Genomic DNA, 65,570 nt, shown 5'->3' with positions numbered 1-65,570 from the left:
ATATTTGCCTTGCGGGTATCAATAGGTCACGACCTTTGTAAGCATGATAATCATCTGAGAAATTTACTGTTTCGAACAGACTGTGTCATCTTGTAACTCTGACAATTGTGCAGGGTTTTGTTTTGTTTTTCCTTTAAGTACTTGTATTTGGCAAACCAGTTCTTCAGTCTGACTCTTTTCACCTTTGCAAGCAAACTCTCCTTTTCTAAGTGTATCTACATCTGAGTCTTTCTTGGACGTGTGTCAGTGTTAAAGTCTGTCTTTAGATGTGCCCTGGCTTACAAAGAAGAAAGAATGTGAAGCTTTTAATACTTCTTGCTTCTGCTTACCATATGAGTAAGCTGTCTTTCATTTTCATGACAACTCTAAAATTGTAAAACAAAAATAATGTCAACAGTCCACAAAAACAAACAAAAGCAAACAAAACTGTCAGTTTGAAACAACTCAATGATCTCAAACATTAGCCCCCAAATCCAGTTCAGTGACTCTCAGTCTTGGCTGAACTTTGGAATCATCCATGTAGCACTGAAAAATCAAGGGGGGAGGGCGCCTGGGTGGCTCAGTCAGTTATGCCTCCTGCTCTTGTTTTTGGCTTAGGTCATGATCTTGGGGTCCTGGGATGGAGCCCTAGTTAGGCTCCATGCTCAGCAGGGAGTCTACTTAGGATTTCTCTCTCCCTCTGCCCCTCCCTCTTGCATGCTTTCTCTCTCCAAAATAAATAAATCTTTAAAAAAATACTGATGTCTAGGTTTTGTCCCTAGAGATTCTGATTTAATTAGTGCAGCCTAGACATCATGATTTTTATTTTTTTTATTTTTATTTTTTTTTAAAGATTTTATTTATTTATTTGAGAGAGAGAGAATGAGAGACAGAGAGCATGAGAGGGAGGAGGGTCAGAGGGAGAAGCAGACTCCCCGCCGAGCAGGGAGCCCAATGCGGGACTCGATCCCGGGACTCCAGGATCCTGACCTGAGCCAAAGGCAGTCGCTCAACCAACTGAGCCACTCAGGCACCCCTAGACATCATGATTTTTAAAGCACAAGGATACAGCTGTGTCTTTGAGGTTGGGAATCACTAATCCAGGTAATGGTCAATGAAAAAAAACACCCTGGGGTCCTCTCTTACAAGGGAATATTATTAGCTCATCTTTCCAACTGTAAAATTATAGGGTATCTTTGTATTTTAACATCATAGTAGTCAAATCATTAAGTATATCATCAAAATATTTACTAATGGAATGACTTTTTGGGTTTTGTGTTAGATAACTGAATTTTCAGAGTGATTTTGTGTTTTAAAATTAATCTAATAATAAATAATTTTAAAACAGATGTTGATTTATGGATGTTCTTAACAAAAGCAACTGTATTTTTTTTTTTTTTAAGTGAATTCTACCAGAGTCGATTGAGATGAGAGAGAAGGGGACAGCTGGCTGCTCTAGTAAAACCTCATAGACCCTTGGGTGAATCCTCCCTTCTCTATCTCCCTCTTAAGTCATATAATAGTTTCTTAGTGAGTTCAGAAGCAAAGTGGAAAGAGTTATTCGAATGGTCTTGATGGCCATTGTTACCTAATTCTGAGGCTTGCATTGTTCTACCAAAAAAAAAAAAAAAAAAACCCCAAAAAAACTATACTTCAGTGACAGCCTTCTCTCTTGTGAGCTCAGACATGGGCCATCTTAAGTTCTTTTCTAGATTACAGACCTCCCCACTTCTGTTGACATGTCTTCACATAGTTTTCACCAAGATTGATAAATTATGCCTTTCTTTTATGTCTCTTTTATTAATTTATTCTTAGTGTGAATAAACTCCAGTCATCTCAGTTGCATTTATTGTTTATATCTCAATAGTCCTTGTTGAAAAGATATCTCTTTTCATAGTGGAAATATAGATGAATGTTTTATCACAAGAGTAAAATGCTGCAATTAATGATTATGGTGTTAATTTTGTGTTAATGTCCAAGACAATTATTGAGATCTTTCAAATAGCTAAATAAGGAAACATTCTGACAGTTAATATCAATCTTAAGAAAGGGAGTATGAGGGTGCCTGGGTGGCTCAGTCGGTTGAGCGACTGCTTTCGGCTCAGGTCATGATCCCAGGGTCCTGGGATCGAGTCCCACATCGGGCTCCCTGCTCTGCGGGGAGCCTGCTTCTCCCTCTCCCACTCCCCCTGCTTGTGTTCCCTCTCTCGCTGTGTCTCTCTCTGTCAAATAAATAAATAAAATCTTTAAAAAAAAAAAAAAGAAAGAAAGAAAGGGAGTATGAGCTAAGTAGCTTTATTTAGCAAGAACATTTATGAACCTTGGGGCTTCGTGTTACAAACTATATGAGGTTTGATTGCATGTAAGATAAAGCCCAGTATAAGAGTGGCTTAAACTTGAGAGAATAGTATTGCTCTCTCAAATAAAAGAAGACTGAATATGAGCAATCCAGGGTTGGTATGATCATTCCAAGGTCAGACCCAGGCACCTTCTGCCTTGCTGCTCCATCTTCTTCAGCACATGGCTTCCCTGGTGGCTCTAGCCACCACTCAAGCTCCCGCTATCTTATCTTCAATCCAGACAGCAGAAAGGGACAGAGTAGGATGAAAGATGGATGTAATGTACCCCCTGGCCTTTAAGAACTCCCTTTTGGGGCGCCTGGGTGGCTCAGTCGTTGGGTGTCTGCCTTCGGCTCAGGTCATGATCCCGGGGTCCTGGGATCGAGTCCCGCATCGGGCTCCCTGCTCAGCGGGAAGCCTGGTTCTCCCTCTCCCACTCCCCCTGCTTGTGTTCCTGCTCTTGCTATCTCTCTCTCTGTCAAATAATAGGTAAAATCTTTAAAAAAAAAAAAAGAACTCCCTTTTGCATGCCACTGGCCAGGACTTAGATACATGGCCACTGCTGGCTGCAAGAGAGGTTTTTACTCTTGGAAGTCATGTTGCTCATCTGAACCCTAAGAATTCAATGATTAAGGAAAAACAAGAGGAGAGCAGATATTAAGGGGAACCCAGTCACTTCTACCACAGGCCTTGATAAGTGTTTTTTGAAAGAATAACAAATGAATCAATGAGACAATACTGCTGGGAATCCAGGCTCACCATAGCGTGAGGAAAAGGATTAAATTTTGTAACACTGTTCTGCTACTTACTGTGAATGTGACTTAGTCACAGTAAAATTAAAGTGGTAAAGGTAAAAAATAACTAATAGACTGAGAAAATGTTTGTAAAAACCCTACCTAGCACAGCTTGGGACAGCTTGAGATCTTAAATATTAATTCCTGCCCCTCTCTCCTTGGCAAAGCTAATGTCCAAGCCCTGGGATATGGTCACTCTTTAGGTTTCCAATTAATTGAGATGAAGTTACCAAGATTTCCCATATACCACCTGCCCCCACACATACATAGCCTCCCTCATTATCAACATCAGTCACCAGAATAGTACAATTTTTTACCAAAGTTGAACTTACATTGACACATCACAGTCACTCAGAGTCCATAGTTTAACTAAGGGTTCACTCTTGGTGTTGTACAGTGAGTTTGGACAAATTTATAACAACTATATATCCATCATTGTACTATCATAGAGAATATTTTTACTGCCCTAAAATTCCTCCGTGCTCTGCCTATTCATCCCTCCCCACTATTTGCATTTCAGGCAGCCACTGATCTTTTTTATTATTTCCATAGTTTACCTTTTCCAGAACATCATATACTTGGAATCATACGGTATGTAGCCTTCTCAGATTGACTTTTTTTCACTTAGTAATATGAATTTAAGGTTCCTCCATGTTTTTTCATGGCTTGATAACTCGTTCTTTTTGGTCTGAATAATATTCTGTTGTCTGGATGTACCACCGATTATCCATTCACCTATTGAAGAGCATCTTGTTTGCTTCCAAATTTTGACAATTATGAATGCAGCTGCTATAAATATTCACATGGGTGTTATTGTGTAGACAGAAGTTTTCAAACCCTTTGGGTAGATATCAGAAGAGTAATTGCTGGGTCATATGGTAAGAGTACATTTTTGTTTTGTTTTGTTTGTTTTGTTTTGTTTTAGAGAGAGAGAGAGCGCACGTGCAAATGCATGCGAGCAGGAGGGGGAGGAGGGAAGAGAGAGAAACTTAAGCATGCCCAGCACAGAGCCCGACACAGGGCTTGATCTCACCACCCTGAGATCATGACCAGAGCCAGAATCAAGAGTCAGACGCTTAACTGAATGAGCCACCCAGGCGCCCCAAGAATGTTTTGTTTTGTGAGAAAATGCCAAACTGTCTTCCAATGTAACTCCATTTTGCATTCCCACCAGCAATAAGTGAGAATTCTTGTCGCTCCACATCTCCACCAGCATTTGGTGTTGTCAATGTTCCAGATTTTGGCCATCTAATAGGTATATAGTAGTATCTCGTTGTTTTAATTTGCATTTCCCTGATAAAATATGATGTGGAGCATCTTTTCATATTCCTTTTTGCTATCTGTATATCTTCTCTGGTGAGGTGTTTGTTATGGTCCCATTTTTTAAATTGAGCTGTTTTCTCATTGTTGAGTTTTAAGAGTTCTTTGTATATTTTATTTTATTTTTTTTAAAAGATTTTATTTATTTTTATTTGAGAGAGAGAGAATGAGAGAGAGAGAGAGCATGAGAGGGGGGAGGGTCAGAGGGAGAAGCAGGCTCCTCGCCGAGCAGGGAGCCCGATGCGGGACTCGATCCCGGGACTCCAGGACCATGACCTGAGCCGAAGGCAGTTGCTTAACCGACTGAGCCACCCAGGCGCCCAAGAGTTCTTTGTATATTTTAGGTAACAGTCCTTTATCAGGTGTGTATTTTGCAAATATTTTCTCCTAGTCTGTGACTTATCCACTAATTCTCTTGATGTTGTTTTTCACAAGGCAAACGTTTTTAATTTTAATGAAGTATAACTTATCAACTTTTCTTTCATGGATCATGTCTTTGGTGTTGTATCTAAAAAGGCATCACCATACCCAAAGTCATCTAGGTTTTCTCCTATGTTATCTCCTAGGAGTTTTATGCTTTTGTGTTTTACATTTAGGTCTATGATCCATTTTGAATTAATTTTTGTGAAGGGTGTAAGGCCTAGACAGATTTTTTTACATGTAAATGTCTGGTTATTCCAGAATCTTGTTAAAAATAATATCTTAGCTCCATTGTATTACCTTGGCTCCTTTGTGAAAATCATTGACTATATTTATGTGAATCTATTTCTGGGCTCTCTATTCTGTTCCATTGAACTATTTTTCTTTCACCAACACCACACTGTCTTTTTTTTTTTAAGATTTTATTTATTTATTTATCAGAGAGAGAGAGAGCCTGCCCAAGCATGGGGAGACCAGGCAGAGGGAGAAGCAGGCTCCCCACTGAGCAGGGGGCCTGACGCGGGACTTGATCCCAGGAGGATCATGACCTGAGCTGGAGGCAGATGCTTAACCAACTGAGCCACCCAGCATCCCAACACCACACTGTCTTGATTACTGTAACTGTATAGTAAGTCTTGAAGTCAGGTACCATAGTCCTTCAACTTTGTTCTTCTCCAATATTGTATTGGCTCTTCTGGGTCTTTTACCTCTCTGTATAAAATTTAGAAATGGTTTGTTGACATCTATAAAATAACCTTCTGGAGTTTTGATTGGGATTGAGTTGGGAAGAATTGACATCTTGACAATATTGGGTCTTCCTATCTGTGAACATGGAATATCTCTCCATTTACTTATTTTTACATCTTATTCATGAGAATTTTTTTTAGTTTTCTTCATAAAGATCTTGTGTATATTTTGTTAGGTTTATACTTAAGTATTTCGTTTTGGGGGGTGCTAATATGAATGGTATTATGTTTTTTCATTTCAAATTCCACTTATTCATTGCTGGTATATAGGAAAGAAACTAACTTTTTATATATTAACCTTGTATCCTTTCTATAATTGCTTGTCACTTCCAAGAGATTTTTTTTGTTGATTCTTACAGATTTTCTACATAGATGATCATGTCATCTGTGAATAAAGATGTATTTCCCAATATGCGTAACTTTTATTTCCTTTTCTTGCCATATTGCATTAGCAAGGACTTCCAGTTCGATGTTGAAAAAGAGTAGTGAGAGGGGACATTTTTGCCTGGTACCTGATTTTAGTGGGAAACCTTCAAGTTTCTCAGTATTAAGTATGATGTTAGCTGTAAATTTTTTGCAGATTTTATCAAGTTGAGAAAGTTTCCTTCTATTCCTACTTTACTGAGAATTTTTATTATGAATGGGTGTTGGATTTTGTCAAATGCTTTTTCTGCATCTATTGATATGATCATGCAATTTTTCATTTTTAGTCTGTTGATGTGCTAGATTACATTAATTGATTTTGAATGTTAAACCAGCTTTCCATACCTGGAATAAATCCCACTTGGCTGTGGTATACAATTCTTTTTATACTTTTTTGGGTTCTATTTACTAATGTTTTGAGGATTTTTACGTCTATGTTCATGAGATATATTGGCCTGTAGTTTTCCTTTCTTATAATGCCTTTGTCTGGTTTTGGTATTAGCGTAATGCTGACCTCATAGAATGAGTGAGGAAGCATTCCCTCTTTTTATATCCTCTGCAAGAGATGGTAGAAAATTGGCTAAATTTCTTCCTAACTATTTGATAGAATTTACCAGGGAACCCATCTGGGCCTGATGCTTTCTCTTTTAGAAGGTTATTAATATTATTTATTTATTTAATGGATATAGATAGGCCTATTCAGACCATCTACTTCCTCTTGCATCTTTCAAGGAATTCATTCATTTCATCTAGGTTATTAAATTTATGAGCATAGAGTTGTTCATAATATTCCTTTATTATCCTTTTAATTTCCATAGAGTCTGCAGTGTTGTTCTTCTCTCATTTTGATGTTAGTAATTTGTGTCCTCTCCTTTTTTCTTAGTTAGCCTGGCTAGAGGCTTATCAACTTTATTGATCTTTTCAAAGAACTAGCTTTTAGTTTCATTGATTTTCTCTATTGATTTTGTTTTCAATCTCTTTGATTTCTGCTCTAATTCTTATTATTTCTTTTCTTCTACTTTTTATTTTTCTCTGCTTTTTCTAGCTTCCTAAGGTAGAAACTTAGGTGATTGATTTTAGATCTCTCTCCTTTTCTAATATATGTATTCAATGCTATAAATTTTCCTCTAAGCATTATATCTCACAAATTTTGATAAGTTGTATTTTCATTTTCATTAGTTCAAAATATATTAAAATTTGTCTTGAGATTTTTTTTTCCTTTGCTCATGTTATTTAGAAATGTGTTGTTTAATGTCCATGTATTTTATGGTTTTCCAGTTATCTTTTGTTATCAATGTCTAGTTTAATTCCCGAAATTGTGAGCTGAGAGCAGACATTGTAGAATTCTATTCTTTTGAATTTATTAAGTGGTATTTTGTGGCCTGAAATGTGGTCTACCTTGGCGAATGATCCATATGACTTTGAGAAAAATGTACATCCATTCTATGGATGAAATAGTCTATAGATGGCGATTATATTCAGCTGATTGATGGTGTGACTGAGTTTAGCTGTATTCTTCCTGATTTCCTGCCTACCAGATCTGCCTGTTTCTGAGAAAAGGATATTGGCATCTCCAACTATGATAGTGGATTCATCTATGTCTTCTTTCTGTTTTATCAGTTTTTGCCTCATGCAGTTTCATGCTGTGCTGTTAGATGCATACACCTTAAGAATTGTTACATCTTCTTGGAGAGTTGACCCATTTAACATTATGTAATGCCCTTCTTTTTCCCTGATAACTTTCCTTACTTTGAAGTCTGGTCTGTATGAAATTAACATAGCTGTGCCTGCTTTCTTTTGATTGGTGTTAGCATGGTGTATTTTTCTCTATCCATTTACTTTTCATCTATGTGTGTCTTCATATTTAAAGTGGGTTTCTCGTAGACAATATATAATTGGTTCTTGGTTTCGATCCACTATAACAGTCTCTTTTTTATTTGTTGCATTTAGACCAGTGACATTCAAAGTAACTACGGATATAGTTGAATTAATATCTGCCATAAGCATTACTGTTTTCTACTTGTTGTCCTAAGTCTTTGTTCCTATTTTTGTCTTCCATTCCTTTTCTGGCTTTTATGCTTTTAATTGAGGATTTCATATAATTTCATTTTTTCTCCTTTCCTAGCAAATCCATTTTACTTTTTACTTTTTTTAATCATTGTCCTAGAGTTTGCAATATACATTTACAACATCAATCCATGTCCACTTTCAAATAACACTATACCACATCATGGGTAATGTGAGTACCTTATAATAACAAAATAATCCTAATTCCTTCCTCTCATCCCTTGTACCTGCTATTCATTTCACTCATATATGAGGATAAATATATATATATGTCGTTAATACATATATGTATACAAGTATACATAAATATATGTGTATATGTATGCGTAATACATATAATTGAACACATTATTGCTGTTGTTATTTTAAACAAACTGTTGTCTCTTAGATCAATTAGGAATAAGAAAATAAAAGTTTTTATTTTACCTTTACTTTTTACTTCTTTGATACTCTCTTTTTTTCTTTATGTATATCTGAGATTCTGATCTATGTTATTTTCCTTCTCTCCAAAAACTTCTTTGAAAATTTCTTGCATGGCAGGTCTACTGGCAACAAATTCTCTGGATTTTTGTTTATTTGAGAAAGTCTTTATTTCTCCTTAGCCTTTTGAAGGATAATTTTGCAGGGTACAGAATTCTAGGTTGGTGGTTTTTTGGTCTCAACTTTTTTTTAAAAGATTTTATTTATTTATTTAAAGGGAGGGAGAGTGTACATGAGCAGGGGGAGGGGCAGAGGGAGAGGAGAATCTCAAGCAGACAATGTGCTGAGTGCAAAGGGTGATGCAGGGCTCAATCTCATGACCCCAAGATCATGACCTGAGCTGAAATCAAGAGTTGGAAACTCAACTGACTGAGCCACCCAGGTGCCCTCTCTCAACATTTTAAATATTTCATGCCATTCTCTTCTTGCTTGCATGGTTTCTTAGGAGAAGTCAGATGTATTTCTTATCTTAGCTCCTCTGTAGGTAAGATTTTTTTTCCTCTGGCTTCTTTCACAATTATTCTTTATCTTTGATTTTCTGTAATTTGAAAATGATGTGTCAAAATATAGTGGTTTTTTGATATTCATTCTGCTTGGTGTTTTCTGAACTTCCTGGATCTCTGGTTTGATATCTGACATTTAATTTGGGGAAATTCTCAGTCATTATTGTTTAAAGTATTTCTTCTGTTCCTTTCTCCCTTTTTTCTCCTTCTGGCATTCTCATTATGTGTATATTACACCTTTTGTAGTTGTCCCATAGTCCTTGGCTATTCTGTTTTTGTTGTTTGTTGGTCTTTATTCTCTTTGCTTTTTGGTTTTTGAGGATTCTATTGAGATATCCTCAAACTCAGAGATTCTCTCCTCAAATGTGTCCAGTCTGCTAATAAGCCCATCAAAGGTATTCTTCATTTCTGTTACAGTGTTTTCATCTCTAGCATTTCTTTTTGGTTCTTTCTTAGGATTTCCATCCCTCTGTTTACATTGCCCCTCAGTTCTTGCATGCTATCTACTTTATTCATTATAGCCCTTAGCATATTAATCATAGTTACTTTAAATTCCCTATCTGAAAATTACAACATCCCTGCCATGTCTGTTTCTGATGTTTGCTCTAGCTCTTCAAATTATGTTATTTTACCTTTTGATATGCTTTGTAATTTTTTCTTGATTGCCAGGCATGGTAAATCAGCCTTTGGTAATGTGGGGGGTGGGGGAGGGAAGCATTCTACGGTCTTATGATTGTGTCTCAGTCTTTTAGTGAGCCTATGCCTCTGGATTGTGAACTTCACAAGTGTTTCTCAGGTTTTTGCTCCCTTTGTGTGAAAGAGGATGGCTAACGGGTGGAGTTGGGTATTTCCCTTCCCCAGGTCAGTTAGGCTCTGATAATAGTCTAGCAGGTTAGCCAACAGCTAACAGGTTTCCCCCAAGGGCAGGCTTTGTTAGCAAGGACAGAGTTCTTTGGCTATTTCAAAATGGTTCCACTTCTCCTCCCTGTGCCAGTAACCCAGCAGGGTTTCTCTCTGGTACGCACTATGGGAACCTGGTGGAGCTCCTGGAGATAAATCTCACAATCCTGTGGCATCCCCCTATGCCTGGCTCCCCTGGAGTTTTGAACTCAGAATAGTCTGCACCACCTCTCCTTCAGGCAATTCACCTACTGCAGTTCAGATTTTCCTATCCTGGCAATGGTTTCTGCAATGGTTTGCTGCATGAGAGTCTCTGCTCCAGTATGCTTGTCTTTCCAAGCTTATTCCAATTTGTATTTGCCTGACTTTCCAATCTTGAGGGCACTGGTTTGCCTGTGTCCTCTCCTCTCTTGCAGATCCAAGAAGACTTGTTGATTTTTCAGTCTGTTCGTTTTTTTCACTTGTTGTTAGGATGGAATAGTGACGTCTAAGCTCCTTATATGTGGAACCAGAAGTCATAAGTACCCTCCTTCTACACTTCACATTACAAATCAACCAGGAATAATTCTCTTCCCCTCTTGGCTAGAGAGACTTGATGAGTCCTCAGGGACTTCGAGTTACCACATTCTCCCCACCATCCTGAAGAGACACTGAAGCCAGCAACATCACTCTCAGCTCCAGGGAAAAGGCAGGGAGGGAGACAGACAGTTGAGGGGGGTCATATACAAAAAGAAGATAGATTTCAAGTTTTCTTAATGACTTTAATTGGAGACTCGAACCCTGTAAACCATAGTTCAAGCCTAGTTCTGTGGGACAGTGTCTGGTTCTCCCTGAGGTCATGGGAGGAGAAATGCATAATTGAGGTTGGAACAGGGAGCCCCTGTCTTTAATTCCAGAGTAATTCCAGCAAACTATGGCTGCTGGATAAGCCTTAAAATAATTGTTAATGTCACCAAGCTATAAGTTCCTTTCTTCAGATGCAAAATCTTCCTCCTATTTGGGGAAGTCTTTCACAAACTATGTGGGATCAAAATACACCTCTGTACCTGCACTAAACATCTACAAGTAGAAAGCTTCTTAATGCAGTCACTGAACTGGCTGCAAAAACACTCAGGCCTAGAGAAGTTCACTCCCTCCCAAGCTCACTCACTGTGCTAACCCACTATCCCCTTCATCAAGCATCAGAAGTTCTCCCAGACCCTGTTCTGAGAGGATAGAACCCTAGAAAAGACCAAATACCCACTGCTTGATTTCCATGACCAGAGTCCTTTGAGGCCCCAACATAGGGCTGAACTACAGTTTGCAAAGCTGTGTATGATAACAGCTATTATAGTAACCTTGAATTTTTATCTGCTGTTCTTCTTAAGAACAATTGAAAACACCTTCACAGTAATGATATCATCAGGTTTGCCCTCTCACCGACTCCAAAAAGAAGAAAGGGGGCAAACCCCTTCCCTTTACATTAAAAGGAAACATGAGGCCTGGAGAGAGGTCAAGGACTTGTCTATGGTTTCACCTCCCATCAGGGCAAAGGGCTACAGAGGGCTCCCATCTTCTCTGTCTGGACTCTATTTGCAAAATGCTGGAGCACAAAGATTTGACTGTTTCTCTGCATTTTTCTTATTTGTGTCTTTTCTCTCTTAACAATAAGGGCATTTCTAGACTTGGTAACCCCTCCCAGTCTCCTCCAGCCCCCTGCAGCCCAGAGCAGATAGCCCCTGAGTCCTGCAGGAATTCTCACTGCCCTCATGCTCCTATCTGGCTCCAAGCTCTATTGGGTGGAAGACACCACGTATGCTGTGGCGATGTATTTCTTGCCATTTCCATAGGTGGACTTGTCCCAGGGATAGGTCTGGATGGCCAGGGGATATCCACCCAGGCTTAACTGGCACCTGTGGGGAAAGATGGCCAAGTCATAGGAGCCCACCACATCTCTCCATGCCCATCCCCTGACTGGGAAGATCAAGCCCAACCCATGCAGAAGGGCTCCGCCCTGACTTCAACAACCCCCAGGAGAACTGCCACAGCTTTCTTCAGACATTGCCTCCCACTCCCCATGCACAGGCAGCCCTTCAAAATTGTGCCTTAGTTTCTATCTTCTTAAAGAACCCTGCTCCTCACATTTCCCAGAACAGTATTCTAAAATCTCAGATTCTAGAGCTGAACCCCCCAGAAATTAAATGTCTGCTTAGGGTTTCAGAAGTAGTAGGACCCAAAGTCCTCAGATGTTAGAAGAGATGAAGCCCAGTGGTTTCAAGCTATACTCTCTGGGGCTTCAGGTTTCCCCCTAGCAGCCTTGGGGACCAGATAGAGAGGGTTGGAGCACCAGGGCAACTCCATTCCTAACTGTTTTACATATGAAGGTTCTGCGTAAGATTTCACATGGTGGTTCTGCTGCTAAGATAAAGTTTGGCAACCACCAGTCTTATCTAACAACCTCATTGCCCAGGTGAGAAAACTGAGGTGCAGAAGGGTGATTTGTCCAAGCCACTAAGTTGCAGAATCCAGCTCTCCTGATTGTCCTGGCTGAGGAGAGCCTGTGGCCCCAGCCTGCTCCCCAGGCCTGGCTGGCCCAGTACTTACACTTTGCCTGGCCTAGCAATGAAGCACAGGGAGTAGAGCGCAAACTCAAATTCAGGGCTGCTCCCAATGAAAGCTGAGCCCACTTCCTTATAGTAGCCGTCCCAGTTGAACTGCATGGCTAACACGTCGGGGTAAGAATCCCACTGTGGAGAGTAGCAAAGGGGGCCTGGTGAATACCATGAGCAGAGTCTGACAGAGAGGTGGCACATGGTTAGCAGTCAGCCAGGGTTTGCTGATGGCCCGTTAGGGGCCTGTGTGAGTTTTCTGGGGAGGCTGGATTCTTTACGTGGACCAAGGAAACAGTCTGCCCTGCTAAGGTGTCTGAGCCCTACTTGGACCCTCTGTCTGGAGCTGCCAGTGTGCGTCTCCCAGAGAGGCCAGAGCCCACATTCCTGTGACTGCCACCAGGGCCGCGGGGGCCATGACTGTTTCTTGTGGCCATCACACGTGGAGGAGGACAATTTATTGTCCCCAAATTATTTCCTGGCACAGGGCAGCAAAGGTTTCTTTTTTATAAAATGTAAGGAGTTGAACTCAGACTAGCCAGGCTGAAACTTCCAGCCAAAGCCACATTCTAAGGAAATTTGGGCAGGGGGTCATTACACACCTTTGAGACTTGTCTTCCCCTCTGAGGATCCTCGCCTGCCCCCAGCCTCCCATCCAGGGATAGTGCTGTCTGCCTCCTGCCCTCTGCAGCTCTGGAGCCTTCACTGTTTGGAAGGGAATCTCAGGGTCCTGGCTGCCTATCCAACAGATCGGGAAGTCATCTTCACCATCCCCACTGGGCGGCCAATGAGAGTCAGGGTGAGAGGCAAGTCTGGCTGCTGAGAGTGCAGAGTGAGGGCAGGAGGTCTGGGTACTAATAAGCTTCTCCAGCCCACGAGGTCAGCACTCAGTACTCACGGGGCCGTCATAGACGTGACTGTAATAGTCAACCAGGCCCTCCTTCTCTTGCATATAGAAGCGGATCCAGTTATGGAAGCCGGTGACCTTGCCTTTTTTTATTTCACCTATAATGAAGAGTTCAAGGTGGGTGATCTGGGCCTCCCCTCCAACCCCTTTTGCCCCTCCCATGCCAAGGCTGTCCCCCTTCTTGAGACTTTGGCTTGTAGAATGCACACCTGCTTATCCCCTTGCCCTGACTCCCCAGCATCCCACACATCCCTTAACTCTCACCCAGGAAAGCCCTCCCCACCCCCTTTCAGCTTAAGCCCTTGGGAGAATTCCTCCTCCTGGTTGGCCCCTGGTGACCCATCTGGGATATTCCTCTCAGCCATTTCTCCAGTAGCAAGCCAAATTTGGTAGGAGCTTTATGGGGTGGAACAGTGGGCAGAAAGACCTTGGCCCTCTTGGAAAGCAGAGAACCATTCAGAAATAGACAGCTCTGCCCCCAAACACACCTCCTTCCTATGTGTGCCCTTTGGGAGCCCCAGTATCTGGTCTCCTTTCCCCTTTAAATACTCCAGAAGAGACTGTTCCTCAAAAACAGCTCCTCGGACCCCTCCATCTTGGCTTGGGAGTGGACATTGTCCGTCCCTGAGAGCTGGCTCGGCTGCTGATTCATCAGTGCCTGATGCTGCCCTACTCCTGAGGGAAGCCGTCTCCCTTCATTCCTCCAACTCTTTCTTTCCAAGCAGAATGATCCCACCTGAGAAGATGTGTTCAAAGCCACTTGAGTCCTCCTCTTCATTGCCTCTTGAATAGAGCCCAAACCACATGTTCTTCAAGTCATTGACAAACTCTTGTTCCGAGCTGTAGCGGTCTGCGGGGAGGAACACAGAGCACCTAAGAGAGGGGAAGGCGGAACCAGGTCCTGGGAAGCAGGGAAGGGCCACCTGCTCCAGCACATCAAGAAACACAGTGGTTCAACCAACAAGCGTGTTCAGCTGTCCATTCAGGCTGCCAGGTCTACAGGCTGAGGATTCAGCAGGGAATAGCAAGGACAAGATCACTGCTTTCATAGTTTCCATTCCAGTGGAAAAGACAAATAATAAACAATATGATCAGAAAGACCTCTCTGAGGAGGTACCACTAATCAGAGACATGAAGGAAAGGAGTCAACCACACAAAATCTGGGGAAAGATTCTTCCATGTGGTGGGAACAGCAGGTGCAAGGCTCTAAGACGACCTGGGCTTCGTGTTTAAAGAGCTAAGGAAAAGTCAGTGTGGCTAGAGCATAGTGAGCGCACGGGGCAGTGGGCAGACAGGAGGTCCGAGAGGTAGGCAGCGGCCAGGCCTCACAAGCCATGGCAAGAAAGTTGGGGGTCAGTCAAAAAGTAAAAATACAAAAATATTTTAGATTTACTGTCTCTGTTCTATGTGCCCCAACTGTTCTAAGTGCTTTCAGTCCTCACATTGAATCTTCACATAAGGTCGATACTAATTATCCCCAATTTAGAAATGAGGAAATTGAGGCAGACCAAGGTTATGTAACTCACACAAGATCACACAGTTAATAAGAGGTAGAAACGGCACTCAAGCCCGCGCGATCATTACACATGTTAACTGGTCTCTTAACGACTTTATAGCTTCTTAGAGGTGAGAGAGCCACCGAAGGGTGTAAAGCAGGGGAATTATGTGAGAGCTTTGTTCTTAAAGGCTCACCCTGGCTGTGTATATAAAAAAGTCAGTGGGGTGTAGGAGCCGGAGAGAGACCAGTTTTGAGGCTAACACTCTGTCCAGGTCAGAAGCAGTGGTGGCAGCCATGGGAGGGGGGGTGAGAAGCGGTCAGATCAGGGATAGATTTTGAAGGAGGATGTGACAGACGTTACTGATCGAGGAGTGGAGGTGGGGAGCCATGAGGTAAAGAGAAGAATTGAATATAACTCCTGGGGTTTGGGCCTGAGTAATGGGGTGGACTATGGTGTCATCGATGGGATGGGGAAGACTGAGGAAGGAGGAAGGGGTGGGAATCATGAGTTCTCTTCACACTAAGTTCCGAGTAGATGCCATGAGAGAGCCACGTGAGATGTTAGGCAGCTGGGGCAGGTGCAGCGTCGGCCATGAGGGATGTGAGCTAGAACTTGAAGGACAGTCTGGATTTGGACAGGGAGAGAGGTGAGGACAGGAGAAGTAATGGAACAGCCCGGCCTCAGTGTCGGATCCCTGGGTCCCAGACCCGGCTCCGCTCTGGACTTCCCTGGTCTCAGACCAGTCAGCCAGCCTGGCGGGCTTCTGTCCGGAAAGCTGGAGGGCGGGCCGGACTCCCAAGACTCTCGCTTGTGTTTGCGGCAGAGGACCGCCAGGGGGCGGTGCGGGATCGCGCCCTCTTCACAGGGGCGGCCTGTCCCCCGCTTTACCCAAAAACCGCCGGTGACTCACTCGTAAGGGAAGGCAGGCAAACGGAAGGCAGCCGCTCTGGGCAGAGGGGAGACCTGGACAAGAGCTGCCCAGGGGGCCCAGCCCAGCGGCCTGGAGTTCCGTGGAGGAATCTGCGGGACACGAAAGAAACACAACCCCTTGCCAAGAACTCCTGCGGCTCAAACCTTTTTTGGTCTGATTCAGATGTATCCCTATCTGGAGCCATGCTAGCCAGAACCCCTCCCGGGAGAAGCTCTGGGTGCTTTTCTGTTGCTGTTTCCCCATCAAAAACGTGGAGTGAGCCACGCATCCTTCCTGGAGCTGGAGCAGGAGAGAGGAGAATCAGGGACCCTCGGCGCCTCCGCGATCCGCTGAAGTGGGGCGGCGCGGGGTGACTCCGCGTCTTGCAGGGAGCCTGAGACTGGAGCAGTGAGTGCGGGGATGCGCGGCGGCCCAGAGCAGATCCGAGGAGAGCTGACTTCCGAGCCACACCGCCTTAGGCCCGTGGTCTCTCCGGGGCTCCTCTGTGGCCCCCTCGGAAGTCCGCTGGCCACCGCACACACACCCCCGCCCCACTCGCTTCACCTCCCCACCCTGGAGCCCCAGGCCTGCCAGGCCCTCGTGTCCTCAGCCCTGCCCCGTGGGGCTTGGGGAGGCTCACTCACTCTGGTGACGGAGGAAGCCATAGAGCTCCTTCAGGACCGCGGTCTTCATGACCTCTCCGAGGAAGGCGTCCTGCTCGGCCAGCTGCTGTGCACTGAAGTGCTCCCCGCGGCCCGTGGCCCGCTGGTAGTTGTTGAGGAGGCTGATGAAGGCCGCGTAGGTCGGCTTGGAGAACAGCTTCTCGTTGACATACGTGAAGAGCCTGGGGGAGGCGGAGGGAGGCCCGAGAGAGGCCTGAACATGGAGCAGAACCCGCACCCCCACCCCCGCAGGGGCGGCCAGACCCGGCGGGGCAGGCCTGCGAAGGTGCGCGGCCGGAGCAGAGTGGGGCGGTCAGCCCCTCCAGAAGGGTGTGCCTGAGGCGGCTCTTTTCTCCCGCTGCAGCGCTTGGAAGGTCGGTTCTCTTCGCAGCCCGTCAACCACAGAAACCCTCCCAGCTGCACACCCACAGTCCCTCAAGCTGTCTTTCTTTGTCTCCGAGACCTACTTTCTTCTCTCCCTTCGATCCTGCCTGCCCTGAGGAGAAAAGGGCTGAGGCGTGGAAGGAAGCGAAGCCAGCCGGGGGTGGGAGCCGGTGCGGGGCACTGCGCAGGAAGAGTGAAGGGGACTCACGGCTCTGGGCAGCGGTCCACGTGGTCTCTGGCCTCCGAGGGCGAGATGCGGTTTTGGCTGTTGAGAATGATGTCTTCCTTCTGGGCTTTGTTGATGTCCGCCCTGTAGATCTTCTCAGAGATGCTCTGTAGCTCCTCCTTGGTTATGGCGTCCCTGCTGTAGGAGAAGCCCTCTGGGAGGGATGGGGAGGGGGCTCTCAGCCCAAGGAAGGCCCTGGGGGAAGGGAGCAGTCTGTGGGCCCCCTCCCCTGGGCACCTTCCAGAAGCCGGCAGCCAGGGAAAGAGGCGGCAGTCCATCACCCTAATGGTTGGACGGCAGGGCCCTCGGGGCCTCAAGGCTACTTAAAATCGGCAGGTGGCCTCCCTGCAGAATGTCCACACACTCCTCTGCAAAGGTTCTCAAACTTGGGTGCCCACCAGAATCACCTGGAGGGCTTGTGAAAACAGGTCTGGGGGCCCCGCCCCCTGAGTTCCTGATTCAGTGGGTCTGGGGGGAAGCCCTAGAGTCTCCCTTTCTAATACAGCCCCAGATGGTCCTGACGCTGCAGGTCCAGGGAGCGCACCCGCAGGACTATTGCTCTGGAGAGTTCCTCGGTCCCTGGGGCCGCGCCAAAGGGAGCAGGAGACTGACCGTGGCCACACAGGCTCTCGAAGTCCTTGCAGCAGTTCCCAAACTCTGGGCAGCGGGCATTGCAGTGACACGGCTGGTGCCTGTCGAAGGCCTCGTGGCAGCGGTCCCGGCAGGAGCTGGGTGCCGAGTACAGGTCTGAGAGGACAGGGAGGGGTGTGTGTGTCCTGGACAGACCCCTAGAGGTCGCTTCGGGCCGGCCGCCGGGTTCTCCCAACACCCCCACCCCCACCACCCCAGCCTCGCCCTCCGCACTCCTAGTGAAGATCTCCAGGGAAGGAAAACAAACAGGCTGAACTGGTACACACCCTCCACGGTCAGGAAGCCCTTTCTGAGAGGCCAAACTCTACTTTCTGGCCTGTTGTTTTTATAATCTTCCCACCCTAAAAATAAAATCTCTTCCACTTCCCTCCATAGGCCTCAGACTCCCTTTCCTGCCTACACGCCAGGCTGCCGAGGCCAGCCCCTCGTACCACCTCCGGGTGCTGGGTTTGGGGTCCGCCTGGCTCAGGCCTGTGCCTGCTGCCACTGGGATGGCTGCCTCCTCCTTGTCACCTCCCACGTCCCTCCTCCTTTAGCCTACAGGCCCCCCTTTAGAAAGGCAGACTTACTGCTCGCTGGGGCCTCCAACATCTCTTCCTCCAGCCCCAGGAATGGCTCTGGCTCTTCGGGGTCCTCTTGCACTGTAGGTCAGAGAAGTAGAGTCACCAGCCCCCCCCCCGAGGGCTCCCTTCCCCTTATGTCCGATTCTCAGTTCCCCCAGCCTCCGGGACAAGCAGTGCGGTGGAAGAAAATACAAAACAGGGGCTAAGGCACAATGAACAAGGAGATAAACTGAAAATGGAAGACAGAAGGGGACAGATGGCTGAAAACTGTTACAAAAAGTGCAAAGAATTTCCCCAGGTGACAACTCTCCCCGCCACTTGAGCATTCTGGTACTCAGTGTGCTCATCCTTACAAAGAGGAGGGGAGGCAGGAAGGGGTGCCTTCTGGATTGAAAACCCTGATTGGGGTATAACTTTTCTTTAACGCGCTTTGATAGATGGACAGGCTTGCCCTTCTCCAAATGACAAGGCCCTCACTTAGGAACATCCCTTACCTATAATAACTCCCAGTCACGGTCAAGGGTGAACTCCACCCAGGCCCTCTGGGACTAAGAACTGTTTCCTGAGATACCAACTTCCCTTCTTTCTTTACAACACTTGGCAATGGCCACAGAGATGAGGGGAGGGCGTGTTCAGAAAAGCACGTTCATATTGCTGCCCCGTTCCCTTGGCCTGCAGGCTGTGTGACTGGAGCCTGGGCTGGGGGCAGAGCAGTGTGGGCAGAGTGGGGGTGGGGAGGAAGAGGAAGGATGCTCCTGGGGACACTGAGCTCCTTTCTCACACGCAGTGGGGTAATTTCCCCCAAAGAAGCAAAACGATTACAAAGTGATTCAGAATCCGTTAGTGAGTTTGCTGGATAGTGTTGTCTTATTACCATCAGAACCACAGGGCAGGTGATTTCGTTCAGCAACACACATCTTCTGATCACTTACTTGGTACCAGGCTGTGCTCTAAGTGCTGACAATCCACAAGGTCCTTAACTCCTCGAATGTTTTGCTAAAGAGACTTTCAAGGGCTGATTTAGAGTCTCAAGCATCATCCATATTTTTTTCTGTGGGAAAAGGATTCTGAGGTGCAAATCAGAGACTTGGAGATGGACTGACTCCTAAGCTAAGTATTTTCTGTGCTGTGAATGCCAGCCCGATGGTCCAAGGTAAACAGGCTCTCCTGTGTCTGCTGAATAGGGCACAAGGCAAGAGAAAGGTGCAGACTCTGATTCTGGCACTGAGCTCTGGACCTGGGTCTCCCTCCCTGGGCTTGATCAGCAGAACTTCTGCTGGTATAGATGGTGTTTTCATGTAAATTGAAGGAGGGTTCCTTCTGGGTGGAAGCAACCCAGTGGGCACATGGCTGGGTCAGCATATACCACCTTTGGGAAAATTAGGAAAAGGTACTTCTTTCTCTCAGCAGACACAACTCTTCACCAAGGCTCATGGGTTAGCAAGAAGGATATGGACTCTATTTTAGTCAACTTGCCTTCTCAGCCACGTGCCCCTGTGCAGTGCACAACCTGCACAACTGTATGTCATGGTCTTGCTAGCCATTCCCTACCATGGCTTTAGTGATCATGTTTTCCAAACTGAGAGTCGGGGCACCTGGTTTGACAGTGAACTTGACAAGGCTTCATGTCACAAAGCAGAAGACCATTTATCTGGCAGTCTAAAACACTGGAAGCATCCAAACAGGGAGATTATTCAAAACAATTTGTTCAAGTTATTCCTTTAAAACTATGTTGTTAGAGTAGCAGAGAAACGATTGGCTTCTGAGAGCAGTGCGTGTCCCATTTAGTCACTGGACAGGGAATGATAGGTTGAAAATGCTGCAGCCACTGGGTCCACTCATTATCGGAAGAATGGTGTGAATCACAACAGTCACTGTGACGCCGTGCAGGCTTCCTGGTGGCACGCAAGTTGGAAAGTTCTACTCCCTTTTTACACTTTTGCAATGTAAAGTGTTGAATTACAATTGGTAATGGGACTCATGTTATATTAATGTTTGTTACCATTCTGCTGTTTCTGGAATTACTTGAACTTTCAAAACATTGTTAATCCTGATAGTTCAGATAGATATTCCAGGTAAACAACCTATTTTCTTTGAAGTTGGGGTTTTATATTGGGGACGTCCTAGAATACCTGGGACAAGTAGTGGCCAAATCCCTGACCTTTGCGCTGCCCCTCAGTGTCCTCATCCCGGCCCCTGGAGTCTTGTCATCCATCTCGAACCCAGCTCTGAACCCGGGCCAGCGTCCATTCAGGCAGTCTGGGCGTGGACATGGGCTGGCCCGCTGTGCCTTCCAGACCCTTCACCCCACAAGGAGCCTCACCAGGACACAGGTGCTCATAGTCTTCACAGCAGTCCCCGTGCCGGGGACACTGGCGGTCACACTGGCAGGCAGCATCCCGGTTAAATTTCTCATGACAGCGAGATGCACAGGACTCCAATTTTCCTGCGGGCAATAAAGGTCACAAACTCAGCTCTGTGAGGATCCTATTCTCCTCATCAAGGTGCACCCTGCAGTAAGGTTTGCAGACAGGGGCACGGGCCCCACCTAGCAGGGAAGATCATCGCTATCTGCAAGGGAGAAATACATGCGCAACCTCTCACGCACCAGCAGAAGCCTCATCCCCACCACCCACCACCCACCCTATGTTGCAGGGCTCATTATATAGATGAGGATCACAGACTCGAATGCCCAGTGAGGCTAGACCTCTAACAGAAGCAAGTAAAGAAGCAAGGAGGCAGTAGGAATTGGTGGGGACCGTGACAAACTTGGAAGTGATGCTCAGCCTGAAATTGGCAGCCGCTATCAGCTCCAGCCACTTCTGCCATGTTGGGATGCAGGCTCAGTGTTGCCAGAGCCTCTAGTTTTTCAAGAGAAGCCTTTATTTTTATGTGAAGTTTTCCAATTTTTAAAAAATTCAGGCAGACCAACGAAAGAGGTCTGTAGGCTGGTCGTGACCCATAGGCCACCGTTCACCTGTCACGTAGATCAAGGTGAGTCACTGCTGCCCCAGTGATCCCACCTGCCCTCTCCCCTCTGACACCCCCTTCCTCTCATCCTGTCCCTTTTATGTCTTCTGTGCTTTGTTCTTTGCTCCCCTTCACCTGGTCTCCCCTGCATCCTGTTTCCCCCAGGTCCCATCTTTCTGTTTCTTCTAGTCTTTGGAATGCGTTTGAATTAGTTTATGCTCCGGTGGGGGAAGAGGCGAGTATGGGTGCAAATTGGATTCTGGAACAGGATTCGTTGTGTAACCACAGACCACATCCCTTACTCCAGCCACATGGCTTGCAGAAGCAAATTTTTGGTCACAAGGGGCATAGACAAAAAATTTTGAAAGAAATGGTACAAACCCACTACCACTCCTAAAAACACAACCCCCACCATGCCCACCCCAGCAAAGACAGTGTCAGGAGATATCTTTGGTGACAGCTGGCTTCAGGGGCCCTTTCCTTCCACTTTGAGCTTTAAGGGTAATTACAGAGTCTTTGTTTCCACTTGAGGTTCCTGAGGTTTGGATTTCGCGAATGCTGGGTTTAGGGGCCAGGCTGTGGGCGACGGAGGATGTCAAGATCAGAGTCAGTGTTGCCATTAGCATCGAATTTGTATGAACGCAGAAACTGAAACCTAATTTGGGCCAGAGTTAGGGTTAGTTAGGTTTAGATTAAGAGCTATGGTTGGCAGGAGCGCCCGAGTGGCTCAGTTGTTAAGCATCTGCCTTTGGCTCAGGTCCTGATCCCAGGGTCCCAGGATGGAGCCCTGCATCGGGCTCCCTGCTCAGCGGGAGCCTCCTTCTCTCTCTCCCTCTCCCCACCCCCTGCTTGTGCTCTCTCTCTCTCTCTCAAATAAATAAATGAAATCTTTTTAAAAAAAAGAGCTTTGGTTGGGATTTGGACTTGAGTTAAATTTGTTGATAAAGTAACAATTTTGTATTGCTGTTTGGCTGAGGAATGAGGAGATAGGTTTAACACCACTTCAGGGTTGAAGAGTGTGTCAGGATTAGGAGAAGAGAAATTATCCCACTTTTGCCTTCGATTAGATTTGGGGTTTGGTTCTGGTGGTGATTCCACACAGGTACAGTATCTCAATTTAAGCCTGGATTGGGTGGGAGGTGAATATTAAGGATATGGGTTTAGTTACTGTTTGGATCCTGGGCTTAGGGTTTATACGGTGTTCATGTGGGTGGCATAGCAAAGAGCTTGAGAACCTGGACTCTGGGGCCAAAACTGCATAGGGCTGGAATTCTGGTTCTGCTGCTTTCAAGCTATAAGGTCTTGGGCAAGTTATTTGACCTTCTGTGCCTCGGTTTCCTTATCTGTGAAAGTGGCATGACAATGGAGTCCATCTCATAGAATATTTATAAGAATTCAATGAGCTGATATTTGCAAAGCACTTAGTACAGCGCATGATACATAGTAGCAACATGTGCTGCTTAGATAAATAAACAGTGATAGGGTCCATGCCCAGCTCCAATGTGGCAAGCGCTCAGACTGGCTGGAGCAGTCTTCCCTGTGGACATACTTCATCTAGCTGACTCCCTCCCTGGGTTTCAGCTGGGCCGTCCCTTGGACTGGAGTGTCAGTGCATTTATGCTGCTGGCAGGTTCCCAGCTGACATCATTGCTGTGAGCCTGTATTCTTTACATTAAAGAGGTGTCAGGTCAAGGTTAACCAGGTCCTGATGCAGCCTCAAGTTGTGTCCAGGGCCTCCCACGCAGCCAGGGAGGCAGGCCTTTGATCCAGCGGATTGTCCTTAAAAAACAACCAGGCCCAAGGCCGCTTGTCCTTTCAGGGGAACTCCTCCTGAATCTTAAATGATGCTCCCTTGGAACCTGAATGCAAAGACCTTAAGGAGAAATTTTTAGGCCATGAGGAAGGCTCGGTCAGCTGCCTGCAAGGTCAGCCTGGCAGAACACCCAGAATCCAAAGGGAGAAAATTCAGACAAATCAAGGCAATGTTCACAATGGGCCAGATCAGCAGAGTCCCAGGAAAGAACTCACTTCATTCCAGTAGCTGGCACAGGTTGAGAAGGGCTCCGAGTGAATAGTCAGCTCTCTGGAGCTCAGGAGAGCACCCCCCACGGCCCTGGCTGAGTGGACTTTTTCATCTCTGTTCAAGAACTTTGTCCCCAGTAAGAACCGCCTTCCAGGGGTTCCCTGTAAACTTGGTCTGCTTCAAGAAGACCTTGGGATTTGAGGGTGGAGGGGAGAGGTAGGAGGGACTTTTCCTCATAGGCGCCTCGCTGTGCTGTCCTGGGGACACTCAGCAGACAAGTCACCCCGGCTCCCCACTCTGGTGTCCCCACCCTGTGCCTGCGAGCCACACAGGGCTTGGTATGAGCCTTGCTCACGGGCCAGATGTTGAGTCACTGCTTCAGCAACCATCTGCCCCTTGGCCTCTGCCTCATCTCTCTGAGCCTCTGCCTTCTTCATTTTGGCTTTGCCTATCTCAGACTCGGGGTTTCCCTCTATTCCCCTTGAAAAGCTTAGGGCCTCCCCTGTCTCATGAGATGCTGAATTTCTCTGCACTCTCCAAGACTTCAATATGCCAGAAGGCCCACTCCTTATCCATGCTGCCCACCAAGAGAGCCTGGTCCCAAACCTGGGTGTCCCTATTACACCAGCACTCAGCCACTCTGAGGGTCGGGGCATCATCCTACATCCGTGCCTGTTCAGGAGCCCCAGATGCTGTTTCCCTGGAGACCTAGTCAACCAAGAAGATTCATTTCCAGGACCAGCTTCCTGCCCCAGTTCACCCAAAACAACCAGGGTCCTAAGACTGGCCATGACTCCTCCATACGATCCATAGTCTTGCATCTGAGTTCTGAGATGTTGGAACTAGGATGGACAATGGCCGAGCCTCCTCCCACCCACCTTAGGAAAGAAGGAGGCATTGCCCACTGGACCTGCAACTCCCCATCCATCCCACAGCCAGGCTAGATCACCACCACCACCCCCCCCCAGGCGCAAGGGCTTCACATGCACTTCTGAAGGTACTGTTGCCTCTGTCCTTGGGCATGGCTGCCCAGAGACCCAGTGTCTCAAGTCGTTCTCTCCTGAGAGTGGGATGTGCCAACCCAGCGGCCGCTGGCTCACACTAAGCTAGAAGTTCTCATGCCCTCCCCATTGGCTGTCCACCCCCCAGGGCCCCGACAGAGTTGACTCCCAGCTGCTCAGCAGCAGGTGCCAGAATAGAGGTCCCCGGTCCCTCCCAGCCTTTTCCTCCAAAGGTCTTCCATTTGGGAATCCCATTACGGGTCTCCGTATACATAACCTGGCTAGAAATGAGGAAGTTTCTCCCAGGAATATGTATAAACGTAATCGTAACCAAAACCCCAGCTCACTGAGATTTCACACCACGTAAGGTGCTTTTTATACATTACCTTAATTTGTCCTTACAACAGTCCTATTTGGGAACAACCTGGGTTGGGTGGGGTGGGTATCAAGCTCTGATTCTTTCTCCTCTGGGCAGAGGAGGATTCTCCCCACACCCCTCAGCTCAGCCCCCTTCCTTAGCACTCGTTCCTCCACACCCATTAACCAACTACCAATGAACACCTCAGCATCAGCATTTTGCATGGCCGCTGCTGTCCTTCTGCAGGCCCCCTCCCCTGCACCCCTAGTAACTGTAGGCCAGGACCCTTCTCTGTGCTCCAGGTCCTCAAAAACTGGGTCGAAGGCCCGTTCCTCTGACCACTTGTACAGCTTAGAGAGTACACAGCCTACCTCTTGGCCAGGGGCGTTTCCAGTTTCCCCCTGATCCTGCCCATCTCCTGAGGCTTTTACCCAGAGCAAGGTCCCACCCCAACAACCTCACCCACCCACAGGCAGTGGAGGGAGTGACCAAGGGCAGCCAGGCCACTCAAACCCAGCAGGCCACAGCCCCGGCTTTATATCATACAACAGTCCCGCAGACAAACCATGGTGAAATCAAAAGTCAGGTTGGACTAAGGGATGTCTGGGTCTCGTCTTCCAAGGACTCAGGAAGGGGCTTCCATGACATTAGTTCATCAGCCCTGCAGCCCCCTTCACACAGTCCCCTCCACCCCAGAGACAACTCCTATACTCTGACAGGGATAGGTCTAAGGTGCTCCTTGGCTTTAGGACAGAGCTGACCCTCCCTTGTCCCACTCTGCTCACCCTCTACTCTGACAGGGATAGGTCTAAGGTGCTCCTTGGCTTTAGGACAGAGCTGACCCTCCCTTGTCCCACTCTGCTCACCCTCTACCGAGTTCCCTAACTCTCTGCTTCTTTACGTAGGACCCTTTCACCCCCACCAGATGAGGACTTACCAGCCCAGCCCAGGCTGCAGAGTATGGCCACGATCAGGGGCACACAGGCCCTCATGGTGCCCAGTTGGAAGCCAAAAGGGGATTGGCTGTTGGACTTTCACTAGAGTCAAGGTGAATGTCACAGCTCTCAAATGAGCCTTATTGCCCAGGATGATCCTTTTAAAGACATCAGAACTTGTGGATCTGGTACCTCCAGATCCTTCCAGGAAGAAAAAGGGGAGGGAGGGAGCCTAGATGGATAGGACGTGGAGAGGGGGTGGGGCCCTCCAGCTGTTTGAAGCCGGGTGGAAGGCGACTAAGCAGGCAGGTAATTCCAGATGTTTGGAACAGGTAATACTAGCTGTAGCCAGAAAATAGGTCATGTAAGTAGGCACAGCAAGATAGGCCTGGTTTGGGGGGTTCTCTGTCCCAAGTGGGAGCACCAATGGGCTTGTCTCTGGGTGATGCCCTCCAAACACCCACCTACCAGCAAACCACTGTTCTGACCTTCCAAGGAGCTACAGGCTGGCTCCATCTTTGAGTTCCTGGTGCTAATATGAGGGACACAGTAAAGTGATCATTCCAGATTTGACCAGCAGTGAAGTGCTCAAGCAAGTGTTAGGGTCAGTGCAAGGAGAGATATAGGAGGTGTGGGTCAGAAACAAGGGCTGCTCTTATGAGCATCAAACCACACATAGCTAAAGCGCCCCAGAAATAGTATGCAAGTAGTCTCTAACTTACTGAGTCAGCGTCTCAGCTTTTCATGGTTCAGGTTCTCACAGGTTCCAGCTTTACGAGGTCAGCGGTGGGCGAGAGGCCTTAGAGACAGCCAGAGGACATACCCTTGCTCATCTGGGGGCCCAGAAGCCCACTCCCTTCATCCCCTACTTACACTCGTCTTCCCGAGGACCCTCCCCAGGGAGGTGAGGCTTCTTGGCACTCCTTCCTCCCCAGGTCCGAGAGCAGAAGTGCAGCAACGTGGAGCTGCCAAGTTCCCCCTCCTATTAAAGGTAAAATCTGCTAAGTTAATTGCCCTTTCCAGAAAGAGTGCTGCATGGAGATTCTGCCCCCTCAATAAAAGAAAACTCCCATATAAAAAGGCAAAATTGATGAACCGTTGAGACCACTCCATAGTGATTTTTTTCCAGGGGTGAAGTAGGGGGGCCTGTCCTCCTCAGCCGGTGTGCTTGAAGTGTGGGATGCTTCCTCTCTCTGACCTCAGTTTCCTCATCTCCAAAATTACGGGCTTGAACCTGACAATCCCTGCCAAGTTCATTCCGGGGCTTCCCGCCAAGCCCAGGGTGAGCCGCCACGGTGGGTTGGGAAGAATGCCCCTGCCTCGCTATGCAGAAATGAGACCCCACGTAGGGCTCCGGAGTGCCCAGGACAGCCTCGAGGAAGCCACCTTGCAAGAGACTCACGGCAGAAGCACAGCCGCAGCGTCAGCCTGGCCCTTCCGCGGAGGAGGAAGGCTGGTTGAAGGAGTAGGAGCAGAAAGGCTGCTTGGCCTGCCCCAGTGGCCAAGTCCAAGCGGAGAGCGGGCTGCGACCACGGCCAGAGGGAGCCCGCAGCCTCTGGGGGGCTGGTGGCCCATGCCCGGATCTCGGACTCTGGTTAGCTTAGGGGCTAAAGGAGACGGTCCCTGGCTGGGCCAGGAGAACAACGCCTCAGAATTTGGGGTGGACGGTGCCTTCCAAAGGCCCTGCTGGGGGGACCCCACTGAGGCCGAAGGTGTGGAGTCCGTCTGGCCGGGTTGACCCTACTGTCTGGCTGAGCAGCCTGTGGGGTGGAGCTTCTGGGCAGGAGCGCCTCCCTCCGTCGGGGGAATTTTAGGTCAGGAGCAAGGCTGGATGCTGGGGGACGGTTGACACTTACCCCATAGAGCCAGAGGGCACATCTGAGGATCCAGGTCTTTCTGACTGTGTCCTCCAACAAGAACCACAATGCCAACTTTAAGGACAACCACCAACACTGACTGAGCATGTGCTGGGGTGTCACACGCCAAGAACCTCCTATGCATTCTCTCCTTCACTCCCACTACAACCCTTAATAGTACTATTGTTATCCTCATTCACAGAGGAGGAAACTGAGGCACAGAAAGGTTGGCAGGCACACCCAGGGGCACATCAGTAAGTTATGCGGCAGGACTTCCAACCAGACGCTGTCCTGATGGGCACTGATGCCACGTTGTCCCACAGAATTCACCAACAACCACTTAATCACGTCTGGGTTACCAGGCAAAGTGGTCTGCGCTCAGATTCCGTTGGAATTAAAGGGACCTCAGCGGTCACCTGGCTCCACTTCTCATATGAAATTGTAAGCCCGGCCCGATCCTAGGAGGCTGTCCTGCCTCCACTTGAATGCCTCCATGCCTCTCAGAGCTGCTCATCCCCACTTCCCAGATCTGATTCCCAAAGCCCAGGACTGCATAACCCAAGATGTGCTGACATGGAGGAAAGTAGATAGGACAGTAGGAAACAATCCAGCGAGCCAACGTGTGAACACACCTCGGTACACTCCTGCAAAGATGCCTCATAGATAAATTAGCTGCACATAGGCGTTTATAGAGGTAAATGCAGGCTGGCCTGGTCTGGACAGAAAACTCTGCTGCTCCTCTTTCCAAGTTTTCCCCCAGTTAGGTTTTCACATGGACTTTCCACCCTTGATTAAAAGCTGTTCCCAGGGAGCCAGCCAGCAAGGTAGGAGTCCCAGGAGGCTGAGTCCTGGAGACTTGGGGCTGGGAGGGGGTGGTGACAGGTGCATGGCAGATGGCATTCCCATGACGAGAACACCAAACAGAGATGCCTCCTCTGATCAGGAAGTGAGGACAGGGTGCAGCTGTGGAGGGTGAGGGCACTTGGGCAAGGATCCAGGAGGCAGTCAGGCCATGAGCAGTGTGGAGAATGGGAATTCTGTGAGCAAATATTTACTAGTAAGCCTGGTGCTCTGCTGTTATTGGACTGGCAGGATTCAGGCCAGGCTGGAAAAGAGTTCTTAGAACCTATTGGTGTCTCGTGGGACAGAGGACAGAGAAGCCTCAGCATTAGACGGCTGTTTGAAGTAGATCCCATATATCTCTGAGCTACCAGGGTGGTGGGGGGTCTGTCAGGACCCACAGGCTCTGGGAGAGACTGGCCCAGGGGACATATGCCGAGGCCAGCCTACCCACTAGCCTCGTCCTCTGTGAAACCAAGGCTGAGTCACTTCAGCACCAGACCAGAACTGGACGGGCTCAGCACAGGGGAGGCCTAGAGTCCCCTCCTAAGGGGGACTGAAGATGCTAGACCTCCAGGCTCCGGCCCACCGTGGCCCGGAATTGCCCCAGGATAGAGACCCGGGACAGTCGCCCACAACTAGTCACTTGTGACCCACCTCAGTCTGCGGATCCCTCTTGCTGAACGTGTTTCAGAATGGCTCCACCAGTGGTTTTCTTTCACATTGGTTTGTATGTTGTGTTCCACAGTTGGGTTTCCAGGCATTTCTTTTTATGTTTGTGGGCAGCCCTGATATTCAACGTTGCACTCACCCCCCACCCTGTGGATGCACGAGTCACGCGCGCCACCAAGGCCACTCACCAAAATCCCGGGCTGCGCTTCTGGTTCTGCTGGCCAAACCCCAGGCTGGTCCTCTGCCTGCAATGCCCTCCCCTGAACTGTCCATCTCTGACTCACCTCCAGGCCCAGGGCAAACCCACCCTTCCAAGAAGCCTGACTTCAGCCCTCCAGCCAGAGGCATCGCTCCTGCCTATGGACTCAGTTCTTGATATTTGTCCTGGGCGCCTTTGACATATCACGGCACTTCTGGTGTGTGTTTGCCAACGTGGTGTCGGTTAACCCCTGCACTGCCATTTAATTTTTCATCCATACAGGCTGTTTCTTCACCCCTGCTTCCTGGGTCCCCTCTACTGTCTTGTATTGTCATTAAAGGTGTTAAATAACCGTCAACATGTAAAGGGACCAAGAATGAATGAATGAGCAAACTGAGCCTTCCAGCCCCGCTCGTTATAAAGGCTCGAGGGAAGATGACGAGCCAAACAGAGAGAGCAGACGGGCCCTCTTTGAGATTCGGAGGCTTCCGAGGGGGGCTTATGGGCAGTGGGTGGAAACGGGGTCTAGGCATTCATTGTGTAGTTACGCTTTCGTAGCGAACACACCGTCTGTGGCAACATTGCAGGTTTGTTTGGAACTAACGGAAATGTGGGGGCATCTAAGCCCCCCAAGGCACCCCCTTGGCACCACACTGCCAGAGGCAGCCAAGGCAGGGATCAGACAGGACCCAGGATTCCAGCAGCTTCTGAATCCACAATGTAACAGATAACTCAACCTAATCCCACCTTTTAGGATCCCAAAGTAACCACCTGCCTAGATTTTTTTGCCAGCTCTGCTAATGTTTGGTTTACACTGCCTAATAGAGTTTATAAAGTAAAATTTCTGTCTCATGTCCTCAAGCCCCAGTAGTTTCAGGGAGGGTCTGGACGCACAGCCGGGAACAAAGGGAAGCGGATGAGACAGGCAGCCAGAGATAAGGAGCTTCAGAGAGACAGCAAGGGAGTGAGCAAGGGCAAGGTCAGGAGGGGTTGGGGAGCAGCCAAGCAGGAGCCGGGCCGGGCACCAGGCACCTCGCCACCTCTTGGCCCCGGAGTGTCGGCACAGGCTCTGTCCCCCCAAAGACGACAGAGGAACTGGCAGGAGCGCTTCCTACCCAGGGTGTGGAGATCTACCATCTTTCAAAACTCTCCTAATTGGTGTCTAAGGTAGCTGTGTCACGGCCAATCTCCCCCTTTCTCAGCATTTGTTCATCTGCCTGACTGCTAAGCAAAATGGATGCGAGGACGAGGAGCTCAGCCTCCAAAGGCGGAGGGAAACGATGGGCAGAGCACATTGAAAGCTGTGCTTGGGGGAGCAGAACCCAGTGCTGAGCCTACTGGTTCTAGAGCCAAGCTGCCTGGGTTCGAATCCCAATTCGGCCCCTCACCAGCTATACAACCCTGGGCAGGTTTCCTGACCTCTCTGTGCCTCAGTTTCCCCCCAGAGCTGTAAAAATAGAGCAAGTAAGAGTACCTGACAAGGCTCTTGGGCAGATTGAATGAGTTAATACCCACAAAGCTCTTAGAACAGTGCCTGGCACATAACAAGACCAGAATAGTGTGTGTTTAAAAAAAAAAAACAGGGCCAGCCAAGGCAATCTTGAGAAAGACCAAAGCCGGAGGTACCACACTTCCAGATTTCAAGATATACTACAAAGCTGTGGTAACCAAAACAGTATGGTCCTGGCACAAAAACAGACACATAGATCAATGGAACAGAAGAGAGAGCCCAGAAATCTATGACAAAGAAGGCAAGAGTATACAATGGGGAAAAGTCTCTTCAATAAATGGTATTGGGAAAAACTAGACACCTACATGCAAAAGAATGAAACTGGACCACTTTCTAACACCAAACACAAAAATAAGTTCATAATGGATTAAGGACCTAAATGTGAGACCTGAAACCACAAAATTCTTAGAAGAAAACATAGGCAGTAATCTCTTTGACATCAGCCATAGGAACACTTTTCCAGATATTTTTCTTTTGGCAAGGGATACAAAAGCAAAATTAAACTGTTGGGACCAAACCAAAATAAAAAGTTTTGCACAGCAAAGGAGACCACTGGAGAAGATATTTGCAAATGATATGTCTGATAAAGGGTTAATATCCAAACTATATAAAGAACTTCTACAACTCGACACCATAAAAACAAATAATCCAATTAAAAAATGGGCAGAGCCTGACTAGACATATTTCCAAGGAAGACATAAGAATGGCCAACAGACACATGAAAAGATGCTCAGCATCACTCATCATCAGGGAAATGCATATTGAAACCACAGTGAGGGGCGCCTGTTTGGCTATCAGTTGAGCATCTGCCTTCGGCTCAGGTCATGATCCCAGGGTCCTGGGATCGAGCCCCGCATCGGGCTCCCTGCTCGGCCAGAAGCCTGCTTCTCCCTCTCCCACTCCCCCTGCTTGTGTTCCCTCTCTTGCTGTCTCTCTCTCTGTCAAATAAATAAATAAAATCTTAAAAAAAAAAAAAAAGAAAAAGAAACCGTAGTGAGATATCACCTCACACCTGTCAGAATGGCTAGACTCAAAATGACAAGAAATAACAAGTGTTGGTGAAGATTGTGGAGAAAAAGGAACCTTAATACACTGTTGGTAGGAATGCAGTCTGGTGCAGCCACTATGGAAAACTGCATGGAGGGTCTTCATAATTTTTAAAATAGAATTACCACATGCTCTAGTAACTCCACTACTGGGTTCCTACCCAAAGAAAACAAAAACTAACTCAAAAAGATATATTTTACCCCTGTGCTTATTGCAACATTATTTGTAATAGTCAACATATGGAAGCAAGTGTCCGTCGATAGATGAATGGATAAAGAAAGAAGAAGCACTATATATGTATAGTTATATATATATGTTTCAAGTTATATATATATATATATATATCAGGCTGTTACTCAGCCACAAAAAAGGAATGCAATCTTGCCATTTGCAACAACATGGATGGATCTAGAGGGTATAATGCTAAGTGAAATAAGTCAGACAGAGAAAGACAAATACCATATGATTTCACTCATGTGTGGAATTTAAGAAACAAAACAAATGGACAAAGAAAAAAGAGACAAACAAAAAAACAGACTCTTAAATACAGAGAACAAACTGATGGTTACCAGAGGGGAGGTGGGTGGGGGAAAGGGGGGGATGGGGGATGGGGATTAAAGAGTACACTTACTGTGATGAGCACTGAGTAATGTATAGGATTGCTGAATCATTGAAACTAATAGAACACTGTGCACTTGAAACTAATATAACACTGTACATTAATTATACTTCAATTAAAAAAGAAGCAGAGCCACAAAAGACCTAATTTGGATAAGATGGTTAGGGAAACCTCTATGAAAAAAATGACATTTAAGACAGACATGAAGCATGAGAAAGTGGCAGTTTCTCTAAACTCTTCATAATGTGATTCCTTTTTATAATTCCAAAACCAAATTTTATTTTAAGACTATGATGTGCTTTTGAGTATGTTCAAGCATTTCACTTTTGAGTATTTCCCAGTTTGGGGGGATGACTCTCAGTAGGTCACACTGTCTAGCTCACATGGTTTGGTTGCCAAAGGGGACCACTTATTTTCTGGGGGCGGGGCCACAGCCTAGAGGACTAAGCTTGATCTGGGGAGAGCTAGGAGCTTCAATGGGGAACAAAACTCCCCTAGCGCATTGCCTCGGGCTCTTCCTCTCCTATTTCTGGCCATTGGGATGAGGATCCTGACCATTAGCCCATTAGAATCTTCCAAGTTACGTATCTACATAACAGGGGCCTCATACAGACAACTAGAATTCAGGGAGGCTGCAGGTGGTAATATTTAGGGGTAGGGGACTCTCTGAAAATCCTTCTAATAAAATGGCTTGCAGCTGACATCCCTCCCTCGGGCGGTCCTGGCCAGGGGCCACCCCTGGGAAAATGCTCAGAGAGTCTGCAGCTTTATGACCAAGAGAGGTCGGTGCCCCCTCATCTCTTTGGTTGACTTGAGAGGCCTACACCAAGACACTGAGAGTGGGAAAACATCCCAAACCCTTCTAGTCAAAATCCCTGTTTATAAATAAGGAAACCAAGAGAGAGGAAGACGCCTGCCCGAGGCTGAGGCCACGTGGCTGCTGAGGCCCAGGCTCCTCTGGCTCCCCACACTGCCCCTCGCAGAGGCCCCCCTGATGCACACCTGAACGCCTCCAGCTCTGAGTGACAAGGCGCTTTTCTGGGAGGCAGGTTTAGCTGAAAATGCCTTGCCCTCATGACCCCACCTCATGACTCTCCACCCCTCTGCTGGCTACAGTCCCCGCAGCGCCAGGAAAGCCTGCGTTCTCCTCCGCTCAGCAACCCAGAGACGGCTCTGGCTGCCCACAACTCACACCCCAGTAAGAAACCTGAGACCCTGAGTTCTCCCCAAGGGCCAAGAACATGTGGGGCAGAGTCAGACGAGGTCCTAAGGGTAGGGCTCCTTCACCCAGGGTCCATGCGGGTCAAAGTCTAAACAGACTCGAGAACTTGAATCCCACACTTTCCCATAAAAAGTGGATCTGGGCTCTGAGCCCAGCCTTCCTCTTCCTCTGGGAGTCCCTGGGCCAATCTTGCCATTTGCAACAACCGTTGCACCGTTCCACCTACCACCAGCAGCAGCCCTGCTGGCCCCAGCAAGGCCCCCTGCTCCAGGAAGGCCCCAGGCATGACCAAGAAGATGCTCTCAAAGCACAGCTGAGTCAGACTCATCTTCTCAGAGGATCTGCTTTCATCATCACTGGGAGGTACAATAGTCGCTCATCACGGAGTCTGTAAGCCCCTTCATCCTCAGGTGCCCTGCCCAGCCCGGCTGCAGGAGGGCGAGGCTTGGGGCTTGGAGAGTCCAGAATCTCAGACAGGGGTGCCTGGATTGACTGGGGCATCGGAGCAGGGCAACTGGAGGCTCTGGGGCCTTGGGTCAGGCCCAGGGCCCCGGCAGCTGTGTGAGAAGCCTAGCACTCCTGTATGCGGCAGGGTACAAGGATACATTTTGGAAATGCGTTTACATTCTGGCCTATCAGTCCATGGAAAGGAAGGAGGAGCCAACTGCCGGGTCAGAGTCTGCCCCAGCCACCAGGCACCAGCCGCCAGCCATGCTAGCTGTCTGATCCTCAGGATCCTCGGGGGCTTGTACCCGTGCTAAGTGGAGAGCAGCCCCAACGCCAGGAGGCAGAGCGATGCCTAAATGCTTGGGGGTGAGCAGTGAGACCCCGCGGCCCTGGGCATCCACTCCTCCCTGGACTTGCGCTCTGCGGCACCCTCTCCGTCTAACAGCCTTGCTCCGGGTCTGTCTGCGGGGTGGGTGCTCTGCAGGACCACCCTCGGCAGGACCACCTCTCTCATTCACAGAGCCCCTACTACATAAGATTTCAAGAATGAAGTGAGGGAGGGAGGGATGTACATGCCTGGGCCTATTCCTCTAAGAGAAGAAAATGCTGGGGTTCAGGGAGATTGCACCCTTGCCAGGGGCACAAGGCAAGGGCAGGGGTGAGCAAAGTTCCATGGTTCGGGTCCAGCGGATACACACCCAGGCTCCTCATCAGTCCACCTGCTTATTAGCCAGCTATGTGACCTCAGGCAAATCATTTTGTGCCTCAGTCTGACTGTAAAATGGGGGTAAAAGGATGTGCCCTACTCTCAGTATAAATAATAGAGGTTAAAGAATACTGGAAAAGATGAAAACTAGTCACATCTAAGTCTATCAGCATGATAAATACTATGAATAACAGCAATATTAAAAAGATTAATCTTTGCAGCTTGGGAAGCTTAGCAGCCAGAGGCCCAGGGCTCGTGGAGAGAGAGGGGGGCTGGCTCCCAGGGAGAACAGCTGAGGCAGCCAGGGGTCAGACAGTCAGGCTCCCAGACTGCCCTACCCTTTCACGGGATCCTGCTCAGCCTGCTGGAGAGGCGTGACCCTGCTCAGCCTGCTGGAGAGGCGTGTACCCCACAATTAGCGTCCTGGACTTCCCGGGGAAGCCAAGGAGAAGGGGTAAGGGAGTAGTGGGTATATGTGTGTATCTGAGAGGAGGAATTATCTGCTCCATTCTGTTCTCCCTCATGGGGCACAGGTGCGCGCGCACACACACACACACACACACACACTTTCTTCCCTGCTTTACCTCCTTTTAGGTAAGAGATTTTTTTAAGGCCTCTTATACTTCCTTCTCTCAGCAGTCCCATGAGTTCTTTCTCCCATCATGGCTGTCCTGAAGCTGGGACACTAACTGGGAGTCCCCTACATGCAGCCCGGGTTGCTAGGACATGACACGGGAAGATGCCTCCCACCTACCCCATGCCTCGGCAGTCAGGGAGACAAAAGATGACGTGGCCCTCAGAGCAAGAAGCCACCATGACCTAGAGCCTTTCCCTCCTCCATGGTGACCCAGCCCAGTCAGCAGCATCTCCAGCACCCAGTCTGCGTCCTCCTGCCCATCCTGGGCACTGTTTTCCTGGCCAAGCCTCTCTCAACAGGCTCAAAAGGTGTACCCCAGAGATTAAGGGAGCTGGGAAGTTGCAGGGCAGTCCAGGGCAGAAGGGAGATTTGTATGCTGCCAAAGTTCCTTCAGGACATAGGTGTGGCCACAGAGAAGAAAAATGGAAATGCTGATGGAGGACACTGGCCCTGACCACGCTTGGCTTCCATTCTGTTGTTGGAAGGCTTGTCTCACTCTGGAGTCTGAAAGGATGGTGAAGGGCTGTGGCCGGCAGGCTGGTCTGGCCTTGGCCAAAACCCCATCAGACAATGGGTTTAGGATGGAAGAGAGCCCCTGGGAGTCCTGACTCACCAAGACTTGGGCCTCATGTCATGATTGCTCAGCTCTGGAAGCTTCTGTGCCCCGTGGGCCTGCATCTCCACCCACAGGCAAAGGAACCGGCTTGGTTACCCTGTCGTCTGCTCTACCCAGGCTCTCCCTGGAGGAGTGGGCTCTGCCCAACTTCACTCAAGGCGTTGCTGCCCACCCACGGCGTCAGGCCGAGGACAGTGGACTGCCAAGGCTGTCTCTGTGGCTCTGGAGGCAGAACTACAGTTTGACTTGTTTGTCACTAAGGGCTGAACTGAGATCATCATACCCATTTTACAGATGGAGAAATGGAGGCAGGGAACTGTCCCTTAACTTGCTGGGATTCTCCCAGAAACCTGAGGTATAATCCCAGCTGTGCTGCTTCCTGCAAAAGGTTCTAACCCTCTCCAGAAGCAGTTTGTATGTGTGTCCCTGACCACAGGGATAAGAGGTCTGGCAGGGCAGGGGTGAGGGGAGGTGGACTTGAGCCAGTACGGGACCACACCAGCTGCCTCCTCAGCCTCCAGGTATGGGCCCTGCCACTCAACGCCTACTCTGGGGTCATCCCCAAGGCCAAGAGGTCCCTCTCCAGGCCAGACAGTGTACCTCCCCCTACCAGGTTCAGGGCCATAGGAAGCCGAGAGAGGAGGGAGCCCCCTGCGTGGGAGGGGAGTGCTGAAGGGGCGGGGGAGGGAGGACAGAACGCTGACAGAGCTGGCCGGCACCAGTCTCAAGAAAGTGGATTTCCTGGGAGCCTGCCAGGCCTCAGAAAGGGATGGGCTCCCCTCAGAAGCCTCTGCCTCAGTGTTCTTTCTATTACTGGCCACTTGTCCTCGGAGGCCTCGGTTCCTGAGAGGACCACCCACCAGGCTGAGGCGTGCTGCAGCCAGGCGGGGGTGGGTGGAAGGAGCTAGTTGCAGCTGGCTGGAACAGTGCTCTCAGACCACAGCGGGCAGCCGGGGGTGACCCCCACTGGCCACTGACAGGGGCTCCAGACTCCGGCAGCTGCCGAGGCCAGGGGTGTAGGTCTGGACGGCAGTGACAGCTGTCTTAGTGCTCCGCCTGGGACCCAGAGACCCCGTGCAGCAGTGGGACTGCTTGTCAGCCTCCCTGCGTCCACCCTCGACACAACACCCCCTCCCCAGCTCTTGGGGTTGGGACGGTCTCGGCCTTCACTGACACACCCCAACAGGGCTGGCCTCGGAACACAGCATCCCTGGTCACTGATGTTCATGGAAGGGCTCCTCAGGGACCAGCCCTCCGCCTCACACAGCCGCGGCCACACCGACTGTTCATCACCTGTTCCCGTGCTCGGGGAAGAGAAGCCCCACTGCTCCTCCCCACCCCCACCCCCACCCCCGCCCCAGGCCGCCAGCCCTGCCCCGGCCACACACCCGCCACATGGATGTGACCTGCTCCCTCTGTCCACTGTGAAACCGCCTGGAGATGGCCGGACAACAAAGCCACAGAGGCACAGAGCCTGGGGGAAAAACCTGGTGTGGAGAGCTCTCTATTGAACACAGAGTCCCAGCGCCTGCCCTGCTCTCCCGCCCGCTCCAGGGCCTCTCTGTCCCCCATTCCTTGGCCTTGGGCCCCGGCTCATTCCACTCGAGGTCCTCCTCGGGCGCCCGTCATCACGGGAGACGGCCGCCGCCACGCTGCCCGCTCCAGGGCCGCGAGTCCAGTCCGCGGAGAGCCCTGCCCAGCTGCGGCCGGCCTGGGGGCCTCTTGGCCCGGGCTGCCCTGGCTTTCCTGCCCGGAAGTGCCTGCTCCAGCCCCAGCCGCCTCATGGCTCCAGCTCCCGGGAGAGGCGGGAGAGCTCCCGCTGGTTGTTGATGACCTTCAGCTGCTGGACATAAGCCCAGGTGCTGGCCGGACTGCGGGTGCCCAGGGACTGCTCGGAGCCTGCGGGGGAGGGGGGGCAGGACAGGGGTCAGGGGGGGCACTGCCACTCTGTAGAGCCCATCCCTTCCCCGTCAAGGAGCAAATCAGCCTTGCCGCCCTCCACCCCCTACCCTGCCACTTCCCACAGCCGAGCTAGAAGACTGTCTAGCCCTCCAGTCTGAAGAAGTGTGGTGGAGAGCTCAGACTCTGAAAAACAGGTCCTCGAGATAACATACTGCACAATACCCCTTTTTACTAAATTCAAAAACAACTACAACTCAAGAATTTTGTTGTCATAATACGCGTATGAAGCATTTTAAAGCTGTAGGTGTATGTATATAAGTCCATATAAATATATCTACATCAATATATTATAGCGGCCCAGGAGGAGGGAAGAGTGCGTGGGGAGAGGAGGCTCTTGTCAATGTGCCCCTACTTGGCTTGGGTCCAGCGGTGTTCGGTAGATTATCACCATCGGTACATACGTAAAACAAAGGGCCAATGGTGACAGCGTCGGCTGAAGCGTGGACTACGATTAATCCGCTTCATGCGACTGAAGGCCAATTAAACAAAATCAGGTCTGGAGTAAGAGTGCCTGGGTCCCAGCTCTGTCATCTGTCCCAGCCTTCCACAGTTACTTCAGGGCTCAAGCCTGCTTGTGTGTCTTTAAGCTGGGAGAACATTCTAGCTTCCTCAGAGAGGTGTCGTGAAGAGGCCATAGCATCCTGTATGCAGGTGGCGGAAAACGCCAGCCGTGGCTGTGCTGTCGGCCCCCAGCCCTGCCCGACTTACACGTGGATGTCCTCGCGGCCTGGCTGTCCTCGTGGAGGTGGGATACGCGGCTTCTGAGCGGCGACAGCGGCACTGGGCGGGGCGAGAGGCGGGAGTCAGAGCCTGGAAGGGGAGGGGTGGGGGGGCTTCTGGGGGGGCGGGGGGGCCTCTCACCGTTGCTGTGGCTTCGGCAGCGGTGCAGCATCCGGACAGCTCTGGCCAGCATTCTCTGTGGGCAAAGTAAGGACAGAAGAGCAGGCCTGAGGGGCAGGACCCTGGCGTGGCCCGTGGGGCAGCTGGGAAGCAAGCCCCCTTGGAGTGGGGGCGCTCCTAGGGACTAGACGGGGCCGTGTCTGCTTTGCCCCACACGCCCAGGGGGGACCAGGTGGCGGGAGAAAGAACAGAGATCAGGGAGGGCTTAGGGCTCAGCCTGCCGGGTGAGATAATGAAGGCTGTCTTCCCCAGCACGCAAGGGAGTGACTACTTTAAAAGAAGTATTCATATTTGTATTATTAATAACAACTTTCGGTCATCTCCCGCCCCCACTCGCTTGCAAGGACACAGTCATATCTCTAACCCACTCTAGGGGCAGACGCCCACTCTCCTTGAACTCACCATCTTCTCAAAGTTGATGAGATTCTCTACCAGTGTGTGGTTTCCTTCATGGATGAAGGTCATGTCTGCAGAGAGATGGGTTTTGGTTTTTTTTTTTAAAGATTTTATTTATTTATTTGACAGAGAGAGACACAGCGAGAGAGGGAACACAAGCAGGGGGAGTGGGAGAGGGAGAAGCAGGCTCCCTGCAGAGCAGGGAGCCCCATGTGGGACTCGATCCCAGGACCCTGGGATCATGACCTGAGCCGAAGGCAGTCACTTAACCAACTGAGCCACCCAGGCGCCCAGAGAGATGGGTTTTGCTTAAAGGTCCCCAAACTCCTTCCCTTCCTGCAGCCCAGGAAAGGCGAAGGGCCAATAATGGGAGCCTTGGGCCTGTCCCAGCCCCACACTACCCTCTTCCTCTGGCTCCCCTCTGACCTCCCAGAGCAATTTCCTTCTATCTCTTAGGCCTCATATCAGAGGCCATCTGATATCACCAGCACTTGCGTCAACACTGCTTCTAGCCTGTGAACTCAAAATTCATCTTTGTGTCCCCCAAGGCATTGGCACCCCAAGGGTCAGATGGACATACGGACAGACGCAGGAACGGATGGGTGGAGGCAGGAAGGTAAGCACTGGTCCAATTACCTTTGAGAAGAAGAGGCATGAAGGGGATGATGGGGGGGGAGAGCTTGGTGAGGAGCAGTCGATAGACTCGGTGGTTCCATGAGGGGTCCTGAGAGGGAAGAAGCCTCAGTGAGGGAGGGACATGACCCACCACGCACCACGACACAACCAAACACCATCTGCTCGGAGCTCAGCTTCCTCTGGGCCCCAGGTCTCCCTGAGGCGGGCTCTGCAGCAGGCGGGAGGGGACCTGAAGCACGGCCAGACCGGCCATCTGCGCATACGGCTTCCTGGCCTCTGGTTAACCCCCCAAGCACACTTCAGGGGCCCTGAGGTTTCATAGAAACCACTCCCCCCCCTTCTGTCTCTGTCCCTGTTCTTGTTTCTGTCTGTTTTTCCCTTTCTAGTAGGTAAATTCCTTTGAACCTCTTGAGCCCACAAGGTAGATTTTTTTCTCAAGAGCTCAGAGCCAGGCTGATAAAAACACCTTTGTGTGAGTTCTCTCCTGAACACTCTCAAAACCTCTTAACCAACCCCCCCCCCAACAATTCCTGGCAGGGGGTGGGAGGGGAAGCCAGCTCCTCAGCTTTTCCCTCATCTGTGGCCTCCTCTAGCGTCCTCCAGCATCTCCTGAGGGGCCCACTGACAGGCCCTGGCACACTGTGGGCCTGGCGCCAGGACTTGCTTCCTGGACCTGAGGCAGGTCAGCTGGAGACCCATGTTCCCCGGGTGTTCGCCTGGTGCTTCGGAGCCCAAGGCCAGACACCACATGTGCCCTGTCCTGGTCTTCACACAGGACGTCACAGCCACAGCCAAGGCTCCCCCACCCCCACCCCCACCATACGGCATATAACACGCTGGGCACCCCCCTCATACCGCTAACACTCCACGCCTCACCAGCTCCCCAAACGTACAGCCCAGAGGGAATCCCACTCTGGCCCAGGGCTGGAAACCCTGGAAGTGGCCGGAGACAGGTAGAGAGGCTGCCGGGAAGCCCAGAATCGGGGTTTCTGGAAGGAGGAGCAAGGCCCAGCACTCACCAGCAACCTCTCGAGGGCCGAGTACAGCTTCCGGACTTTGTGGGGCAGCCGCTGTGAAGCAGAGGCAGATGGAGCTCTCACTGCTCTGGGATGGGAGCCCCATCCCCAACCAGCACTCCCAGCATGGGCACGGGCCGTCCAGATCACACCTACCTCCCACGTGTGGGCCAGGCGGCTGATGGCCGAGTTGCTGAGGCCAAACATGATGGCAAAGAAGGAATTGAGATTTTTTTGCTCCTTGAGGCTATGAGTGGAAGACCCAGAGGATCTCAGGGGAAACAGCCACACCCTCAGAGTTCCTACCCAGACAACAGCCGGCCTGGGGCCCAGGATCAGGTCCAGCCAGCGCTGCCTCTGTGGGGGCTGGGCGAGATGGGGTGGGGAGGCAGAGACTCTAGGAGACCCAGGGAAGCAAGGGGAAGGCAGATTTGGCAACATACTGACCAGGGACGGGGACATGAGATAGGCGGCCTCGGGACTCTGCCACACACCCACCCAGCCCATAGGCACTCACTGGGCAGCCAGCTTGATGAACTTCCTGAGCAGCTGGGCCCGCAGGCTCGGCACGGGGCAGAGACACAGCTCCGTGGCCACCCAGTACTGGAGCTCGTTGAAGCGGCGCATGAAACGCTCCAGGTTGGCAGTGGTGACGTCCCGCAGATGCTGGGGCCCCAGCACATAGTGGATCAGCTCCACCTGGGGAGGGGGCAGCAGGAGAGATGAGCCCACATCAGGTGGGGTGTCCCTGCCATCAGCGCTCCTCCCCTCAGCTCTGCTCCCTGCACCTGGTGGATACTGTTGAAGAGGCTCCAGTCGTGGTCCGTCAGCTGGCCCGCCAGGTCCTTGGCACTCACCAGGTCCAGCCCCTCAGCAGAGCCCACAGTGGGCCCCAGCTGCTCGGGGTGTGGGGTCTGTAGGTGCAAGAGAGCTCAGGAGGGGTACCTGAGGAATCCAGGGGGCAGGTGCGGGGTAGGAGGAGAGAGTTTGGGGCAGAGACTCCATGCCCATGGTCCAAGGCACGTCGGGGAGGATAAGGGTGCTACCAGGAGTAGGCCTCTGAAGGGTAAGGCTTCCCAAGGAGTTGTCTATCCTCCTGCCAGCTCCCCAGTGCTGAGACCCTCTCCTTGTAGGGCTCCTGTCTCCTGGGGAACCCCCAATGAGGGGAGGTCTTCTTTCTCCTTGAGAGCTCTCAACCAGCTCTCTCCCTTCCCCAGCATCTGGTACCTTCCATCAGTTGAGGCCCACTCCTTAAGACCCAGCGGCAGTCAGAGCCAGGCCCTCCTCTCTCCTCTCTGTGACTCTCCCCTGCACCCACCTCTGCCACCCCCAAAACACAGCTCCTCCCTGGCCCCCTGCCTGTTCCTACCAGTTCATGCACTTCCTGTGGGTTGACAACAAAGAGCCGCTCGTTGAGCCCCAGGGATGTGGCCACACCGCGGGCCTCTGGCTGCAGGCCAATGGCATCTGCAAAGAGAGCAGAGGCTGGGGGGGAGCGGGGGGCAGTGGTGGGCAGAGAGGGAGGCCAGGGAGCTACGGAGGGCAGGGTCGAGGCCCCAGTCGGGAGGTCCCTTCTCCCAGGAGCCGGGCTGGAGTCCTGGGCAGGTGCACCGAATGCACAGGCGTCTGTGCCCCCCACATCCACACTGCCCAGGTTAGCACGCCGAGGAAGACGAGAAAGGATGGTTAGAGACAATACTCGGGCAACGGCGGAGACTCCCTGAGTCTCCTTCTTTGTCAGATGGAGACAGCAAGACCAACCCCGACTACTCGCAGGTCTAACAAGTTAATTTATGGAAGCAGTGGCAGTAAGTAGACGATGCATGTAACGGCCCTTTGAAAACTGGGAAGTGCCCCACACGGGGCTTAGTGTTGATTTTCATCAGCAACTACCGACCGAGACCGTGTTCTTAGTCATGTGTGAATCCCTACTCTCTAGACCAGTAGCCTCCAAAGCAAGACCATCCTCTGTCCAAAAACTATCAGCTCTTCTATTTATTTTTCTCATCTGTTTTTGCTTGTTTATTTTGTGGGTAGCTTTAGAATTATATAATGTTAGTGTGCGAGTATATGTATATGACTTCCAAGCAAGTATACACATAACAGGGGGCTTGTAGTAGAAATATTGGTTACTGACATGGGAGGTGATCTAAACAATGGGAAGGAAGGTCAGTACTCTCAACAGTTCCTGTCCGGTCGCAGTCTCTGGTCCTGGGGCAGCTGCAACTCTCTGGGTGGCCACCAGAGGGCGGTGCTTCCCAGAGCAGAGGGCAGGACCACGTGACTGCAACCCGTCTCCCCACTTCCTGAAGGAGGAGAAGGGTTTGCTTTTCTGGCCTCCACTCCTTGTCATTATTCCCTGGGTGCCCCTAATTCCTGTCTACCCTAGGCTCCAGCTGTCAGCCCCGGGCTGCGTCCTCCACGGAGAATGAAGAGTGGTTTCTGATGGCCCAAGTTCCCTGAAAGCAGGTCTAAATAATTCTCATGCTGCCATGTTCTGAGCACTAACTTTGTGCAAGCCCCATGCTAAGTGTTTTATATATGTGATCTCTTTTATGGCCACAGCAGTCCTGTGCGATGGGTACAGTGTTAGTGCTCATGCGACCGATGAGGAATCGGAGGCTCAGCAAGGTTAAGCACTCTGCTCAGATCAGGATCACACAGCTCGTCAGCAGTGGGTCCTGGGATCCCAACCCAGGTTAGGGGATCCTGTGGATGCTCTTAACCACCAAGCTTCTTATCTTACCTGCCATGGTGCCTCCAGCTCCTAACACATTGCTGGCCCATAGCTGACTCTCAAACATGTTTGCCAACTGACAAAATGAATGAAGACTACCTAAATTCAAAAGCCAGACACTCTCATTTACTGTATGAACTCGGGACAATTGCCTCATCCCCTTGAGTTTCAGTTTCCCTGAATGAAAATAGGATGAAAGTACCTATCTCATAAGGTGGTTACCAGGACTCAATGAATAGATGAGGATGATAATAATAAAACTAATGTACAAAGTGCTGTGCCAGGCACCGTTCTAAACCCTAAAATAGATACGCCCATTCAATCCTCACAGTTCCTCTGCGAGGTCGGCACTCTTACCAGCCCCACTGAACAGATGCTGAAAAGAGCACAGAGAGATCAAGTCTCCTGCCCAAGGACACACAGACCGGTAGCTAAAGGGCTGGGCTCAACTGCCGACGGCAGGCTCCAGAGCTCATGCTCTCAAGCACTACATGCAAAGCACTTTGGAGAGACATAATAAACCGCCCTTAAATGCTAGCCATCATTAACACTGATGAAGACGATCAAAACGCTGATCTTAATTCGAGGGGTGGGATCTGGGCACAGACTGAGGGGCCCCCTCCCTCGGAGCCACCCCCCCCCCCAGAGACACAACTCACGGCCTGTAGAGTTGACCTTCACCAGCACCTGCCCCTTGGTCCAGCCATCCTCCTGGGCCAAGGCTGCCATCACCTCTCTCACGGAGGCCGTCACCGGCAGCTTCAGGGTCAGCACCGAGTGGTCAGGCCGGCAAATGTCATAGGGGACTGCGGAGGAAGACCACGCCGAGCTGTAGGAAGGGGCTTCTTGGTCCCCCCAGCCAGAAGTGAGCATGCAGCAAGCACAGCAGTGGGAGGGGCCCGAGGAGGCAGGAGGGGTGGTGACGGGAAGCCTGGGTGGACCCGCTGCCCAGAGTGTGGGGGAGGTCGTGAGCTGGGGAGGGAGGGAGGGAGGCGCAGGGGGGGGGGGCACACCCCGTCTGGCAGCCTAGAACAGAGACCCCGAGGAGTCCGTCGTGCCCTCCTCGGCCAAGCATACTAAGGTCAAGGATGACGACCTCAGGCTGCAGCCTCTGCCCTGGCTGGCCCGGACCACCAACCTTTGTCCCCAACTCGAATGGCACAGTTGCTGCTGGGGAGGGGCTGGTCCTGGCCTGGGAGCCAAACAGGCACGTTCCTGGCCTGAGAGGGAGAGAAAGTAAGGCCCCGGAGGCACAGGGGAGAGTGCACAGAGCCACGCAGAGGCCTCTGTCCCTGGGAGCGCGGGGCCCACATGGCGCACACACCACCAGCGGGCTCTGCTTGCTGCGTGGACCTGAGCTGGGCAAGGCGTCAGACACCAAGGCTCCCCGAGGTGAGACAAGCCAGTGCCCCTGTGAGTGCAAGTCACCCCCTTTGCCAAATAGGCCCAGAGCTATCCTAATATGAACACACCTCAGCCGTTGGCCCTGGTTTTGTCTTCCTTTTCCTCCTCTGGCTACCATTTGCTATTGGCCATTTGCTGCGTGCTAGGCTCAGTACAGGCTTATTCTAAGTATCTAAATAGTCACAATAGCCCTTCAGGGCTGACGGGGCAGCCATGCCGGGCGGGCAAAGGCCTCCGTAATACAACTCCTCTGCCCACTCCCAGATCTGAATGGGGCCGATCCTCCGAGTTCAGACCCCAGCCACAGGCCTTCTCTACTCCACGTCTCAGAGCTCTCCCCAGACATCCGCACAGCCTCACATCACCTGCATGCAGAAGTTGCAGCATCGCCCTCTCTTCCAAGCACCTCTGGGATCCTTCCATATCTGGGCTCCATCCCCCCAGACTCAACACCTCCCTCAGACCCCCTCATCCTGCCTCCCAGCTGTTCTGGGCTTGGCTCCCGCCTCTCCCCGCCCCCTGCCCCCCCATTTCCGCAAAGCTTATCACCTTGTTCTGGGGGTTCCTCTGAGCCCCTCCTCCCAGCCCAAGCCAACCCCCAGTTCCACTTGCCCAGTTGTCTCCCCCCCTCATGTGCTACAATGGCCGGACTATTCTCTACTGTCAGTCCTCGGGTGCCTCCAGCTCCCCCCTTCCAGTCTGCCTGACCAGAGCCAGATTAAGCTTCCTAATGCAGCTTTCTGCTGGATAAAGCACGGGGTCCTTAGCTGACCTCCTCAAAACACACATTCAACCTTGTCCACCCACGGCCCCAACATCTCCAAGGAATCGCATTGTTCAGAGGACAAAGCCCAAACCCCTCAACATGGCACACAGGGCTCTACGTGCTGTGGGCCCTGCCTGCCTCCCCAGCCCCCTCTGGCGGCTCCCTCTCACACTCCCTCTGCAGGGTCCCGAACAGGTGGACTCCCTGCCCTGTCGAACCTCACTGTGGGCCTCTTCCCCCCCGACCCTCCCACCCTGTAGCTCTCAGCTCTTGTGGTCACTCTCCCTGATCCTGACCCCGAGTCGGCCCTTCCCTTCCCTGTTTTCAGAGACTCCTGCCTTTGCCATTATGCATCAGGACGCCATGCAGTCTGTCTGCGAGCCCCACAAGGCCCGGGGTGGCTGGCCCCCGCCACTGCAGCATGAGCATCTAGCAGAGTGCCCGGCACATGAGGGCGACTCCATACTAGATCCTGAGCGTCTGCCGCAAGCCACAGGTGCCGGCCCCTCACTCTGGAAGCCAGTACTCTAGCGGGGTGGGGCAGGCACTAACAGGATAAACAAAACAACCCCACAGGGCCTGAGGCTTTGACGACAGTCATAGAAGACACCTTGTCAGGCGAGGGCGGTGAGGGGTGCTCTGGATAGGGAGATGGGAAGGGGGCCTCTCTGAGGACCCAACATTTTGGCTGAGATCAGAAAGATAAGGATTTGAGTGGGCAAAGAGCCAGAGAAAGAAAGTTCCAGGCCCTGAGGTGAAAACAAGCTTTGCCTATAGAAGAGAAGGAGCCTGTGAGAGTCTCTAGCAGGGAGGGGGTGGGGAGGGGACACAGGCCACTGGGCACAGAGAGCCTGGTGTTTATTCCCAGTGCAGCACTCCCCACAACCAGCCCCATCCTACCGTTCCAGCCCTTTCTCCCACCCTTCCTCAAGAAATCTCGGTTCCAGCCACACGTTCTCAGCCCCCTTTGCTCCCCGTGGGCCCCTGCCAGGAATGGTACCAGCCACCTCTGACTCCCAGGAACCCCTGGGCTTCAGAGGCTGCCTTCAGGCACCATCCCCTCACCCCAACCCCTGGGGAACTGCTAACTGGCTCTGCGAACATGGAATACCTCCCAGATGCAATAGAAGCCCCTTGGGGTGAGGTAGGGATGGAGGGGTGACCCTAGACCTCTGTGTCTCCCCACTAGGCCTGGCCCCCACGCCACACCCAGCCCCTGCTCTGTGAACACCTATCCCAGCCCCAGGGGTGTGTCTGTGCATGGGGATCCTTTCCAGGCTGAGCCCCTGGGGTGGGGGCTGAGGGAGGGGCAGAGGGAAGAAGCTGGGGCCAGACAGAGAGGAGAGGAGCTGGTCTGCACAGGCACCTTCATCTGAGGAGATGCATTCCCACAGCCATTTTCCAACCTGGGGAGCAAGGGAGAAGGGCAGTGAGATGCGGTGAGCCAGGGACCCCTTCGGGCAGGACGGGGCAAGGGGTGGAGGGTGGGGGGTCTGGCTCTGGATTCCATCTACCCTCAGCAGAGGCTCAGAGCTTTGCAGACTTGCTAAATACCAGCTAGAGGGGGCAAAGCCAGGGCTCGAAACTCAGCCCCTGCCTTCTGGGATTTCCGCAGGCCAGCAGGGGGGAAGGAAAGAGAGTTCCAGGAAGTAATGTGCCCCAGGTGTCAGGCTGGGCAGGTGAGCTCTCCCTGAACCTCACCTGGCCCCATGGGAATGTCTGGGAAGGCCAAGAGAAGCTCTAGGGGATTCACCAGGCTGGGCCAGCAGGACAGGGCACTGAGGATGCTCGGAGTAAGTATGTGCAGAATGGAGAGAGTGGGAACGGCAGGTGCGCTCGGGAGAAGGACATGTGAATGCCTGTGTGGCGCAAGACAGTGCGTGAGCGTGGCGCGAGGGGGAACAGCAAGGGGACTGGTAAGAACAGGACTAGACAAATGAGCAGCCACAGCCAACACTCGCATAGCTCACAGCGCCTGCAAGGCATGGCTCTGTGCTCAGAAGGCGCCGTGACACCCCATGCTCGCGAGATGGGTGCTCTCCTGGTGCTGGGGACGAGAGCCCGGAGCCCGGGGGGCGGGGGGGGGGCGTGCCCAGAGCAGCATGGCCATAGGCGGTGCAGCCTGGATTTCCAGCACGTGTTTGTGTTGGTGTCCAGCGTGGGTGCGGTGTTCTCCGTCCCCAGTGCACCACCCGCCACGCATGTGACAAGTGAACGTGGAGCCCAAGCATCACCTGTGGTGCCGCCGCCTCTCCGGCCACTGCTCCCGCAGCAGGAGGCAAAGCCGGGCGTCTCTGCTCACCAGGTCTGAGAGTTTCTGGGAGGAGCCAAGATTCATTGACCCAGAGGTAGCTGCACCCCTCCCGGCAGCCCGGTCCAGCCCTGCCTCACTCCCAGGTACCTGGAGAAAGCTGGTGGCCACAGGGTCCAGGTGGAGCATGGGGCCATAGAGGGCCACCCACTGGCTGACCAGCCGCAGGATCTGCTGCCTCTTGTTGCAAATGTAGGTGCTGTGTTCCTGCTCACTGCCCCCTGAAGGCTCCGCATGGAAGGTGGGCGCCAGTCAAGGGAACCACAGCGGCCAAGCGGGCCACCCACCACACCTCAGGCAAAGGAGGGGCAAGGCTGCCCGGGGCCTGCTGACAGGCTGGCCTCGGCACGAGGCTGGTACTTCGGAGGGTTCAGCACAGCCCTGCTCTGAGAGACCCCTTCTCCCTGTTCCATACAACCTCCTCGTCCCCCTGGGGCTGGAAGGATATTGGTGCAGGAGGGCAGCACAGAGCTGGGCACTGGGCATGAAGACACTGTAGGTCAGGAGGAAGTCACTGAGGAAGGTCTCTGTAGGGCAGGGACAGGGGAACAGGAGGAAGCCTCAGAGGTCAAGTCTGCCGAGCACAGATGTCTGCGTGGCTGGAGTTCCCTTCTCCCAGTCCTGTGGTGGGCAGTGTCCCAGGAAGGCCCAGGTCCTGTGACGGCACTCCCCACCCAAGCCAAGGGCACAGGAATGAGGACTTCCTGCTGGCCCAGCCCAGCACCCAGTGACGTCACACTCAGGGTGCCTGGCCCTCTCCCAGACTACGCTGACCACCCAATGAGTCACACAGCAGGCAGGGTATCTCTTGTCCCTACCTGTTGGGTCGTGAGCACTGGAGTCAGGTCGCATGGCCTCCAACAGCAGTTCTAGAATCTTCTCTGGGGTGCCAGACATCACTGTATACCTAGCAGAAACAGCCGATCCATAGCCCTTCCCCCATCTGGGCAGACAGCAGGAATCACATCACCCTTCCCTATCTGCCAGCTCTGTCCCACCTCAGGGGTGGAGGGAAGCTCGCTCTGGGGGTGCATCTGATCCCCAGAAGCCCCTCCCCCCCACCCCGGGAGGCCAGCGAGCAGGGGTGAGACATGCGGGAAGGGAGTAAAGCCCGGGAAACGGAAGGAGAGAAGATGGGCAAGAGGGAAAGTGTGCAGGAGTGTGGCAGGTGTGTTACCGGTTCCTGCCTGGGGTTGGGGGGCGAGAAGGGCCAGCGCCCTGAGAGGCTCTCTCCAGCACCAACACCACTTTGCCATGTTCTTCTAGCCTCATGGTCTTTGCTTCCACATCCTGGAGAACAAGCCACACCCTGTGCTCAGTACACACCACGGGTCCTTTCCCCCTTTCCAGGGCATCTCCCTCCACCTCCATGCCAGACCCTGGGCCCCACAAGGCACCCACAAGGACATTCAGCCCTTCTCCCACCCCATTCAATGCCCGTGACCTTGGATCTGCCCTACTCCCAGTTCTGCCCATCATGCAGCCTGAGCCCCGCTCCTCCACCCATCCCTCCCCCACCTCCTTCTGTGGCTCCCACTCTCCATTACTCTGCCTCCCCTCACACCCTAGTCTCCCCCGACCCTTCTGTAACCCTCCACCCCCATGGTCTCCCACACTGAGCTGGGGTTCTCCAGTTTCATTGAACCTCCTCAGTGTGCTAGAGACGTCCCCACATGCCCACACCCCAGCCATCACCTCCAAGCTTCTCCAGCTCCTACCTCGCCATGATCCTTATAGACCCTCTCTGGTCCCTGCCGCTTACCCCCTGCCACTTCTCCAGAGAAGGATCCTGGCCATGTCCCCTGCCCTCCCCACCCCCAGTAACGGCACCTTGATGATACGGTTGAAGTCCTGCTTGTCCACGCGGAGGAAATGACAGTTGTCTTCTCGTAGGATGATGGTGGCTGCCCGGGGTGCGTCATTCACCAGCGCCAACTGTCCAAAGTCATCTCCCTCGTGCAGTGTGGTCACCAGCCCCTGCAGCCAGGTCTCAGTCATAGCCCAGCCAGGCCCCCCAACCCTCGTCAGAGCAGATCCATGGCGGGAGAGCCCCTGGGCAGGAGGAGACCTGGGGGATTGGCAACCTTGGGTCCATCGAGGTCCTGCCCACGAGGGCTTGGACCAGGGAAGCGGGTACCACCAAGAGGGCCGGGGAGAGAGGGAGAACTCACCTTGCCATGGGTCACCACATTGACAGACCCCTTCCAGATGATGTACCATGAGGTGCCCTTGTCTCCCTGGCTGAACACTGAGAGAAACGCCGATCAGACACCTGGGGTCACCTGCACTTCTCTGTGGCCTCTGCCGCGTCCAGACCCCTGGCGCCCGGCGTCCTGCCCGCCCCTCCCGCCCCCTGTCTGACTTACACACGGTCCCTGCTTTGCTGTGTGGTTCAAAGAGCAGAACAGCCGCTAATTCCCGCTTCACCTGTGAGGCGGGGAGCAGATGGTCAGTGGGGCAAGTCCGGGGTAAGAGGGGCCAGGCTAGCGGGGAGGTTAGGTCCAAGGACACAAACGCCCGGGGGGGTGGGGTGTGCGCAGAGATGAGGCTAGCTCAGCTGCCTGGGATTCAGCAGGAGACAACGCCCGGGGAGGAAATGTGCTGGGGCGGGGGTGGGGGGGAGGGAGAAGGATTTTTGGACAAGGATGCTGGGAACCAGAGATGGACATTTCCAAGCCAGAGGCCGAAGCGGCGGGGAAGCATCTTCTGGCCCAGCAGTTGGGGCCTCAGGGGTTCACAGGGAGAGGAGGTCCTGGGGAAGGGGTGGAGGCGGGCGGACTGACCGAGTTGGAGAGGTGGGCCACAGCCTTGATGTGTAGCAACTCCTCAAAGATGAGGTCCAGCTCCTCATCTGTGCGCTGACCCGGGCTGTGGGCACAGGGCGGCCGCGAGGCAAACAGCGCACTTGGGACCTGAGGGCACGGGAGCCACGCCACCCGCCACGCTGGGGCCTGGGGCTAGCCGGCCTCCGCAGTGATGGTGACCGGTAATGGGCCAGCCACTGCCACGTGCACACCACGTGCCAGCCTGAGGCCCAGGGCTTCGCACGTGTTATTTCAACCTGCCCTCGTGACCACCCCATGATGTGGGCATGGCTCTCCTCCTTTGACAGAAGAGGAAGCTGGCATGGAGAGGCCCAGGGCCACCCAGGGAGTCACCTGGAACTGGAACCCGAACCCAGACCTGCCCGCCTGCCCCCTCCCAGCCACCGCTGCACCTGAGCGCGCAGGGTCTTCGTAAGCCCCGTGCCTTCCACCCACAGTTACAAAGGAAGAAACCGGTTCAGAGGTGGGGAAGGGGGCTCCAGGGCACACAGGGAGAAGAAAGGGAACCTCTCAGAGATGAAACTGAGAGACTACAGAGTCTGAGAGCCGTGCGAGGCCTGGGATTGCGGGCTGCAGGGCTCCCGACTCACGGCTTTCGGAGTGCCACGGTGAGCAGGGCATCAGGCCCCCGCTGGGAGAGCAGGGCCACAGCCTCGACCAGCTCCTCCTCCAGCTCGTGGATGCCCACGGTCTCTGGCTCCGGCCCAGGGAAACGGTAGAATTGGGTGTCTCGGTCCTGGAAGGTCCAGTCGTGTTTCACTGCAGGGCAGAGGCCCGGGTGTGAGGGAGGCGACAAACCGAGGCCGTGTGGGTACGAGGCCCCCACCGTAATGCCCACCGACGCCTCGCCCCCAGATGCCTGCTCCCCAGGATTGCCAGGCCCGGGGGCCCCACCCTGGGCTCGGGCTCACCATGGCAAAGGGCACCTTCATCCAGCAGCACCTGGCAGATTCCCACGGCTTGGCTCCGGGAATGGACCCCAAGGCCCAGGGCCAAGATGCCATCCACCAGCTCCCGGCCAGAGCAGCATTGCCTACGGGAGGTAAGGGGACAGGGAAGAAGAGGGAGAATTAAAAGGCAGGAGGGTGGAGGGCAGAAGGGGGAACTTTGGGTCAGAACGGTGCCTTTCTAGGCTAGCAGCAGGGCGAGGCCCAGAGGCCTGAAGGAGAGCAAAAGGGAGAGAAGATGGGGGTGGGCAAGGAGGCAGCCCAGGACTCCACTCACCGATAGAGCCGAAGGTGGTACTTCCGGTCTCGGATAAGGGTCGGGCAGGTGGCCAGGAGTTGCCGATGCAGCTGCTTCCCAGCCCTGAGCACCCGCTCCGTGGAGGCCTAGGACAGGGAGCGTCCCAGCGGGCTCAGGCCCCGAACCCCTGGCTTACTGTCCCCTCCCAGCTCCACCCCTCCCGGCTGGTACCTGCTCCAGGCTCACGCTGAAATCCAGGGACTCCTCACTGTCAGTGAGTGGCGTCTAAGGGCAGGGGGGAGGGTCTGCACGTTAGTGCCAGCTCTTGGACCTCAGCCCTCCCCCTTTCCCTCCCCTCTTGCCCAGTCCCCAGCTCCAAACACATACACTTAGCTACTCGGTCAACAAATAAACTAATGCTCCCCGAGCACCCCTGTGCGCCAGGCATCCACCTCTTCCCACCCTATCACCAGACCCTTGTCTTCCTTCTAGACACAAGCACTTCACCCCAACAGATGAGATCCCCATTCTGCTTACTCAGGGCCCACGTGTGCCCAGGCCCCCAGGTAAACCACACCTGTGTAGGGAAGAGAGCTGAAAGAGCATGAGGATGGGAGGTAAGAAAGGTCCATGTCGCGCCAGGAAATGAGCATCTTTGCTCCCGGCCTGGGGTCACAAAGCCTAATCCCGAGCCGGGGTTCATCCCCAGCCACAAGACCTGGGGACTCCTGGATTCAAATCCCTACTCCTTCATTTACTAGCAGTGTGACCCTAAATATATGGTTTAACCTCTCCCTGTCTCAGTTTCCTTGTCTGTAAAATTTATAAAACACTCATAATACCAATACAGAGGCTTTGGGAAGGGTTCTGTGAATTAATGTGTATTGAATGTTTAAAGCACAGCTTAGCACAGAGCTGTATGTACATGTTAGCTATTATTACTCATCAGTGAAGCAGAGGGCAGGCTGCCTGCTGGAAAGCCCCTGTGCTCTCTGAGATGCTGCTGCTAGCCCATAACCCTGCAAGAGTGAGTAAGTCTTGACAGCACCCAGGACTGGCTCTGGAAGACAAGATTTATGTAGAAACCCTGGTTAACAAGGCTGCCAGGCCCTTGGTATCAACTGAGCCATCCAGGACCCCAGGGCCTGTATGTCCCGGGATGTTGGCCAAAACAGCCCCTTACGACCCTTCTTTCTCTGCCACCTGGAATTTGTGGACATCTCTGGACAGCATGCCCGACCCTCCATGAGCCCTCCCAAAGGCAGAGTACTTTACGGTTTACAAAGCATGTCTCGCTCCATGATTTCCTCTGATCCTAGACAGAAGAGGACCAGATGGAAAGTAGGCGGAGCAGGGATTGTCTGTCTTCTCTGACTTAGGAAACAGAAGTCTTGGGGTGAAGAGCTCGTGTAACTCAGTCACAAGTACATGGGATAACCAGACAGCTGTGCAGAAACTCCAGAAGTGCTCACATTCTTGGTCTCACCCCACCCACCGCACCTGCCTGGTTCCTGCCCCCCCTCTCACTAGCTCTCTCTCCTGCTTTCCCAGCTGCACTCAGGGCCCTGAAAAGGACCTGGCTGGGGAGCTGGGGTGCAAGCAGGCCCGGGGCCAGAACCCCCTCCCCTGGTCCTGGCATCTTCCCCCTGTGTGCCAGGCAGAGGCCTGAGGTCGGGCACGCACAGGCGCCTGGCCCAGGGCTGGGCGGAAGTCGCTAGGTGTCCCTAGGGTATCCCTGCCCGGGTCAAGGGGCCCAGCCTGGTGCCAGACACAGAGCCCTGGAGACTTAGCAACAGGAAATGAGGAGGAGGAGGAGGAGGAGGAGCCGGGGAAGGAGGAAGGGCAGGAATGCTACCCAGCCAGCCCCCTGTGTCGGAACAAACAGTGCCGAGTGCTAACGACTTGTTGTTGTTCATGTCAAAACGCCCAGGTGGCCCCGTCCCTGCCTCAATTCTCCCTGGTGCCCACGACCCAGGCTCCAGCCTATGCTCCCTTCCTGGTATTATTCCGACCCTGGAGGGCACATCAGGAGGGTTGGTGCCCGCTTCTGTGGCCAGGCTGGGCACAGCCCAGATCCTAGATCCCCAGGCCTTGGGGAAACCGTTTCCTGCCCTGCCCCAGGGAATAAGCACGAGGGTCAGGGGAAGGGGGCTCTGGCCCGTCAGAGCTGAGGAAGGTTCCTGAAGGCATCCCTCTCCATCTGCCAAGGAAAACGGGAGCCCAGAGAGATGAAGTAACTGACCCAGAGTCACACAACTACTCAGAAATTCTAGAGCCTACTGAATAACCAGCGCTGGCCCTGGAAGGAGGTGTTTGTCTCCTACCTCGCAGCTGGAGAGAAGGAGGCTCAGGGGTTATATGACCTGTCCTGAGTTGGTGAAGAGGGGCACCGGGATTCACGCTGTGCCTGCCCAATTCCAAAACACAAGTCCTTAACCACGAGGCACTAGGGCCTCCCAGGCACCTCCATGGCCTCGTGTTTCCCCCACCTTGTGCTCTGGACGGATAAATTTTGCCCTCAGGAATGTTCCATGGGTAAGTAAGTTTGGAAAACATTGCGTTAAACAAAGTTGCACGGGTTTGTTATCATAGTCCCTCTGGGTCCCTACCATGCGCATGTGCACTGGGAATGTCCTAGGATGGGGGCGAGGGTGCTAGTCAGGAGATCTGGTCAAGGTTGGGGGCTCCCGATCCAGATGCGCAGGTCAAATCTCAGCTCCCCATTACCAGGCAGTTGGGTGACCTTGGCTGCTTATTAACCTCCATGTGCTTCAGTTTCCTCATCTGTAAAATGGGGTTCATGATAATAGTACCTATCTTATAAGGTAATTATGAGGGTCAAATGAGTTAATAACATAAAGCACTCGAAGCGATGCTTGGCTTGTGGTAACCACTCAGTAAATGTTAAGTAACTTTGATTAAACTTCATTATTTTATGACGGGTGCCTATTACCCGGACATAATGCAAAAAATGTTGTACCTTCGCTAAACCTGTCCCTCATCTGATAACCCTGAGTGTCACCCTAGGGGTTCTCAGTTGGAAAGAAGTGGCTGGTATGGGGGGATGAAGGCCCTTGCCCACTGCGTCCCCTCCCGCCCAGACAGGAAGGACTCAGGGTAGAAGAGGAGGTGGTAGCTAGCTTCCCTAGCACCAGCGCCATAAGCCTGCCCCACCCTCCCTCCCTGTCACTCGGTGTCAGAGCCACACTGGAGGGGCCGGCACTGAGCCAGACAGCCTCGTGGGGACCTGTCAGACCAGTTCCCTTAGGCCATGGCTAGGGTCTCAGGCCAGGGCTGTGTGTGTTGGGACAGGGAGAGGACGCAAGGGGAGGGGTGATGCTTTGGCGGGGGTGGGTGGGGGTGGCGGTCACTGTTACCATCTGCAGCAAAAGAAAGTACACCATGAGCTCGGCCTCTACATAGCCAGATCACCTGGGACAGAAGCCTCACTTTGTCTCTTAGCAGGTGTGTAACCCTGGACCTGTCACTTAGCCCCCCCACCTCTGTTTTCTCATCTATAAAATGAGATGATGACATTAGTATCTATCTCACAGGGCTATTGTCAGATGATTTGATATGTTAAAAGTAAAGCTCTTATAATAGTGCCTGGGACTGGGGCGCCTGGGTGACTCAGTCAGTTAAGCGTCTGCCTTCGGCTCAGGTCATGATCCCAGGGTCCTGGGATCGAGCCCCGCATCAGGCTCCCTGCTCAGCGGGGAGCCTGCTTCTCCCTCTGCCTCTCCCCCTGGCTTATACTCTCTCTCAAATAAATAAATAAAATCTTAAAAAATAATAGTGCCTGGGACCTAAGTTTTAGACAACTATCAGCTACTACCATTGTTTGGACAGGTTGGATGAAAGCATATTTTCTGAGTTAGAGAATAGAGCCACCTCCCCCAAAACAATCTCTCAAAGGGAAGCTTCTCTGAGCTTGTAAGAACCACCAGAGGTATCCTGATCTTGCCCTTGCCCCTGGATAAATTGATTCTTCTCTGGCTTCCAGACATCAGACAAGATCTCCTCTCTCTCTCTCGCATTTTCCAAAGGAGCTGTTCTTCCATCCCATTCCAGGGTCACTTTTGCCATAGTTGGTAAATCTTTTCTCTATCTAACCTCAGGCCGTCCTGCTGGAACTTGCTTTCATTTTCTCTTGTCCTGATCTAGTCGCAACAGAAGGGCCCTCTTGAGGCCTCAGGAGATTGATGGGTTCCCCCTGGTTTTCTAAGAGGCTGTCGTGGCCTAAATAACTGTCCACACTGTCCTCCTAGCCTCCACCCCTTTACAACATCCACCCTTTACCCCATGTGTATACACTCCCTGCCAGCCCCTCGTTCCCTCAGGTGAGCGGTGCAACTTCCCGGGTACCCAGAGCCTCTTGACCAGCTGCAGTGGGCTGAAACCAAACCCCCCCCCTCCCGCGACTCCCCAGAGGTGGTCATCAGGAGAGGGTATGGCCCTTGCCCCTAGCCCTAAAAATCTAAGTTCCCTTTAATTACCCATTCCCACCTACCCCCACACACAACTGGCTGGCGGGGTGGGGGGGCAGGGGGGCTGTGTTTCAGTGACTTTCAGCCCATTTCCACTCCAGCAACCCTTACGCCACTCTTCTGGCCTCCCCACACACCCCAGCTCTTCAATTCTGGGGGCCGGAGGAGTCAGGAGACAGCCTGGCGGCCTCTTCCACTCCCCTGCCAAGTCTTTGGGTCCCAGGGGATCCTCCAGTGACCTCATTGTCCCGGCACCTGCCCTTTCCCCCACTCCCACCTTGCCTCTACAAGCTGGGAAGGGGACAGGAAATACACAAGTAATTATAGTCTGAGAGGGAAGGAGGGAGGGAGGGTTCCAGCCCACAGGCTCCAAGCAGTAGCTCCTGCCAGTGAGCTGGAGGGGTGGGGGAGATGGCTTGGCCCAGAAGGGGCCAGCTCCCCTGCTCCCTCCGGAGCCCCATCTTGAGCAGGACCCAGGCCCAAGTGGCCCTTGATCAGGAAGACCCAGGGAGGGAGGGAGGGGTTGGGGGAGAGCTAGGGACTGACACCTAGATTATCCTCTCAACTCTGATTGTGGGGAGGCCCCCATCACCTTAGCAGACCTCGTTTTTCTCACTCAGCCTCATATTCTGATAAATATAAATGGCAGTTGGGCAAGAGGTAGGAGGAAAGAGGCAGAAGGTGGTGGTCCTCCTACTCAAAGGGACTTGCTGATAAGAGACATAGGTGACAAGCTCTCCCAATTCTGTCACCTGCTCTTGCTTTCCCTCTACCCCTTTGCCCAAGTACCCTCCTGGCACCCCCCACCCCCTGCCAACGCTATCCCCATGGCCCACAGAATAGACACACGCTGAATCTCAGGGGAAGGAACTCTGAAGTCTGGGTGGTCGGAGAGAGCTTCTCTGCTGATCTGGATCCTGTCCCCCACCCCGCACCCCACCCCTCTTCCCCCTCCTGCCCTCTCCTTTATTCTCACAGCTCCAGGAGGTTCCTCACTGGCAAAGGGAGACTCCAGCTCCAGGCTCCAAACTTCTCAAAATCCTCCCCTGAGCCCCCCAGAGCCAGATGCCAAGCAGCGTTCACATGACCACCTCACCCCAAGATCAAGAAGAATTGGCGCAGTTCAGTGGCTCGCTAAAGGAGAATGTTGCCACGGTGATAGATCCAGAACAGCAACCAAGCTTGCCTCACCCTCCACCTTGACCTGGCCCCCAGTATTTCACACATGCCTCCCACCACCACCTGGAGGACACACAAGCACTTAACAGGGCGCACAAAGGTGACAGATCTGTGACAAATCCCTTTCCCCTTCCCCCACGCCAGCATGGACAGATGTGAGTACCGCACGCACACAGACACATGCGGTGCGGCTGTGGGTGCCACCCACACACCCAGCAGCCAAGCTGCTCGACCCACTGTGCAGCCCAGCGGTGGCCCCTGCGCCCCCAGCAGCATACTCCGTCTCCCAGTCTAGGCCCTCCTCCGGTCCCGGTGGCTGGCCCTCGCCAGGCCAGCTGATGGGCACTCACCCAGCGGAGCCCCTGGATGCGGCCGGGGCGCTGGTGCTCAAGCAGCAGCTGGTAAGAGCAGCTTCGGGGCCGGTGCATCCTCTTCAGCACCATGTTGAGCAGGGTCCCCTCCGGCACCACGTCCGGGAGGCCTCCCACCTGTGCCGCTCCTAGAGCTGGGCTGCCATCCACGGCCAGGCCCACCCGCCAGGGGCTCTCACCTGGCCAGCCCACCTGTGACGCAGGGAGGAAGGCAGAGAGCCATGGGGCTGGGGCTGGGGCTGGGGCAGCTGGACCAGGGCACAACCGCCCCAGGCAGAACCACTTCCTTTGAGTCCTCTGGACTGGTCAGGCGGAGGTGCTGCAACCCTGCCAGGAGCCGGGGGAGGGACAGGAAGACCTTCACTGGGGCCTGCCGGTCTGGCGCACTTCGGGGTCTCCAGCTGGTGGACCGGAGATCGGGCCTTTCTTCCCGGTCTCCTTTGGACTTCTGCCCCACCCCACTGCCCAGGTCCCTGAAGGGATCTCTGCCACCTCCCAGTGTGAGGCTGTGGACTCACTGAAACCCCCAGAAATGCAGCTCCAGCTCAAACCCCTCTTCTCCCCCTCTCCTTCACCCCTGACCAGCCCTCTCTCTCCCACCCAAACACCCCACCCACCATGTCATCTTCCTCTCCTGCTCCTGCCGGCCCTGACCCCACCTTACCCACCTTCATGTTCCTTCGCAAACGTGCACAGCCCTGCAGGCTCGAGCAAAAGGCTGGGGCGGGGGAGACCCTCCGCGAGACCCCGACTGCTCCCAGAGGGGTGTGGGCTGGAAGCCCCAGGCGAAGTGACCAGGGTAATTCCTAGCTGGACCCGCTGCCAGGGCTAAGCGTTGGGTGGAGAGGCTTCTTTTGGGTGGGTAGAGGGTAGGGGGCGTGGGGGGGGAGTTCCCCCCCCCCCAGCGGCAAGGAGCCCCAGGCCTCCGCCTCCGTCCCAGGCGAATGAGCCAGCTGGCACCGGGCGCCGAAGCGAGGCTGCCGCTGGCACTGGTCCGGGCGGGAGCTGTCACACCCCCTGCGCTCCCCGCCCCCTTCCCCTCCCCGGGACGGGCTGAGAGGGCGGAGAGGAGGCGCCCGGCCGGACGGTGGGGGAGGGCGCAGGGAAGGGGGCGGGCTTGAGCAGGGGGGTGGAGTCCGGACTCGGGGGTAGCGGGGCGGGCGCCAGCCCGAGGCCTGAGAAGCCCCGGGGGGCAGGAGCGGCCCGGCTTTGTGTGCCAGGGCCGCCGCGGCCGGGGTGTCGGGGTAGGGGTGGTGAGTGGCGGCACCGGCCGCCACGTGGCCGGGAGGAGAAATGCAAACAAGGAAACCGGGGGAAGGGGGAGGGGGGGTGAGTCATTGCGGCCCCACCCGGGAGGGAAATCCGGGCTGGGGCCGCTTCCCGGCCGGGGGCGTCCTGCCTCCTGCTTCGGTTCAGGGTCTCGAACAGCCCGGGGGAGGGACTGGGCTACTTTCCCGTGGGGAATCCCGCTGCGGAGCCTCCCTTCCCCGCCCCCGCCGGACACACACACACACACACGGGCGCGGGTGGGGAAATTGAGGCTGGGGAAGAAGGACTGCTCTCCGGAAGGGATGGGGGCCGGAGTTGGGGCGGAGCTGCGGAAGAGAGGGGGGTTTCTAGAACCACGCCCCCAGCGCGCTCCCTGGCTGCCGGGCGGCTGGCGGCAGAGCCTCGGGATTCCAGAGTCCTCTGCAGGCTCTGTACCAAAGGCCGGTCGCTTTCCTGGGCTTCAGTTCCCCGCTCCGCGCAGAAGGCCCAGAGCCGCCCTCCTCGCCCCACTCCTGCTTGGGAGAGGGTGGAGAGACAGCGGCTCCTCACCGCCACACCCGCAGCGCCCAGTAATTGGTCAGGACGGGGATGAGGGTTTGGAAAGGAGTCGCACGCCCCGCCCCCCGGCTTTCTAGGACTCACTTTTTTTGGCCCAGTCTCGGTCCCTTTCCCTTTGCTGCTGAGCCTGCCTGAATTGGGGAAGACACTAAGCATCCTGCCAGCTTTGGGACGCTGAGCCCCCATGTCCCACCGATGATTATTTTCTCGGAGCAGTTTTTAATGGTGATTAAAATCTCAGTTTTAATGTGTATTTTAAAATCCACCCAGGAGCTTATCAAAATGAAAGTTTTATCCTCCCCACTCCCCCAAAATTCAGATTCAGTTCTATTGGCATGTAACGGAAAATCTGTGTTTTGAGCAAATACATAAGGTTATCTGCTGTGCTCACATTTTGAGAAATGCCCCTTCAGGGAAGGAGGGGAGCCTGAGAATATATTTGGCCCCAGGCCCAAACCCACCCACCCACGTTCTGGGAATTTGGAAGAAGCGAGAACAGCTTAGTTGTTGGCAGAAAAGAATAACAGGCTAGGGGCACAAGGGTGCATGCAGAAGAGAGTTGAGGGGAGTTAAGGCTTTAGGTTGCTGGGGCTAGTGACCTGATCTAGAAGGTCTTACAGAGGAGTTTCAAGGGACGGGCAGTGGGGTCAGAAAGAGGTTCCCCATTTCGTCTTTATACCTGCCCTTATTCGGGCAGGTTGAAAAGGAGCTGGCAAATGAAGCAGGACATCTGCATACCTGCAGACTTCTCAGCAAGCCACGAGAGCCTGTAGGTGCCTGGCACTGTTCCAAGTGCTTCACGTATGTAATCTCTGCCGCTCGTTACCCTGTGAAGCCGCACTACCCTTATTCCCACTTTATATGCATGGGGAAACTGAGGCCCCGAGGTATTAAGTGACTGGCCAAGGTCACATAGCTAGCAAATGATGAGCTGGGGCTTCAACCCAGGTTGCCAGGCTCCACTTAACCCCCATGCTGTACTGCATTGGGTACCCATCATATTCATTCTCCTAATCTGGACTCTATGCCTAAAGGAGAAAGCTATGGAAAGGGAAATGGAGCCTGTGTGCAGGGGTTGGGGTGGGGGGTGCGAGGGTGCAAAAAAAAGCCGTTCAAATCGGTGCAAATGGAAGTGTCTCAGACCCACTTTCCCCCCACCTATGTTCTCCCTCAACGCTACTCTTTCCTTTTCTCGGGGCTCTTTCTCATTCCCCCTCTCCTGGGAGACAGAGAAAATGGCTGGGGTGATTGCCTGTTCCCTGGCAGCCAGGGCATTGGACCTCCCACTGGTCTCGTTCTCATTACTGGCAGGCAAAGCCTCCTGCCTCCCCCCCCCCCCCCCGACCTCCCCACTTCCCAGGCAGATGATGGGCCTGAATTTTTCCTTCTTGGGATTCCTGAGTGAGGGCTGCTTCATAGAATTGCCACTCAACAGAGGTTTAATCAGGGCTGAGGCCTGCAGGTGGTGGAGGACAAGGGGAGTGTGTCTGAGGAAGACATCCCAAAGACAGATGGTGAGGCATCTCCAGAACAATCATGCTCTGCCCCAGTGCAACCTTCACCCTCCCCTGACTGTCATTAGATGCCTGGAGATGTGTTAGGACCGATAAATAATAACAAGAGTTACCCTGCCTCAGGCCCTGCTCTTGATTCATTACATACATGCACATTTTTAATCATTACAGCAATACTATAAGATAGGTCTAATTGTCATCCCATTTCACAGATGAGGAAGTTGAGACACAAGAAGGTTAGATGGCCTACCCAAGGTCCCCTAACTAGGAAGACGTAGAGCAGTGGGTTCTACCCAAGCCGTCAGGAGTCCTGTGTGCTTTTCCATTCTGCAATCCTGCCTCTCAAATACATCAACAGTTCCCATGAAGGGGAAAACGCCCTTATCCAGAGTCATTTCCCCCACAGCTGGATGCACAGGCTCCAGAAGGAAGGGAAGGGTGAGGCAGATGATGGAAGCTGAAGGGCAGGGCCCCTTGACGCAGTCTCCCCATACAAGGAACTCTCCGCCAACCCTGCCCATTCCCTTCAGGCAGATGGCAGGGGACTGCAGAGGCCCCCAAAGAATAATGGAGGAGGGTGCATGGGTAAGGAGAGGCCTCTCTGCCGAGCTGTCCACTCAGAGCCCACAGCTTCCTGGATCCTCACAGGTGCCTCACAGGTGGGGGGTGGGGGGTGGTTGTCTGGACTCCCTCCTCCTGCCCTGCCTCTCCCCGCCGCCCTGCCTGCTCCCTGCTCCAGGAGCCCCACCCCCACCCCCACTGCCTAAGCCCCCAACTAGATTCCTCCGTGTCTCCTCCCACATCCAATCAGCCATGCCACCAGCTCTGGCCCAGTCGACGGAGGAATAATCTGTTACATTCAGCCCTTAACGCCTGCTGCAACTGCTCTGGCCCCAGGCTGGCCTCTTCCAGCACTTACTATGCGCAGGGTGCTAGATCACTTCATGGACTTCGTCTGAGAGAACACTCTCCGCTTGCAAGTGAGGACACTGAGGCACAGAGAGGTGAAGTAAGCTGCCCGCGGCCCCACAGTGGAGTTTGGTAGAGCCAGACCCAGGCAGCTGGACTGCAGAGCGCACACTCCACCACTCTTGGGGACTGCCTCCCCGTTGCTGCTCTCAGCCTCGCCCTCCTCGCCCCCTCACTCTATCCTGTGCCCTGCTGCACAATCCTCAGGTCATTCCGCCGCCGCATATACCGAGCCCCGGCAGCGCTGTTCTCAACTAGGAACCTAGAACTGAGCAGACCCCGGGCTGCACGGGCGCAGGGCCAAGTGGAATTTTCTTTATCTCCTTAACACACCCATCTGGTCAGGCCTCCCTGCCCAGCACAGTGTCTGATGTAGAGCTTAGCGGTGGAAATGAAATGAGTGGGAACTGTGGGAGACCAGCTGGTGCCCACCAAGGGCTGTACCCCAGGGCCAGGGGAGGGAGAGGGGCTGCTTTTCCAGCTCCCCGTGGTCCAGCTTCTGAGGCATCTGGTTCCATCTCCCTCCCTCCTCGCTGCTTCCCTGCCACCTACTCTGTTCTCCCGTCCTGTGCTACAGACTTTGCTCACAGGCTCAGCTCTGTCGTCTGAGATTGGTTGGTGGGATGCACGGTGGGAGGTTAGAGGAAGGTTTAACTAATGGGCCTACGGGACTGCAGGAAAGGGCCGGCTTGGAGACCAGAGGTTGGAAGGGCTCTGCCTGGGAGCCCCAGCCTGCTGCAGCCTCCCTCAGCATCCCTGGGATTCTCCCTGGGCCAGGGCCGATTGACAAGGGAGAGGAACTTGAGCCCAGTACCCTCATGGGGGCTCTGTCTCCTGGCCCTGGAAGGTTTCAAGTCCTCCCGTACTTGCCCAGGTACCTTGCCCTGAGGGTGGTTCCAGTTCAGTTCCCGGCTCCCCTCCCTGCCCATTCCTGGGGTGGGGGGCAGAGACAGGGAGCCGAAATGCTAATGAGCACCGAGCCAAACTTTCTCAGGACGAGCAGGTCCCAGGCAGGCGCTCAGGGGCCACTTTAACAGCAGTGGCAGGAGGAGAAGAGCAACGGGCTCCTGCCTTCTCCAGGTGGGGGAGGTCAGCCAGCTGGGAGGGAAGGCTGGACAGGGCTGGGGGCCGGTGGGGATCTGACCCCATACTTTCCGGGAGGCACATTCTCCTGGCTGGTGCTCAAGCTAGTCATGTGCGAAAGGGGCAAGGAAACAATCACTGAGCTGGCCCCTGGTGGTGACGGTGGTGGCTGGAGGGCGAGGAGAGGCCGGGAGAGCAGGAGGGAAGGCAGGGGCAGGTCTGGAGCTGTGTGGGAGGGAACAGGCCTGCCTAGCAGGCAAATGTGCTCTTCTATGAATGTGCATAAATAAGGAGCTGCTTTTGTTTCTCAAGGGCTCTGTGTGTGTGTGTGTATGTGTGTTTGTGCGCTCGTGTGTGTGTGTGTGTGTGTGTGTGTGTGTGTGTGTATCCCAAATACCCAGGAGACTCTGCATCTGACCTTGAGTGATCAGTGCTGGGAAGTGGCAGCTACAGGTCAGGCTCGGAGGGCCTCTCCTTCTCCCTCACTCCTGCAGCTCTGTCGGAACTTCCAGCCTACACTTGCCTTTACCCCACGCACACCACTCCTAGCCTTTCCCTGAGGCTCATCACCCCCACCCCCTCCTCCCCCTTGCCTTCTCCCAACATTCCCGGCCTTCCCAGAAGCCCAGTCTCAAGTGCTCCAATCTCCCGGCCCATCCTAGGCCCATGGCCTCTGTTCAGGACTCAGACTCTGCACCCACATGACCCTCATGTTTTAGACCCCTGGCAGGAGCAGCTGCAGGAACCTGAGGGAGGGCTCCTAGGAGGGCTCCGGCCCTGCTCATGAGATGCCCCGTTCTCTGCTCATGAGATGCCCCATTCTCTCTGGACCTAGAGCACCGGCTGAGAAGGGACAAGGGTGTGTAATCAGGCAGGCAGGCCAGGGAGAGAAGCCCCTTCCTAGCCTCAAAGCAGACCTCAACCTGCCCCCAAATCCCAGTCAGGAAGTGTTGGGGCCAGAGAAGAAGCTGAAGAGTCCAAAGACTTCCTGGCACCAGAACCACTGCCCATTTCCTCTCTCCTGAGAGGACCTGGGAACAGCCCAGAGGAGATTACAGAGATGGAGTCCAGAAAGGAAAACAGAAAAGAGAGGGGTCTGCAGTTCTGACTGAGAGAGACAGCTGTAGGTCACTCCCTCCGCTCCCGGTATCAGTCTGTACCTCCAGGACAGAGAGACAGCACCAGCTGCTCAGACCTCCACCCCAGGCCTGGGCCTCAGGAAGTCCTTCCTGCCCTTGGCCTTGGTGCCTCCTCCTCTAGAGGCCTCACCTCCGGAGAAATGGAGAGTCACCTCCACTTAAACACGATGCAGGGGCAGGTAGAGAGGCCACCTCAGCTTTTCTGTTCTCATTCCACAAAGGCCTACTGGGGCCACGCACCTGGCACTCACCGCAGCCAACATTAAATCACTTCCTAGTTATGGTCAGTGATTCCTCCTTCGAGAGAAGGTGAGCTCCGAAGACCCGGCTCTGCGAGGCCAAGGCTGCATGTCCCGCCCAGTCAGGGCCTTGTGCACAGAAGGTCCTCAAGGGAGGTTTCTTGAGTTCAGCAGGTAAATGACCTTCCCCCTCTCCTGCTGGGTCCTTTTCACCTCCCTCGTGGCTCCCCCACATCTGCCTTCCTTCCTGGTACCTTTCCACCCACTCTTGACCACTCCTCACCCTGCGGCAGGCCATCTCTAGACCACCCCTCCCTCCTCCAGGAAGCACCCTCAGATGCGGCCACTCTCCAGGCCACTTTTCTTGGGTCCCATGCTCTCCCATGCTCTGGACCAAGCACAGGTGACGGCCTTATTTCTAGTCTCTTTATCTCACCCAGTGTCCCTGCAGCTGGACTAGGGCAGGACCCACATGTATTGATTAAACCTCTGTGATGACTTTCTCATTCAATCAATCCAATCACCAAACTCAAACAACAGGACAAGCTGTGCACCTCCCTGAGCCAGGCTTTGTCCTGCAGGAAACATCAGCAGCCTCCCCTCCT

The 65,570-nt window shown here is 53.0% G+C and overlaps 2 protein-coding genes across 8 annotated transcripts; both read right to left on the bottom strand.

Annotated features, from left to right (window-relative positions):
* Positions 1-8,449: 8,449 nt before the first annotated feature.
* Positions 8,450-37,591, bottom strand: ENDOU (endonuclease, poly(U) specific). Of its 3 annotated transcripts, none has more exons than XM_045873563.3 (10): positions 25,651-37,551; positions 20,685-20,807; positions 18,368-18,439; positions 17,760-17,894; positions 17,130-17,301; positions 16,520-16,719; positions 14,203-14,316; positions 13,458-13,564; positions 12,555-12,697; positions 8,450-11,863 (listed from the first exon to the last, which is right to left on the bottom strand). In XM_045873563.3, the coding sequence occupies exons 1-10, from the start codon at positions 25,703-25,705 to the stop codon at positions 11,743-11,745; spliced, it is 1,242 nt and encodes a 413-aa protein (XP_045729519.2). In that variant the 5' UTR covers positions 25,706-37,551; the 3' UTR covers positions 8,450-11,742. The 3 variants fall into 3 exon arrangements, with proteins under 3 accessions (XP_045729519.2, XP_064447424.1, XP_064447423.1); XM_064591353.1 differs by having other exon boundaries at positions 8,644-11,863; positions 37,408-37,591; XM_064591354.1 differs by lacking the exon at positions 17,760-17,894 and having other exon boundaries at positions 8,643-11,863; positions 37,408-37,591.
* RAPGEF3 (Rap guanine nucleotide exchange factor 3) lies at positions 37,508-59,206 on the bottom strand. Of its 5 annotated transcripts, XM_054507082.2 has the most exons (30): positions 58,863-59,199; positions 58,174-58,521; positions 54,767-54,941; positions 52,389-52,442; positions 52,197-52,303; positions 51,884-52,005; positions 51,563-51,731; positions 50,931-51,015; positions 50,514-50,574; positions 50,319-50,395; positions 49,978-50,124; positions 49,325-49,437; positions 48,966-49,054; positions 48,596-48,674; positions 48,238-48,388; positions 48,071-48,153; positions 47,203-47,242; positions 44,805-44,886; positions 44,326-44,472; positions 43,676-43,765; positions 42,299-42,396; positions 41,718-41,843; positions 41,447-41,628; positions 41,086-41,176; positions 40,933-40,983; positions 39,914-40,001; positions 39,284-39,348; positions 38,843-38,897; positions 38,690-38,761; positions 37,508-37,918 (listed from the first exon to the last, which is right to left on the bottom strand). In XM_054507082.2, exons 3-30 carry the CDS (start codon positions 54,773-54,775, stop codon positions 37,800-37,802), a joined length of 2,652 nt encoding a protein of 883 aa, XP_054363057.1. In that variant the 5' UTR covers positions 54,776-54,941; positions 58,174-58,521; positions 58,863-59,199; the 3' UTR covers positions 37,508-37,799. The 5 variants fall into 5 exon arrangements, with proteins under 5 accessions (XP_054363057.1, XP_045729516.1, XP_045729514.1 ...); XM_045873560.3 differs by lacking the exon at positions 54,767-54,941 and having other exon boundaries at positions 58,863-59,198; XM_045873558.3 differs by lacking the exon at positions 54,767-54,941 and having other exon boundaries at positions 58,174-58,386; positions 58,863-59,198.
* Between the last annotated feature and the right edge of the window lie 6,364 nt (positions 59,207-65,570).

This window comes from Mirounga angustirostris, unplaced genomic scaffold (assembly GCF_029215605.1).
Source record: "Mirounga angustirostris isolate CCGP_5_RB_7025 unplaced genomic scaffold, mMirAng1.0.hap1 SCAF_5, whole genome shotgun sequence".
NCBI classification, from domain to species: domain Eukaryota; kingdom Metazoa; phylum Chordata; class Mammalia; order Carnivora; family Phocidae; genus Mirounga; species Mirounga angustirostris.
Note: the sequence above shows the minus strand (reverse complement) of the source record. Positions and strands in the feature narration are given on the sequence as shown.

What these genes read in the sequence shown, in the direction of transcription:
- ENDOU (XM_064591353.1), bottom strand. Translation starts at nt 37,591, where the DNA reads ATGGGGGACAGAGAGGCCCTGGAGCGGGCGGGAGAGCAGGGCAGGCGC. An exon ending in CTTTGAACACATCTTCTCAG is followed by an intron (nt 13,565 to 14,202) that starts GTGGGATCATTC and finishes TCTTCATTATAG; the next exon opens with GTGAAATAAAAAAAGGCAAG. An exon ending in ATTGCTAGGCCAGGCAAAGT is followed by an intron (nt 11,864 to 12,554) that starts GTAAGTACTGGG and finishes CTTTCCCCACAG; the next exon opens with GTGCCAGTTAAGCCTGGGTG.
- RAPGEF3 (XM_045873558.3), bottom strand. An exon ending in GCATCCAGGGGCTCCGCTGG is followed by an intron (nt 52,443 to 58,173) that starts GTGAGTGCCCAT and finishes CCCTGCCCTTAG; the next exon opens with ACGCCACTCACTGACAGTGA. An exon ending in AGCTGGAGGCACCATGGCAG is followed by an intron (nt 42,397 to 43,675) that starts GTAAGATAAGAA and finishes CTCTCTTTGCAG; the next exon opens with ATGCCATTGGCCTGCAGCCA.